Here is a 72,089-nt window from a genome sequence, read left to right on the forward strand (position 1 = left end):
GATATTTAAGGGTTGATGAACTCCGGTGATAGGAAAATTCCTTACTACAGAGATTGCAGATAACGGTGTTCCTATCTACAGTTCCGTCCGGGAGTTTAAACTTGAACTTTCCGTGCACGGGGCCGAGCAGCGTCTTCTCGTCTGCCTCCATTTTGTTTCATCGCAAATGACGCACCGGGTCAAAGGGCACTATAGAAGTGCGATTAATCTACGTTAATTTTTCTGTGATTAATTAATCGGAATTAACGCGTTAATTTGACAGCCCTAATTAATATATTATTTTTCTTAAGGCACTTATTGAAGCATTATTCACTAAAAAAATGAGAAATCATCGGCTGAACACACGAGAACATTCAGTTGGATCCACCGAGTTGTTTATTGCAATTATGCTTCATTAACAAATACAACAGAAAAATAGTCCCTTACATGTACACAATAAACAGGAGGACTAAAACAATAGAAGCAGCAGACTTTGCAAAGCATCAACAGCTGTGCACATATCTTTAATAACTGAACATGTTCTGCGGACACTTGGTTCCCATCAGAACACAAAAAATCAAGATTCAATTTAAAGTAATTTACAACATGCAACATTATCCCATAGACCTCTTGGTTATTATTAATAAAATATAAAATCTGCTTTAAATCAGGTTGTAAATCAGGGTTATAACAAAAATGATGATATCAGAGCCCTTAAGACCAAAACTGGTGACGTCTGAAAACATACAAACATTTACCATCAATAGGTATTTTATATACGTTTCAAATAATAAATGTGCTTCTCTAACTATGGGAGATCTTAAAAGTCTTTTCATGGTTTATCATACCATACTGTCTAGAAGAGGGAGAGAGAGGGAAAGAAAAAGAGAGAGAGAGGGAGAGAGAGAGAGAGAGAGAGAGAGAGAGAGAGAGAGAGAAAGAAATAGAGAGAGAGTGTGAGAGAGAGAGAGAGAGAGAGGGAAAGAGAGAGAGAGAGAGAGAGAGACTATAACTGCCACAGAGACACTGAGTCATCAGTCCTCTCAGTGTGTGTGTGTGTGTGTGTGTGTGTGTGTGTGTGTGTGTGCGTGTGTGTGTGAGTGTGTACACCTGCGAGGGAGGGCGATCAGACGCAGGTGAGCGATATATAAAGGGAAGCGGAGACTGGCTAATGAGACGTGTGGGTCCAGTGTAGGGCCGAGGACCGGACTGAGATACAGGACGGACCACTGCAGCCGAGACCCCAGGAGTCCGACGGGCCAAACGGACGGAGCGCTGCCTCCCACCAACGGGACAAGAACGCCTGAGAGAGACTGAGAGCCCCGACTTTGATTTATAGTTCCGCCGGGATGGGAGATTCCCCATTTTGTATTATTTTCCCCTGAATAAATGCGCCGTTGACGGCCGTTTTCGCATCAGAGACTTGTATTGATTGTGGGGAGGCGGGGCACGACTGAACCGGGTAACCACAATGTGTGTGTTTGTTTGTGTGTGTGTGTGTGTGTGTGTGTGTGTGTGTTTGTGTGCGGTCCTCCTCCACCGCGCCCGCTTTTTTTTTTTCTACAACCGACACAGAGACGCTGAGGCCCCCCGCCCCCATACCCTAAACCCCGGGAGGAGGTCCTCCTGGGTGAAGGAGGACCAGAAGGTGTGGAGGTGTGTCAGTGTGTCTGAGGACCCTCCTCCACCTGGGGACACTCTGTAGAAGGACAGAGAGCCAGCAGTCCGGTCCAGATACACTCCTACTCTGGTGGAGCCAGCGGGGGGGAGAGGGAGGGCTGTTACTCTACCGTTGTACCAGGCAGAGTAACGATCATCAGAACAATAAAGACTCCAGGACTTGTTGTTCTCTCCAAGCCTGCTGTCAGCACCCCCTCCTCTCCTTGTGATTCCTCTGTATGTCACTCCTATAACAACCCATCCTTCCCTCTCTACCTCCCAGTAACAGCGGCCAGTCAGAGCCTCTCTACCCAACACCTGGGGCCAGTAGTCAAATCTCTCTGGGTGATCCGGATACCACTGGTCCTCTCCGGCCCCCGTCACCTTCCTGTTGTCCTCAGACAGAGAGAGGTCTCTGTGGGCCGTGTTGGGGTCCAGGGTGAGTTCACAGGCATCTGAGGGAGAACCAGACATGATGAGCTGCTGAACCGCTCTTCATCCTCATCATCATCACTGGCACTGTTCTCCTGAACATGACATGTGAGGGGGGGGGGGTCATGTGATGTTATAGTAACGCTATTGCTTCAGACTCCGCCTTCACCCCCCCCCCCCCCCCGAGCCCAGACCCTCCCCTCAGCACCCTTTGTGTGTGTGTGTGTGTGTGTGTGTGTGTGTGTGTGTGTGTGTGTGTGTGGACCCTCAGCCCCATCTCCCCCCCCCCCCTCCCCCGAGCCCAGATGTTATCTTCATGATGATTGGACAGTATTAATATATGGAAGATACATGATGTCAGCCATCATCCTCATTCCCAGTAGGATCTGATCTCACTTCCTGCTGTGTGGATGGACTTTCCATCTCAGTAGTGAGTGTGTGATGTGATGAATCAAACAGACACTTACACTTCTTTAGAGCTGGTTGCAGCCTCCACACTCCACCGTGCTCCACACTGGGGGGGAAACAAAGTGAGAGCAGCATGTTGAAACATTCACCTTCATCATCTGCCGTCTCATCACGTTCTACACAACGTGAGTTACAGCTGCCTCTTCAAACCACTTCATCTAGCAGCGGCTTGAATCCTGGTAGGAGACTTTGTCCCTGAGTGGTGAGCTGTCCTCTCCATACCTGAGAGTGTCCAGTCTCCAGCGTGGATCCTCCAGTCCAGCAGAGAGCAGCGCAGCTCCAGAGTCTCCTGGGTGATTGTAGCTCAGGTCCAGTTCTCTCAGATGGGAGGGGTTGGAGCTCAGAGCTGAGGCCAGAGAAGAACAGCCTTTCTGTGTGACCAGGCAGCCAGACAAGCTACACACACACACACACAAACACACACACACACACACTGTATTATATTTATTCTGGTTGAGAGCAGTTCATACTTAAGTAACCACATTTATAAAGTGTATTCATTCCATTTGGAGGACAAGGAGAACAGGAAGAGGAAGTGGGGAGATGACATCATCACAGACATCAGAACTTCCTTCACTTGGATGTGAAACAGGATCTTAAACAAATGCTCCTTTCTCAATAGCTACAACTCAATGAGATATTGTTTGGTTACAGTCAGGAGAAGTCCGCTGTGTTTGGTACGCTGAGACCGTTTCTTCACAGGTTCTAACATTGTGTAGAACCAGGGAGAGTTTTGTCAGCAGGCAAAAGAGCAACAGAAAGGCATCGGACATGAGCAGCACTACACCAAACTAATGTGAAGTTAATAAAGTCCATCTTTAATGTTCAATATGATTCACTTTACCACGGCCAGTGATGTTCTATGGTGAGGTGTACATTATATTTAGATCACAGCACAGCTAAAGCCTCATCCCCATGTCTACACTAATGACAACTCCTCAGCTCACATCTGCTGACCAGAGTTACATAACATATAACATACATAACATACTAGTAGTTAACAGGTCAACCCCTAACCCTCACATCAGCTGGCCAGAGCTACGTAACATATAACAAACATAACATACTAGTAGTTAACAGGTCAACCCCTAACCCTCACATCAGCTGGCCAGAGCTACGTAACATATAACAAACATAACATACTAGTAGTTAACAGGTCAACCCCTAACCATCACATCAGCTGGCCAGAGCTACATAACATATAACATGCATACCGTCTTGTGTGTTCTTTTCAATAACGGTCCAACTAGTCGTGGACCATCCCTTACATATTAAACAACCCCAAGACCCAGTTTGAAGAGGCTGAAAACTGACCTGAGAGTTTCCAGTGTACAGTGTGGACTCCCCAGTCCAGCAGAGAGCAGCTTCACTCCTGAATCCTGCAGATCATTGGTACTCAGGTCCAGCTCTCTCAGACTAGAGGAGTTGGACCTCAGAACTGAGGCCAGAGCTTCACAGCATCTCTTTGACAGATCACAGCCCTTCAGCCTTTACACAAAATAAAGAGAACAGGTTAGGAACTGTGATTAAAATAACTTACATCTTCAACTTATTACATAATGAAGAAATTGTGGTTATTCAAATTGGGTGTAAAATGTATAACAAAAAGATAGTTGTTTTGCAGCATTTGAAAAGTCGTTTGTATATTAAAATTACTTTTTGTTGCAGTATTATGTATATTATGTATTGCAATGTTATCAGTTAATCTAAAGCAATGTTTTGTATATAATTAGATGTTTTACTCCAATATTATGTATATTGCGTTGTGAGGAGAATAAACATCACAGCGTTCAGGAAAACACTTTGCTAGCACGAGAACTAAGACAGCATTTGTGCGCTTGGCGTTGTCAGTTTCGTGCTGCTTCACATTATGTGTGCAATTTTATGGTTGTAAATCTGTTAAATTTCTTCTGATATTGAACCTTGTGGTGTAACTGTTTGACCATTGGGTAAAACGGACCTGAGAGTTTCCAGTGTACAGTGTGGACTCCCCAGTCCAGCAGAGAGCAGCTTCACTCCTGAATCCTGCAGATCATTGGTACTCAGGTCCAGCTCTCTCAGACTAGAGGAGTTGGAGCTGAGAACTGAGGCCAGAGCTTCACAGCATCTCTCTGACAGATCACAGCCATCCAGCCTTCACACAAAACAAAGACAACAGGTTAGGAACTGTGATTAAAATAAAATACATCTTCAACTTATTACATAATGAAGAAATTGTGGTTATTCAAATTGGGTGAAAAATGTATAACAATAAGATAGTTGTTTTTCAGTGTTTAAAAAGTCGTTTTGTATATTAATATTACTTTTGGTGACAATATTATGTATATTATGCATTGTATTGTAATACATGTTATCAGTTAACCTAAAGCGATATTTTGTATGTAATTAGAAGTTTTATTCCTATATTATGTATACTGTGTTGTGAGGACAATAAACATCATAGCGATCAGGAAAACACTTTGCGAGCACGAGAACTAAGACATCATTTGTGCGCTTGGGGATGTCAGTTGCGTGCTGCTTCACTTTACGTGCACACTTTTATGGTTGTAAACCTGTTAAATGTCTTCTGATATTGAACCTTGTGGTGTAACTGTTTGACCATTGGGTAAAACTGACCTGAGAGTTTCTAGTGTACAGTGTGGACTCCCCAGTCCAGCAGAGAGCAGCTTCACTCCTGAATCCTGCAGATCATTGGTACTCAGGTCCAACTCTCTCAGACTAGAGGAGTTGGAGCTGAGAACTGAGGCCAGAGCTTCACAGCATCTCTCTGACAGATCACAGCCCTTCAGCCTTCACACAAAATAAAGAGGACAGGTTAGGAACTGTGAATAAAAAAACATACATCTCCAACTTATTACCAAATGAAGAAATTGTGGTTATTCAAATTAGGTGTAAAATGTATAACAATAAGATAGTTGTTTTGCAGTGTTTGAAAAGTCGTTTTGTTTATAATATTACTTTTAGTTACAATATTATGTATATTATGCATTGTATTGTAATACATGTTATCAGTTCATCTAAAGCGATATTTTGTATGTAATTAGAAGTTTTATTCCCATATTATGTATATTGTGTTGTGAGGAGAATAAACATCATAGCGATCAGGAAAACACTTTGGGAGCACAAGAACTAAGACATTATTTGAGCGCTTGGGGGTGTCAGTTGCATGCTGCTTCACATTACGTGCACACTTTTATGGATGTAAATCTGTTAAATCCCTTCTGATATTGAACCTTGTGGTGTAACTGTTTGACGATTGGGTAAAACTCACCTGAGAGTTTCCAGTGTACAGTGTGGACTCCCCAGTCCAGCAGAGAGCAGCTTCACTCCTGAATCCCGCAGATCATTGGTACTCAGGTCCAGCTCTCTCAGACTAGAGGAGTTGGAGCTGAGAACTGAGGCCAGAGCTTCACAGCATCTCTCTGACAGATCACAGCCCGTCAGCCTTCACACAAAATAAAGAGAACAGGTTAGGAACTGTGATTAAAATAACTTACATCTTCAACTTATTAAATAATAAAGAAATTGTAGTTATTAAATATTGGGTCTAAAATGTATAACTATATGAAAGTTTTTGTTCAGGGGCGGCAGTAGCTCAGGAGGTATAGCGGGTTGGCTGGTAACCTGGAGGTTGCTGGTTCAATCCCCGCTCCTCCTAGCTGAGTGTTGAGGTGTGCTTGAGCAAGGCACCTGACCCTAACTGCTCCCGACGAGCTGGCTGTCGTCTTGCATGGCTGACTCCGCGGTTGGTGTGTGAATGTGTGCGTGAATGTGAGGAAATATTGTAAAGCGCTTTGGGTGGGCAAAGGTTAGAAAAGAGCTATATTAATGCAGTCCATTTAAAATTGTTTTGCTGTGTTTGGAAATCGTTTTTTCTATTAATATTAGTTTTTGTTGCAGTATTATGTAATGTATTGTAATACATGTTATTAGTTCATCTAAAGCATTGTTTTGCGTATAATTAGAAGTTTTATTCCAATATTATGCATATTGTGTTTAGAGGAGAATAAATATCATAGCAATCAGGAAAACACTTTGCGAGCACAAGAACTAAGAAAGCATTTGTGCGCTTAGGGATGTCAGTTGCTTGCTGCTTCACTTTATGTGTGCACTTTTATGGAGGTAAATCTGTTAAATGTCTTCTGATATTGCACCTTGTGGTGTAACTGTTTGACCATTGGGTAAAACGGACCTGAGAGTTTCCAGTGTACAGTGTGGACTCCCCAGTCCAGCAGAGAGCAGCTTCACTCCTGAATCCTGCAGATCATTGGTACTCAGGTCCAGCTCTCTCAGACTAGAGGAGTTGGAGCTGAGAACTAAGGCCAGAGCTTCACAGCATCTCTCTGACAGATGACAGCCCTTCAGCCTTTACCCAAAATAAAGAGAACATGTCAGGAACTGTGATTAAAATAACATACATCGTTAAGTTATTCAATAATGAAGGAATGTTATTAGTTTAACAAAAAAAAACCTAAATAATTAGATGTATAAATGAAAACTCCTATATTCTATTTTTCTGAATATTCTCTTATGTATACTATAATACATTACACGTTAATAGGACACCTACAGAGATGTTTTGTATATTATTATAACTAGTATGTTTATTCTGTTATGAGCAGAATAGTAATACATGTTGTAATGAACCTACAGAAATCTTTTTCATATTATTTTAACCTTATATTCCAGTTGTATTTATATTGTGTAGTGTGTATTGTAATACATGTTATTAGTGAACCTACAGAGATATTTTGGAGGCTTTGACCACTGGCAGCAGCCTCAGAAGACCATCTTCTGAAGCAGAGTATTTTTTCAGGTCAAACACGTCCAGCTCCTCTTCTGATGTCAGTAAGATGAAGACCAGAGCTGACCACTGAGCAGGGGAGAGAGATTCTCCGGAGAGACTTCCTGATGTCAGGTACTGTTGGATCTCCTTCACTAGAGAACAGTCGTTCAGCTCATTCAGACAGTGGAACAGATTGATGCTTCTCTCTGGAGATTGGTCTCCTTTTATCTTCTCCTTGATGTAAGACACTGTTCCCTTATTGGTCTTTGAGCTGCTTCCTGTCAGTCGCAACAGACCTGTTTTAATCTGAGTGGTCAGTGATCTTTTTTTCTGTCCCAGCAGACCGTGTAGGACAATCTGATTGGTCTCCAGAGAGAGGCCCAGGAGGAAGCGGAGGAACAAGTCCAGGTGTCCGTTCTCACTCTGTAAGGCCTTGTCCACGGCACTCTGGTAGAAGAGGAGTTTATCTTTCCTGGAGGTTGGTGGTTCTTCTGAGAGCAGATTGACACCAGTATCGATGAAGGACAGAAAGACATAAAGGGCAGCCAGAAACTCCTGGATGCTCAGATGGACAAAGCAGAACACCTTGTCCTGGTACAGCCCACACTCCTCTTTAAAGATCTGGGTGAACACTCCTGAGTACACTGAGGCTGCTCTGATATTGATGTCACACTCTGCCAAATCTGCCTCGTAGAAGATCAGGTTCCCTTTCTCCAGCTGGTTAAAAGCAAGTTTTCCAAGAGAAACAATGATCTCCCTGCTCTCTAAACTCCAGTCCGGATCTGTTTCAGCCCTCCCATGGTACTTCCTGTCCCCCTGTATGGACTGAACCCTCAGGAAGTGGCTGTACATCTGAGTCAGGGTCTTGGGCATCTCTTCGATCTGGGATTTTTTGAAGATGTCTTCCAGAACTGAAGCAGTGATCCAACAGAAGACTGGGATGTGACACATGATGTGGAGGCTTCTTGATTTCTTGACGTGGGAGATGATTGTGGTGGCCAGCGTCTCCTCTCGGAATCTCTTCCTGAAGTACTCCTCCTTCTGTTGGTCGGAGAACCCCCTCACCTCTGTCACCATGTCAACACACTCAGCAGGGATCTGATTGGCTGCCGCAGGGCGTGTGGTTATCCAAATGCGAGCAGAGGGAAGCAGGTCGCCCCTGATAAGGTTTGTCAGCAGCACGTCCACCGAGGTGGACTTTGTGACATCATTCCATATCGGGTTGTTCTGGAAGTCCAGAGGAAGTCGACACTCGTCCAGACCATCCAAGATGAAGACAACTTGGAACCAGTCGAATCTGCAGATTCCTGCTTCTTTGGTCTCACTAAAGAGGTGATGAAGAAGTTCCACCAAGCTAAACTCTTTCCTTTTCAGTAAATTCAGCTCTCTGAAAGTGAGGAGAAATGTGAAGTGTATGTCCTGGTTGGTTTTCCCTTCAGCCCAGTCCAGAATGAACTTGTGTGTTAAGACGGTTTTACCAATGCCGGCCACTCCAGTTGTCATCATTGTTCTTATTGGTTGATCGTTTCCAGGTAAGGGTTTAAAGATGTCTTCACATCTGATTGGTGTTTCTTCCTTGGCTGGTTTCCTGGAAGCGGTTTCAATAAGTCTGACCTCATGTTCCTTGTTGACCTCTCCGCTGCCTCTCTCTGTGATGAAGATCTCTGTGTAGAAGTCGTTCAGATCTGTTCGCTTTCCTGCTTTAGCGATTCCCTCAAACACACACCTGAACTTCTTCTTCAAATGAGACTTGATTTTATGCTTGCAATCGACAGCATCAGATCCTAAATGAGAAAACAACAGATGACATCAGTTAGTGGATGGTGATCAGTGGAACCAGGTCAATATTTCCTGTTAAATTACCAACTTCATGATATTTAGTGGCTTCATTACTTGGTGGTCGGAAAAGCTGGTTGTGAAGGACTGCATGTAACAGATTCAAAATGGTAAGGACTATTATTTCCGCAGCAATATGATTGTTCTAATGATAGTAATAATGATAGTGAATCAGTGTAAAGTGATTTGCTATGCTGATACAACAAGACAGGGTTTCATCACTTCCACTGAGTTGTTCTGCTGTTGGTCACCAGTATAATGTTTAACGTTAATGTGGCTTCATAACTTGTGGTCGGAGAAGCTGGTCGTGACAAAGACTGCATGTTACATATTCAAAATGTTCAGGACTTTTCCACAGCAATATGATTGGTCTAATGATAATAATAATGATAGTGAATTGGTGTAAAATGACATGCTGATATAACAAGATAGTGTTGCATCTCTTCCACAGAGTTATTCTGCTGTTGATCTGCCGCTTACGTTTAATATTAATAATAATAATAATAATAATAATAATAATAATAATAATAATCATAATAATAACAATAATAATTACATTGAATACCATTTTATTATAAGGCACCTTTCATGACACCCAAGGTCCCATTACAATTCATAAAACAATCTAGGGTCAAGAACAGCAGGAGCTGCATCGCCAACAGCATGATCAAAACAAGACATAAGAACCAAGTAGGAGGGGGTAAGAACAGTGAGGAGACCCAGGTAGGAGGGGGTAAGAACAGTGAGGAGACCCAGGTAGGAGGGGGTAAGAACAGTGAGGAGACCCAGGTAGGAGTGGGTAAGAACATTGAGGAGACCCAGGTAGGAGGGGGTAAGAACAGTGAGGAGACCCAGGTAGGAGGGGGTAAGAACAGTGAGGAGACCCAAGTAGGAGGGGGTAAGAACAGTGAGGAGACCCAAGTAGGAGGGGGTAAGAACAGTGAGGAGACCCAGGTAGGAGGGGGTAAGAACAGCAGTGAGGAGACCCAGGTAGGAGGGGGTATGAACGGTGAGGAGACCCAGGTAGGAGGGGGTAAGAACAGTGAGGAGACCCAGGTAGGAGGGGGTAAGAACAGTGAGGAGACCCAGGTAGGAGGGGGTAAGAACAGTGAGGAGACCCAGGTAGGAGGGGGTAAGAACAGTGAGGAGACCCAGGTAGGAGGGGGTAAGAACAGCAGCACAACGGGGATACGAGGGGAACCCACGGTAGGGGGTCATTACAGCGAGCAGGCCAGTGGGAACACATGTGTTTTGAGGAGGGATTTCAATGTTGTCAGGGCGTATCTTTCAGTTCAGCTGAGAGCCCTAGCACCCACGGTGCTGAGAGCCCTAGCACCCACGGTGCTGAGAGCCCTAGCACCCACGGCGCTGAGAGCCCTAGCACCCACGGTGCTTAGAGCCCTAGTACCCACGGCGCTGAGAGCCCTAGCACCCACGGTGCTGAGGCGGGAGGTCGGGACGGTGAAGACCAGCTGAGGATGACGAAGGGAGCGGCAGGGCCTGTCCTCCTGGAGGAGGTCGGGGAGATAAGTGGGGGCCACGTTGTGGAGGGCTTTGTTGGTGAGCAGAAGGGTTTTAAGGTCAATCCGGTGTTGGACACTGAGCCAGTGTAGTTGGACGAGAATGGGGGTGACTTGGTCGGGGGATTTGGTGCTGGTAATGATGATGTTTAACATTCTTTAACCTGAGACCCCCACCATTACCCTACATATCCGGATCAAACCATTTAACCTGATACCCCACAACAACCCCACATACTGGATCAAACCATTTAACAAAGAAGGAAAAATTGAAAGAGGAAAAACTCAAAGAGGAAAGATTGTCTCCACATAGAAGTATGAAATGTAAAATTCTCACACTATGTAATTTAGTCTGAAGAGAACAAATAATAATCTCCTACTGCTCATCAAAATGTGTATTTCTTCTCTGTTTTCAAGATAAGAGCCTCTTACCGCCCCCCAGTGTGTCGGCCAGTTCCTCCTGGTTCATCTCCATCAGGCAGAGCTTTGTGATGTCCACCACTCCCTCTATGGCGCGCCTCCTCTGCTCCTCCTTCTTACCATCCATCTCCTCCTCCCCCACCCTCTGACCCTCTGAGCATTGTGGGTAATCTGAGAAGAGATCCCTCCAGAGCTTCTTCAGCTCCTTGTCTAGGAAAGCGTGTGCGTTCTCCTCAGCCCTCTGGAACAGAACAAACATCAAGGAGAACTTTACTCTGAACTAACTGAGACATCAGAAGCATCTGTCCTGGATCCACGTCCCGCTGGACAAGAGATGCTTTCTAATGTCCATGGAGAGCCGAAGTCAAACGTCTTGGTGGACATTTACACACCTTGATCAGCTCTGTTTGATGCTGCTGTAGAGACTGAGCACTGGTAACCTTTGACCTCTTCTGGTGTCTGTGGGGGATCACACACACACACACACACACACACACACACACACACACACACACACACACACAGACCCACACACACACAAACACAATTATATTTCGCCAGACTTGTAGACATCAGTATCAGTAGAGTCTGATAAAAACCAACTGGTCTGTTTTCATCGTCCGTTTGAAACACCTACCTCTCCTCTCTGGAGGGGCGTCCATTTTTAAACTCCAATGGTGGACCCATAGAGTGGTCACTCTTCATGGAGACACAGCTGGGTCCAGGGGAGTCTGCTGTCTGCTGCTTCTCTGGGCTTCAATACACACGCACGCACGCACACACACACACACACACACACACACACACACACACACACACAGACACACACACACACACACACACACACAGCTTTTACTCAGACTAATGATGGAGTCATGATGTATCACTGCTGAGCTCTGAGATGGACAACAGTCACAGACAGAGAGATCCTCTTCTTACCTCTTAGCTTTGCTCCGGCGGCCATGTTCCCCAGACAGAGTGGTCTTAGAGGTAGGACCCCCCTCCTCTCTCTCCTCATCCATAGCAGACTGGAGACCTGGACACAAACACAACTCCATATTGTTTCTACTGCCACTCAGCGTTTGTTTACTCTCTTTTATATGAGCTGTGTATTCCGCTCACTGGGGGCTGTTGTCTCTGTTAACTTTGGAGAAGACGCAGACGCAGATTCATAGACGCAGATTCATAGACCTTCTCAATCCCAGACGTTTCTCATATACTCTTTAATAACGTATCATCATTCAACACAGAAGGTCTCAGAAGGCTACAGAATGTGTGATAAGATCAAGTTCACCGTTTGGATATCATACCAACTGCTCCCTGTGCTGGTTAAACCGCTCTGAAGGCAGGACCATACATGGACTTCCTCATGTGGTGACATCACAACCAGATCTGTGAGGCAGGCCCACAGAGAACAAGACCCGGTAAGAGAGGACGTTTAAACACCTTCACAAAGCAAGATGGCCTTCTTACTGTCTAAATAATGTTATCATAATACTGCAAGCAAGCAGTAACACAAGCAGACACAAGAAGAAAAAGCCATTATTAACGTCAACCTGACACTTGACTCCAGGCTGGAAGGTTCAGGGTTCGATCCCCAAAGCCCACAGTCAAACACGTAGCATTCTACAGAGCAGGAATCTTTAAAATTATTCAATAGTAGTTTTGACAAACTAGCATTTTTAACCATGTGGTTTTACAGGAAACTAACTATCAACCTATTGATAAGATTCAAAGTTATTCATATTTATGATCTATCATGGATCAGAGTGGACTACAGTACCTTAGCCGTCTTCCTGCTGTGATGAAGTGAGACACAACACACCGTCTGACTCATATCAAGGAAATGATGTCCAACCAGTTGGACCAGTTCTCCTCCCAGTTCATACTCCTCCCAGACTCTGCTTTTATATGAGCTGTGTTTTTCCGCTCACAGGAGGGCATTGTCTCTGTTAACTTTGGACAAGAGGCAGGGTGGTCTTTCCTAGACACAGATTCATAGACCGTCTCATTCTCAAGGAGGGCAGGACCATATATGGACTTCCTCGTGTGGTATGACATCACAACCAGATCTGTGATGTGGGCAAACAGAGTACAAGACCCAGTACAAGATGACGTTTAAATGTCTCCACTAACCAAGATTCCTGTCTAAATAATCTAATCATAATACCGCACTACAAATATAACAACTGTCCATTCTATCCTCAGTACCTTTAAAGTCACCAACGGACTTGTGATTAAGAACCACGCTTGACTCAAGGCTGAAAGTTTTTAGGTTCGATCCCCAAAGCCCACAGTCTAACACGTAGCATTCTACAGAGCAGGAATCTTAAAAATGATCAACCTACTGTTAAGATTCAAAGTTATTCATATTTATGATCTATCACAGATATTTTATTGAAAGAATAACCCAAGTATATCTGATCCAATTCCCCAAAGAACACAGAAAATACAACAAAGAGCATTAAAGCTAAGGCAGCCTAGCTTGATTGTTGTAGCCTATGTAGCAATGCAATTCTCTAGCTACCATAACTCTAAATAATATATTGTGGCGAGCAGCAGGAGAAGTATGAGGCGGGAGCCCAGGTTTAGCAGTCGGCCACAGTTCCGCACCTCACACACCGCTCGACAACGGAACTGCCTTTAATAACGCCAGCACGGTGCACACTAAAACACACGCCACCATTCAACGACACTAACACTTTCAGTAATGGTGCAATGAACACAACATGAGCACAAGAGTCACAAACACACCCCAACATTGATAAACCCCAACCCATGAACCCTGATTAGTTTACCAACCACAAATGACCCAGGAGGGGCCCGAAACGGTCCAACCCCTAGAACAGTAGAACCCCCAGAATCCTTAGCGATCCGGCGTCCACGCCCGTGGTCTGAGACGCCCGTCTCCAATCCCGGGCGGCGTGGGCCATCGTCTGCCAGACCACAGAGTCAGCAGGAGCCCTGGGGGTGTGGTCAGGGACCACCTCCTTCGGGACCTCCACTGGGTTCCGTCATAGGGGGGCCGTTGGAGCGCCGTTCGTGGACCACGTCCTCCGCCGCCTTCGGACGTATGGCCCGTCGACGGCCACGCCGGCGGCTGGGACGAGGAGGGGTGCTTCCCCAGCTTCCGTACGTTTTTTTTTCTACAACCAACACAGAGACGCTGAGGCCCACCCCCATACCCCCACCCCAGGGAGGAGGTCCTCCTGGGTGAAGGAGGACCAGAAGGTGTGGAGGTGTGTCAGTGTGTCTGAGGACCCTCCTCCACCTGGGAACACGCTGTAGAAGGACAGAGAGCCAGCAGGCCGGTCCAGATACACTCCTACTCTGGTGGAGCCAGCGGGGGGGAGAGGGAGGGCTGTTACTGTACCGTTGTACCAGGCAGAGTAACGATCATCATAACAATAAAGACCCCAGGACTTGTTGTTCAGTCCAAGCCTGCTGTCATCACCCCGTCCTCTCCTTGTGATTCCTCTGTATGTCACTCCTATCTCAACACCTCCTTCCCACTCTACCTCCCAGTAACAGCGGCCAGTCAGAGCCTCTCTACCCAACACCTGGGGCCAGGAGTCAAATCTCTCTGGGTGATCCGGATACGACTGGTCCTCTCTAACCAGCGTCACCTTCCTGTTGTCCTCAGACAGAGAGAGTTCTCTTTGGGCCGTGTTGGGGTCCAGGGTGAGTTCACAGGCATCTGAGGGAGAACCAGACATGATGAGCTGCTGAACCCTTCTTCATCCTCATCATCATCATCATCATCATCATCATCATCATCACTAGTACTGTTCTCCTGCGCTCTTCTTCTCTTTATTCTCCTTCAGACTCTTTTTGTGATCGCTCTCTCTTCTTCAAACATTAACATAGAAAGACAAAAAAAATATCATATGATAGGTACTATATTGGAATCAAGTGCTGTATATTTTCTAAGCAATAGGACACATTGTGTTTAAGATAATTAAAGTTAAAGTTCATTGGTAACTCCAGGTAACGCATCCTTCAGATGCCCTACTAAGTTCATCTCCACGCGTGCCTATACAATTCCCCTCCTTTTGCTTCATAGAGACTAGTCCAAATCTTTACCAAATACAGTGAGTTAAAGCGATCCTGACTCTGCAAACTATTTCCAAAAAAAACACAGCGTATGTATGTATGTATGTATGTATGTATGTATGTATGTATGTATGTATGTATGTACAGTGGGGCAAAAAAGTATTTAGTCAGCCACCAATTGTGCAAGTTCTCCCACTTAAAAAGACGAGAGAGGCCTGTAATTTTCATCATAGGTAAACCTCAGCTATGAGAGACAAAATTAAAAAACAAATCCAGAAAAATTTTTTTAATTTTTTTTTTAAGAATTTATTTGCAAATTATGGTGGAAAATAAGTATTTGGTCACCTACAAACCAGCAAGATTTCTGGCTGTCACAGACTTGTAACTTCTTCTTTAAGAGGCTCCTCTGTCCTCCACTCGTTACCTGTATTAATGGCAACTATTTGAACTCCTTATCAGTATAAAAGACACCTGTCCTCAACCTCAAACAGTCACACTCCAAACTCCACTATGGCCAAGACCAAAGAGCTGTCAAAGGACACCAGAAACACAATTGTAGACCTGCACCAGGCTGGGAAGTCTGAATCTGCAATAGGTAAGCAGCTTGGTGTGAAGAAATCAACTGTGGGAGCAATTATTAGGAAATGGAATACATACAAGACCACTGATAGTCTCCCTCGATCTGGGGCTCCACGCAAGATCTCACCCTGTGGGGTCAAAATGATCACAAGAACAGTGAACAAAAATCCCAGAACCACACGGGGGGACCTAGTGAATGACCTCCAGAGAGCTGGGACCAAAGTAACAAAGGCTACCATCAATAACACACTACGCCGCCAGGGACTCAAATCCTGCAGTGCCAGATGTGTCCCCCTGCTAAAGCCAGTGCATGTCCGGGCACGTTTGAAGTTTGCTAGAGAGCATTTGGATGATCCAGAACAGGATTGGGAGAATGTCGTATGGTCAGATGAAACCAAAATAGAACTTTTTGGTAAAAACTCAACTCGTCGTGTTTGGAGGAGAAAGAATGCTGAGTTGCATCCAAAGAACACCATACCTACAGTGAAGCATGGGGGTGGAAACATCATGCTTTGGGGCTGTTTTTCTGCCAAGGGACAAGGACGTCTGATCCGTGTGACGGAAAGAATGAATGGGGCCATATATCGTGAGATTTTGAGTGAAAACCTCCTTCCATCAGCAAGGGCACTGAAGATGAAACGTGGCTGGGTCTTTCAGCATGACAATGACCCCAAACACACCGCCCGGGCAACGAAGGAGTGGCTTCGTAAGAAGCATTTCAAGGTCCTGGAGTGGCCTAGCCAGTCTCCAGATCTCAACCCCATAGAAAATCTTTGGAGGGAGTTGAAAGTCTGTGTTGCCCAGCGAAGGCCCAAAAACATCACTGCTCTAGAGGAGATCTGCATGGAGGAATGGGCCAAAATACCAGCAGCAGTGTGTGAAAACCTTGTAAAGACTTACAGAAAACGTTTGACCTCTGTCATTGCCAACAAAGGGCATGTAACAAAGTATTGAGATGACCTTTTGTTATTGACCAAATACTTATTTTCCACCATAATTTGCAAATAAATTCTTTAAAAATCAGACAATGTGATTTTCTAGATTTTTTTTTTTTCATTTTGTCTCTCATAGCTGAGGTATACCTATGAGGAAAATTACAGGCCTCTCTCATCTTTTTAAGTGGGAGAACTTGCACAATTGGTGGCTGACTAAATACTTTTTTGCCCCACTGTATGTATGTATGTATGTATGTATGTATATATGAATGTATGTATATATAAATATATATACATAAACTAAAGCTACACTTACATCTCTGTGGAACTGGTTGCAGCCTCCACACTCCACCATGCTCCACACTGGGGGGGAAACAAAGTGAGAGCAGCATGTTGAAACATTCACCTTCATCATCTGCCGTCTCATCACGTTCTACACAACATGAGTGACAGCTGCCTCTTCAAACCACTTCATCTAGCAGCGGCTTGATTCCTCGTAGGAGACTTTGTCCCTGAGTGGTGAGCTGTCCTCTCCATACCTGAGAGTGTCCAGTCTCCAGCGTGGATCCTCCAGTCCAGCAGAGAGCAGCGCAGCTCCAGAGTCTCCTGGGTGATTGTAGCTCAGGTCCAGCTCTCTCAGATGGGAGGGGTTGGAGCTCAGAGCTGAGGCCAGAGAAGCACAGCCTTCCTGTGTGACCAGGCAGCCAGACAAGCTACACACCCACACACACACACACACACACACACACACACACACACACACACACACACACACACACACACACACACTTTATTATATTTATTCTGGTTGAGAGCAGTTCATACTAAAGTAACCACATTTATAAAGTGTATTCATTCCATTTGGAGGACAAGGAGAACAGGAAGAGGAAGTGCGGAGATGACATCATCACAGACATCAGAACTTCCTTCACTTGGATGTGAAACAGGATCTTAAACAAATGTTCCTTTCTCAATAGCTACAACTCAATGAGATATTGTTTGGTTAGAGTCAGGAGAAGTCCGCTGTGTTTGGTACGCTGAGACCGTTTCTTCACAGGTTCTAACATTGTGTAGAACAAGGGAGAGTTTTGTCAGCAGGCAAAACAGCAACAGAAAGGCATCGGACATGAGCAGCACGACACCAAACTAATGTGAAGTTGATAAAGTCCATCTTTAATGTTCAATATGATTCACTTTACCACGGCCAGTGATGTTCTATAGTGAGGTGTACATTATATTCAGATCACAGCACAGCTAAAGGCTCATCCCCATGTCTACGCTAATGACAACTCCTCAGCTCACATCTGCTGACCAGAGTTACATAACATATAACAAACATAACATACTAGTAGTTAACAGGTCAACCCCTAACCCTCACATCAGCTGGCCAGAGCTACTTAACATATAACAAACATAACATACTAGTAGTTAACAGGTCAACCCCTAACCCTCACATCAGCGGGCCAGAGCTACATAACATATAACAAACATAACATACTAGTAGTTAACAGGTCAACCCCTAACCCTCACATCAGCTGGCCAGAGCTACGTAACATATAACAAACATAACATACTAGTTGTTAACCCCTTATGGAAGAAATTAACAATTACATTTTTATGGCAAACTATGATTATTAATAGGCCCATATATCTAATAGTAGAAAGCATCTAAAACACCTCCAAGGCTTGACACAGTGCCAGAGAGTCTGGGGTCAAGGTGTGCTGACCTCAACCCCGTGTTTTAGATTAGTTGTTGTTGACCACATGCTCAAAGGACGTTATGAATGACCGGCCGTGGGCGGACATCTCATATGGGAAACAGCTTTGTTTGTGAGTAAGTCTTAGTTAGTTGAAGTGATAGAACTTGTTATTTCCTACCACCCCCTAACCCTCACATCAGCGGGGCAGAGTTACATAACATATAACATGCATACCGTTTTGTAAGTTCATTTTTTGATAATGGTCCAACTAGTCATGGACCATCCCTTACATATTAAACAACCCCAAGACCCAGTTTGAAGAGGCTGAAACTGACCTGAGAGTTTCCAGTGTACAGTGTGGACTCCCCAGTCCAGCAGAGAGCAGCTTCACTCCTGAATCCTGCAGATCATTGGTACTCAGGTCCAGCTCTCTCAGACTAGAGGAGTTGGAGCTGAGAACTGAGGCCAGAGCTTCACAGCATCTCTCTGACAGATCACAGGCCTTCAGCCTTTACACAAAATAAACAGGACAGGTTAGGAACTGTGATTAAAATAACTTACATCTTCAACTTATTACATAATGAAGAAATTGTGGTTATTCAAATTAGGTGTAAAATGTATAACACTAAGATAATTGTTTTGCAGTGTTTGAAAAGTCGTTTTGTATATTAATATTACTTTTAGTTGCATTATTATGTATATGATGCATTGTATCTTAATATATGTTATCAGTTAATCTAAAGCGATATTTTGTATGTAGTTGGAAGTTTTATTCCAATATTATGCATATTGTGTTGTGAGGAGAATAGACATCATAGCGATCAGGAAAACACTTTGGGAGCACGAGAACTAAGACATTATTTGTGCGCTTGGGGGTGTCAGTTGCGTGCTGCTTCACTTTATGTGTGCATTTTTATGGATGTTGATCTGTTAAATGTCTTCTGATATTGAACCTTGTGGTGTAACTGTTTGACCATTGGGTAAAACGGACCTGAGAGTGTCCAGTCTCCAGCGTGGATCCTCCAGTCCAGCAGAGAGCAGCGCAGCTCCAGAGTCTCCTGGGTGATTGTAGCTCAGGTCCAGCTCTCTCAGATGGGAGGGGTTGGAGCTCAGAGCTGAGGCCAGAGAAGCACAGCCTTCCTGTGTGACCAGGCAGCCAGACAAGCTACACACACACACAAACACACACACACACACACACACACACACACACACACTTTATTATATTTTTTCTGGTTGAGAGCAGTTCATACTAAAGTAACCACATTTATAAAGTGTATTCATTCCATTTGGAGGACAAGGAGAACAGGAAGAGGAAGTGGGGAGATGACATCATCACAGACATCAGAACTTCCTTCACTTGGATGTGAAACAGGATCTTTAACAAATGCTCCTTTCTCAATAGCTACAACTCAATGAGATATTGTTTGGTTAGCGTCAGGAGAAGTCCGCTGTGTTTGGTACGCTGAGACCGTTTCTTCACAGGTTCTAACATTGTTTAGAACAAGGGAGAGTTTTGTCAGCAGGCAAAAGATTAACAGAAAGGCATCGGACATGAGCAGCACTACACCAAACTAATGTGATGTGAATAAAGTCCATCTTTAATGTTCAATATGATTCACTTTACCACGGCCAGTGATGTTCTATGGAGAGGTGTACATTATATTCAGATCACAGCACAGCTAAAGCCTCATCCCCATGTCTACACTAATGACAACTCCTCAGCTCACATCTGCTGACCAGAGTTACATAACATATAACAAACATAACATACTAGTAGTTAACAGGTCAAACCCTAGCCCTCACATCAGCTGGCCAGAGCTACATAACATATAACAAACATAACATACTAGTAGTTAACCCCTTATGGAAGAAATTAACAATTACATTTTTATGGCAAACTATGATTATCAATAGGCCTATATATCTAATAGAAGAAAGCATCTAAAACACCTCCAAGGCTTGACACAGTGCCAGAGAGTCTGAGGTCAAGGCGTGCTGACCTCAACCCCGTGTTTTAGATTAGTTGTTGTTGACCACATGCTCAAAGGAATTTATGACTGACCGGCCGTGGGCGGACATCTCATGTGGGAAACAGCTTTGTTTGTGAGTAAGTCTTAGTTAGTTGAAGTGATAGAACTCGTTATTTCCTACCACACCCTAACCCTCACATCAGCGGGGCAGAGTTACATAACATATAACATGCATACCGTTTTGTAAGTTCATTTTTCGATAATGGTCCAACTAGTCGTGGACCATCCCTTACATATTAAACAACCCCAAGACCCAGTTTGAAGAGGCTGAAAACTGACCTGAGAGTTTTCAGTGTACAGTGTGGACTCCCCAGTCCAGCAGAGAGCAGCTTCACTCCTGAATCCTGCAGATCATTGGTACTCAGGTCCAGCTCTCTCAGAATAGAGGAGTTGGAGCTGAGAACTGAGGCCAGAGCTTCACAGCATCTCTCTGACAGATAACAGCCCTTCAGCCTTCACACAAAATAAAGAGAACAGGTTAGGAACTGTGATTAAAATAACTTACATCTTCAACTTATTACATAATGAAGAAATTGTGGTTATTCAAATTAGGTGTAAAATGTATAACAATGAGATGGTTGTTTTGCAGTGTTTGAAAAGTCGTTTTGTATATTAATATTACTTTTAGTTGCAATATTATGTATATTATGTATTGTATTGTAATACATGTTATCAGTTAATCTAAAGCGATATTTTGCATGTAGTTGGAAGTTTTATTCCAATATTATGTATATTGTGTTGTGAGGAGAATAAAAATCATAGCGATAAGGAAAACACTTTGCGAGCACGAGAACTAAGACATTATTTGTGCGCTTGGGGGTGTCAGTTGCGTGCTGCTTCACTTTATGTGCGCAGTTTTATGGATGTTAATCTGTTAAATCTTCCTTGTTCTCTTCCCTCCTCAACCCTCCCTTGCCTCCTCCTCCTTCCTGCCTCACTGCTGATGACTTTGTTATCTACTTTACCCAGAAAGTAAAGGACATTAGCTCCTCTTTTATCACTGCCACCATCCTCCCTCCCTCCACCCCCACCTCTGTCTTTACCCAATTTATCCCTCTCACCTCAGACGAGGTCAACAGAATTATAACATCTAACCATGCCACCACCTGCCCCCTTGACACTATACCTTCCTCCCTCCTCCAGGCTGTGTCAAACGACATCCTGCCATTTCTCACCGCACTTATTAACTCCTCCCTCGCTTCTGGCATTGTTCCAACGTCATTCAAGACTGCCAGAATAAACCCTCTCCTCAAAAAACCATCCCTTGATACCACTGACATCCAGAATTACAGTCCGGTATCTCTTCTTTTATTCCTCTCTAAAACATTGGAACGTGCCGTCGCTAACCAACTGTCCTCCTATCTCTCATCTAACAACCTGCTTGACCCTCACCAGTCAGGCTTCAAAAAAGCACACTCCACTGAGACTGACTCAGTCTCCTCATGGTGACTGAGTCCCTGCGTGCGGCCTGAGCCTCGTCCCTCTCATCAGTTCTCATTCACCTTGACCTGTCTGCAGCATTTGACACTGTGAACCACCAGATCCTCCTCGCAAAACTTGGCATAGCTGAATCTGCCCTTTCCTGGTTCACATCCTACCTGATGAAACGCACTTATCAGGTAACATGGAATGACTCCTTGTCCAAACCTTGCACGCTTGATACTGGTGTCCCTCAAGGCTCTGTACTGGGGCCTCTTCTGTTCTCCCTCTATACCAGATCTCTGGGCTCTGTAATTACATCCAACGGCTTTTCCTATCATTGCTATGCTGACGACACTCAGCTATTTCTCTCTTTTCCCTCATCTGACAAAGCCCTTATTGCAACACGCATATCTGAATGTCCGGCAGAAGTCAGCACCTGGACAACTGCCCATCACCTGAGGCTTAACCTCAACAAGACTGGGCTCCTCCTAATACCAGGGAAAGATTGCCCACACATGGACTTACTGGTCACTGTTGAGAACATCACTGTATCTCCTTCTCCAACTGCCAAAATCCTTGGTGTAGTGTTGGACAATCAGTTATGCTGCACCGCAAACATCACTACGGTGGCACGATCCTGCAGATTTGCACTTTACAACATCCGCAGGATCCGGCCCTTCCTCAAAAGGGAAGCAGCTCAGCTTCTAGTCCAATCACTGGTCACCTCCCGCCTCGACTACTGCAACTCGCTCTTGGCTGGACTCCCTGCCTCTGCGATTAAACCCTTGCAGCGCATCCAGAATGCGGCAGCGTGCCTCGTGTTCAACCTACCAAAGTTCTCACATGTAACCCCCCTCTTCCGAGACCTCCACTGGCTCCCTGTAATAGCTCGCATCAGATTCAAGATGATGGTACTGGCATGCAAGGCAGTCGATGGAACTGCCCCTGCCTACCTCCACGCATTAGTAAAGCCATACACCCCAGCTCGATCCCTCCGCTCAACTACCTCAGCTGGACGTCTGGTACCGCCATCGCTAAGAGCAAGCAAAGGTCGATCAGCAAAGTCACAACTTTTCTCTGATTTGGGACCTCAGTGGTGGAACAAGCTCCCTACCGATATCAGGATCGGAGAGTCGCTCACCAGCTTCCGCAAAAGACTCAAAACTCACCTGTTCAGAGTTCACCTCGACTCTGCATAGAAACCAATGCACAGCCACCATCGAATGTTGTACGTCCTGGCACTTGTACATTGCACTTATTCAAGGAACTTAATTGTGCAGCATCTACAGTAGCTGCTATCATTGCTTTACACGGGGAATGGGTTAGCCTAGCGATTGTAATACTTGCACTTGGTTCTATGAACATCGTTACTGTACCGACAGCGATATATTGTTTCACTTCTTATGACAAATGTACTTATTGTAACAAATGCACTTATTGTAAGTCGCTTTGGATAAAAGCGTCTGCTAAATTCCCTAAATGTAAATGTAAATGTCTTCTGATATTGAACCTTGTGGTGTAACTGTTTGACCATTGGGTAAAACGGACCTGAGAGTTTCCAGTGTACAGTGTGGACTCCCCAGTCCAGCAGAGAGCAGCTTCACTCCTGAATCCTTCAGCCAATTGGTACTCAGGTCCAGCTCTCTCAGACTAGAGGAATTGGAGCTGAGAACTAATGTCAGAGCTTCACAGCATCTCTCTGACAGATCACAGCCCTTCAGCCTTCACACAAAATAAAGAGAACAGGTTAGGAACTGTGATTAAAATAACTTACATCTTCAACTTATTACATAATGAAGAAATTGTGGTTATTCAAATTGGGTGTAAAATGTAGAATAATACAAGATAGTTGTTTCGCAGCGTTTGAAAATTCATTTTGTATATTAATATTACTTTTTGTTGTTGTATTATGTATATTATGTATTGTAATTTTATCAGTTAATCTAAAGCAATGCTTTGTATTGTAGTGCCGAGAGATGGGAGTCGGAGGCGGAGTATCCAGCACTGAGTTTTAATTAACAACTTGAAAACCAGTACATTCCAAAAACCAACAGGACTGAACTGAGACGGTCGTTCCGTCTGCTAAAAGAGTCCATGCTAAACACGCCCGCACCCATAGTTCCGTGGGTGAATTATGGTAACCACCACACAAGGCCCCCAGAATTCACCCTTAGTCAAAGTCCTTGTGATGGAAAGGGGCGACGACCCGACCCCGTCGCGAGCGGATGACAGGGGCCGAGGCAGAGTAAGCAGCAGGCACGTCGGTGCCGTCCACCAACTCGGAGGTCCCGGGGGTCAACGAGGTCGAGGGAGTCTCAACGGCCAGCGTGGGGCGCGGCGCAGGCGGACGTCCCCGGCGTGGGGGTTGCGCCACCTCCACCTGTCTGGAAACATCCACGTTAGCTGGCTTAATCCTATCCCAGGAAACAGTCTCAGGCCTACCCCCGACGTCTGCCACCAGGCACTTGTCGCAGTGGCGTAAAACCCTGAACGGGCCATAGTAAGGAGGACGTAGGGGACCACGGTGGGCGTTGTGGCGAATAAAGACCTAGTCCACCGCGCGCAGATCGGGGGGCATGCGGAAATTGGGTGTGCCGTGTTGCGACGTGGGAACGGTTGCGAAAACCTTGGTGGCCTCCAGGAGGGAGGAACGTTGTTTGGCAGCCGACCATGGTACCGAGGCGTCAGGAATAAAATCCCCTGGCATCCGTAGGGCCTGCTCATAGACCAGCTCTGCTGATGAGGACTGCAGGTCCTCCTTAGGGCCGCACCTGAGGCCGAGCATTACCCATGGCAGCCTATTCACCCAGTCGCCATCCTTCAAGCTGGCCCATAGGGCTGCCTTCATGGAACGGTGGAAACGTTCGCACAAGCCGTTGGCCTGGGGGTGATAGGCGGTAGTGTGGTGCAGCTTGACCCCATACCCCTCAGCCACCGCGTTCCAAAGTTCCGAGGTGAACTGCGAGCCCCGGTCCGAGGAGAGGTCTGAAGGAGTCCCAAGGCGCGCGACCCATGTGCCGATAAACACGCGCGCCACGTCAGAAACCGACGTCGAGGAGAGGGGAACAGCTTCAGGCCAGCGGGTCATCCTGTCCACCATGGTGAAGAGGTAAGTAAACCTGTGAGAGTAGGGAAGCGGTCCAACCAGGTCGACGTTGACGTGGTCGAACCTCCTCTCGTGAACAGTGAACTCTCCAAAGGGGTCCTTAATATGGCAGTGCACCTTGGACCGTTGACAGTCAACGCATGAGCTGACTCAAGCAATACCGTCCTTTCTAAGCCCCTGCCACACAAACCTCTGGGAAACCAATTTCACCAACGGCTTCCTGCCGGGGTGGGAAAGGCCATGCAACGCCTCAAAAACGGGCCGGCGCCAGGTCACCGAGACCAGCGGTCGAGGATGGCCCGTGGAGATGTCGCACCATAGCCTCACATCTGAGCTGCCAACCGCGACCTCCTCCAGGCGCAAACCCGTATCCGAATTCCTCAGGGTCTGGACCCCGTGGTCGGAGGCCTGGCCTGCGCTCATACGGACATAATCCAGGCCCAGTTGGACGGCTCCGATGACTGTTCTTGAGAGGCAGTCTGCGACCACGTTGGACTTGCCAGCAATGTCCGTGGTGTACTTGGAGATGTACGAAAGCTGGCGCTGCTGGCGGGCAGACCACGGTTCTGCCACCTTGGACATGCAGAATGTTAGTGGCTTGTGGTCCACGAAAGCCGCAAACTCTCGGCCTTCCAGGAGGAACCGGAAGTGGCGGATCGCCAGCCAGAGTCCAAGGAGTTCCCTGTCGAATGCGCTGTATTTGTACTCCCTGGGGGTCAACTGGCGACTGAAAAAGGCGAGCGGCTGCCAGGCACCATCGACCCATTGTTCGCGCCAACGGCTTAGTCAGACGCATCGGTGGTGATGGCGATGGGGGCATTATGTGACGGATAGGCCAACATGGCGGCTTGGCCCAAGGCGGCCTTCATGGCATCGAATGCCTTCTCCCTCTCCGCCATCCAGTCGACAGCCTGGCCAGGGGACTTGTCCTTGAGAGCCCCGTACAGCGGGCGCATGACATGAGCCGCCTGGCGGATGAACCGGTGGTAAAACGTCACCATCCCCAGTGATTCTCGGAGCGCCCGAGCTGTGTGCGGGCGGGGGAAAGCAGAAATGGCCTCCACTTTCAACGGAAGAGGGGCGGCCCCATCTTTGTTGATGAGATGCCCCAGGAAGTGGATGGAAGACAACCCGGGACAGGCACTTCGCCGGGTTGATGATCAGTCCGTGCTGGTCGAGCCTCATGAAGAGGTCGCGTAGGTGATCCTGGTGCTCCTTTTCGGAGGAGCTGGCGACCAGGATGTCGTCCAAATATACGAAGACGAAAGGCATCCCCCTGAGCGCCGAGTCCTTTAACCACTGGGAGGTCTGAGCGGCGTTTTTGAGTCCGAACAGCATACGCAGGAACTCAAATAACCCGAAAGGTGTCACTACCACCGTCTTGGCGATGTCCGAAGGATGCACTGGCACCTGGTGGTAACCGCGCACCAGGTCCACCTTCGAGAAGACCCGCTTGCCCGACACGTGTGCTGAGAAGTCCTGGATGTGCGGGATTGGGTAGCGGTCGGGCGTGGTAGCGTCGTTCAGGCGGCGGTAATCCCCACAAGGTCGCCACCCACCGTCTGGCTTGGGAACATTGTGAAGGGGTGAGGCCCAGGGGCTGTCTGAGCGGTGGATGATGCCCAGGCGCTCCATGTTGGCGAACTCTGACCTAGCGACCTTCAGACTGTCGGGGTTAAGTCGTCGGGCCCTAGTATAGACAGGTGGGCCTTTGGTGTCTAAATGATGCTCTACGCCATGTTTCGCCGTGACCACGGAAAAGGTAGGTCGGGTTATACCGGGGAACTCCCTGAGCAGGCGTTGATATTCGTCTCCTTCTGAGAGGGAGCTCGAGTGCCCACCGTTAGCTGCTTGACCGCGGGCACATGCAAACGACTCCCAGAACTCCGGCAACTTGATAAAAGTGTTATTCGCCATGTTCGTTTTGGTCCCTGAAGCTTCAGCGTGACCTACGTCGGGGTCACCAGTGTAGTGCCGAGAGACGGGAGTCGGAGGCGGAGTATCCAGCACTGAGTTTTAATTAACAACTTGAAAACCAGTACATTCCAAAAACCAACAGGACTGAACTGAGACGGTCGTTCCGTCTGCTAAAATAGTCTGATAAACACGCCCCCCACCCATAGCTCCGTGGGTGAATTATGTTAAAAACCAGAGTATATAATTAGAAGCTTTATTCCATCATTATGTATACTGTGTTGTGAGGAGAATAAACATCATAGCGATCAGGAAAACACTTTGCGAGCACGAAAGAACTAAATGTACGGCCGCACTGAACGCATTACGTGCGTAGGATTAGGCCTAACCTGCCGTTTCATCATTGTGTGTCACAAAAATGGTTCAACGCGCCTACGGAGCTAGATGAGCCGGCCCAAAGCTTATTTTCCCCCGCTACTTTTCATTTGCTCCACAAACATGGCTGAGATCACCACCATCGCTGCGCTGTATATGTTGTGGGAGTTTGAGGAGAGTAGGAAACCCAAACGCCGTCGTGTTTGGGTGCATGACATCCTCCGTAGGCGCTCACAGCTGGGTGAGTTTCACCACCTCCTCCAGGAACTCCGCCTGGATGACGGCCGGTTCCAGCGGTATTTTCGGTTGACTGGGGCCATGTTCGATGACCTGCTAGCCCGGGTTGGTGTCAGGATCACCCGTCAGGACACCAACTACAGGCGCTCTATATCAGCTGCGGAGCTGCGGAGCGCCTGTCCTCCGTCTCTCTGCCGGTGACGTCGGGTCAAGCTCATTGCTGATTGGCTATCGCGGCTAAGCGTCACGTGTAGGAGCGTAAAAAGTTCAATTTTTTGAACTCCGCGCATAGGTGCGTTGGGCACGTAGGTGCGTTGGGCGCGTTATTTAGGTGCGTAAAACGCGTCTAACGTTCCTAAAGTGCTACTTTAGTGCATGTAACACATCTACACCCCAAAAACCAATGGTTCCCAATGCAAAAATGTGGATTTTCTACGCCTTTAAAGAGGATGTTCAGTGTGGCCGTACCTTTAGACAGCATTTGTGCGCTTGGGGGTGTCAGTTTCGTGCTGCTTTACCTTACGTGCACACTTTGATGGATGTAAATCTGTTGAATGTCTTCTGATATTGCACCTTGTGGTGTAACTGTTTGACCATTGGGTGAAACTGACCTGAGAGTTTCCAGTGTACAGTGTGGACTCCCCAGTCCAGCAGAGAGCAGCTTCACTCCTGAATCCTGCAGATCATTGGTACTCAGGTCCAGCTCTCTCAGACTAGAGGAGTTGGAGCTGAGAACTGAGGCCAGAGCTTCACAGCATCTCTCTGATAGATCACAGCCCTTCAGCCTTCACACAAAATAAAGAGAACATGTCAGGAACTGTTTTGTATATTATTATAACTAGTATGTTTATTCTGTTATGAGCAGAATAGTAATAGATAGATAATAGATCCAGTTGTATTTATATTGTGTAGTGTGTACTGTAATACATGTTATTAGTGAACCTACAGAGATATTTTGGAGGCTTTGACCACTGGCAGCAGCCTGAGAAGACCATCTTCTGAAGCAGAGTATTTTTTCAGGTCAAACACGTCCAGCTCCTCTTCTGATGTCAGTAAGATGAAGACCAGAGCTGACCACTGAGCAGGGGGGAGAGATTCTCCGGAGAGACTTCCTGATGTCAGGTACTGTTGGATCTCCTTCACTAGAGAACAGTCGTTCAGCTCATTCAGACAGTGGAACAGATTGATGCTTCTCTCTGGAGATAGGTCTCCTTTTATCTTCTCCTTGATGTAAGACACTGTTCCCTTATTGGTCTTTGAGCTGCTTCCTGTCAGTCGCAACAGACCTGTTTTAATCTGAGTGGTCAGTGATCTTTTTTTCTGTCCCAGCAGACCGTGTAGGACAATCTGATTGGTCTCCAGAGAGAGGCCCAGGAGGAAGCGGAGGAACAAGTCCAGGTGTCCGTTCTCACTCTGTAAGGCCTTGTCCACAGCACTCTGGTAGAAGAGGAGTTTATCTTTCCTGGAGGTTGGTGGTTCTTCTGAGAGCAGATTGACACCAGTATCGATGAAGGACAGAAAGACATAAAGGGCAGCCAGAAACTCCTGGATGCTCAGATGGACAAAGCAGAACACCTTGTCCTGGTACAGCCCACACTCCTCTTTAAAGATCTGGGTGAACACTCCTGAGTACACTGAGGCTGCTCTGATATTGATGTCACACTCTGCCATATCTGCCTCGTAGAAGATCAGGTTCCCTTTCTCCAGCTGGTTAAAAGCAAGTTTTCCAAGAGAAACAATGATGTCCCTGCTTTCTAAACTCCAGTCCGGATCTGTTTCAGCCCTCCCATGGTACTTCCTGTCCCCCTGTATGGACTGAACCCTCAGGAAGTGGCTGTACATCTGAGTCACGGTCTTGGGCATCTCTTCGATCTTGGATTTTTTTAAGATGTCTTCCAGAACTGAAGCAGTGATCCAACAGAAGACTGGGATGTGACACATGATATGGAGGCTTCTTGATTTCTTGACGTGGGAGATGATTGTGGTGGCCAGCGTCTCCTCTCTGAATCTCTTCCTGAAGTACTCCTCCTTCTGTTGGTCGGAGAACCCCCTCACCTCTGTCACCTTGTCAACACACTCAGCAGGGATCTGATTGGCTGCCGCAGGGCGTGTGGTTATCCAAATGCGAGCAGAGGGAAGCAGTTCGCCCCTGATGAGGTTTGTCAGCAGCACGTCCACCGAGGTGGACTTTGTGACATCATTCCATATCGGGTTGTTCTGGAAGTCCAGAGGAAGTCGACACTCATCCAGACCATCCAAGATGAAGACAACTTGGAACCGGTCGAATCTGCAGATTCCTGCTTCTTTGGTCTCACTAAAGAGGTGATGAAGAAGTTCCACCAAGCTAAACTCTTTCCTTTTCAGTAAATTCAGCTCTCTGAAAGTGAGGAGAAATGTGAAGTGTATGTCCTGGTTGGTTTTCCCTTCAGCCCAGTCCAGAATGAACTTGTGTGTTAAGACGGTTTTACCAATGCCGGCCACTCCAGTTGTCATTATTGTCCTGATTGGTTGATCGTTTCCAGGTAAGGGTTTAAAGATGTCTTCACATCTGATTGGTGTTTCTTCCTTTGCTGGTTTCCTGGAAGCTGTTTCAATAAGTCTGACCTCATGTTCCTTGTTGACCTCTCCGCTGCCTCTCTCTGTGATGAAGATCTCTGTGTAGAAGTCGTTCAGATCTGTTCGCTTTCCTGCTTTAGCGATTCCCTCAAACACACACCTGAACTTCTTCTTCAAATGAGACTTGATTTTATGCTTGCAATCGACAGCATCAGATCCTAAATGAGAAAACAACAGATGACATCAGTTAGTGGATGGTGATCAGTGGAACCAGGTCAATATTTCCTGTTAAATTACCAACTTCATGATATTTAGTGGCTTCATTACTTGGTGGTCGGAAAAGCTGGTTGTGAAGGACTGCATGTAACAGATTCAAAATGGTAAGGACTATTATTTCCGCAGCAATATGATTGTTCTAATGATAGTAATAATGATAGTGAATCAGTGTAAATTGATTTGCTATGCTGATACAACAAGACAGGGTTTCATCACTTCCACTGAGTTGTTCTGCTGTTGGTCACCAGTTTAATGTTTAACGTTAATGTGGCTTCATAACTTGTGGTCGGAGAAGCTGGTCGTGACAAAGACTACATGTTACATATTCAAAATGTTCAGGACTTTGTTTTTTCCACAGCAATATGATTGGTCTAATGATAATAATAATGATAGTGAATTGGTGTAAAATGACATGCTGATATAACAAGATAGTGTTGCATCTCTTCCACAGAGTTATTCTGCTGTTGATCTGCAGCTTACGTTTAATATTAATAATAATAATAATAATAATAATAATAATAATAATAATAACAATAATAATAATAATAATAATAATTACATTGAATAACATTTTATTATAAGGCACCTTTCATGACACCCAAGGTCCCATTACAATTCATAAAACAATCTAGAGTCAAGAACAGCAGGAGCTGCATTGCCAACAGCATGATCAAACCAAGACATCAAACCCAAGTAGGAGGGGGTAAGAACAGCAGTGAGGAGACCCAGGTAGGAGGGGATAAGAACAGTGAGGAGACCCAGGTAGGAGGGGGTAAGAACAGTGAGGAGACCCAGGTAGGAGGGGGTAAAAACAGTGAGGAGACCAAGGTAGGAGGGGGTAGGAACAGTGAGGAGAACCAGGTAGGAGGGGGTAAGAACAGCCGTGAGGAGACCCAGGTAGGAGGGGGTAAGAACAGTGAGGATACCCAGGTAGGAGGGCGTAAGAACAGTGAGGAGACCCAGGTAGGAGGGGGTAAGAACAGTGAGGAGACCCAGGTAGGAGGGGGTAAAAACAGTGAGGAGACCCAGGTAGGAGGGGGTAAGAACAGCCGTGAGGAGACCCAGGTAGGAGGGGGTAAGAACAGTGAGGAGACCCAGGTAGGAGGGGGTATGAACAGTGAGGAGACCCAAGTAGGAGGGGGAAAGAACAGTGAGGAGACCCAGGTAGGAGGGGGTAAGAACAGCAGTGAGGAGACCCAGGTAGGAGGGGGTAAGAACAGTGAGGAGACCCAGGTAGGAGGGGGTAAGAACAGCAGCACAACGGGGATACGAGGGGAACCCACGGTAGGGGGTCATTACAGCGAGCAGGCCAGTGGGAACACATGTGTTTTGAGGAGAGTTTTAATGTTGTCAGGGCGTGTCTTTCAGTTCAGGTCAGAGCCCTAGCACCCATGGTGCTGAGACCCCTAGCACCCACGGTGCTGTGAGCCCTAGCTCCCATGGTGCTTAGAACCCTAGCACCCACGCTGCTGGGAGCCCTAGCACCCACGGTGCTGAGGCGGGAGGTCGGGACGGTGAAGACCAGTTGAGGATGACGAAGGGAGCGGCAGGGCCTGTCCTCCTGGAGGAGGTCGGGGAGATAAGTGGGGGCCACGTTGTGGAGGGCTTTGTCGGTGAGCAGAAGGGTTTTAAGGTCAATCCGGTGTTGTACACTGAGCCAGTGTAGTTGGACGAGAATGGGGGTGATTTGGTCGGGGGATTTGGTGCTGGTATTGATGATGTTTAACATTCTTTAACCTGAGACCCCCACCATTACCCTACATATCCGGATCAAACCATTTAACCTGATACCCCACAACAACCCCACATACTGGATCAAACCATTTAACCCCAAAGAGAAAAGATTGTCTCCACATAGAAGTATGAAATGTATAAGTCTCACATTGTCATTTAGTCTGAACAGAACAAATAATAATCTCCTACTGCTCATCAAAATGTGTATTTCTTCTCTGTTTTCAAGATAAGAGCCTCTTACCGCCCCACAGTGTGTCGGCCAGTTCCTCCTGGTTCATCTCCATCAGGCAGAGCTTTGTGATGTCCACCACTCCCTCTATGGCGCGCCTCCTCTGCTCCTCCTTCTTACCATCCACCTCCTCCTCCTCCACTCTCTGACCCTCTGAGCATTGTGGGTAATCTGAGAAGAGATCCCTCCAGAGCTTCTTCAGCTCCTTGTCGAGGAAAGCGTGTGCGTTCTCCTCAGCCCTCTGGAACAGAACAAACATCAAGGAGAACTTTACTCTGAACTCACTGAGACATCAGAAGCATCTGTCCTGGATCCACGTCCCGCTGGACAAGAGATGCTTTCTAATGTCCATGGAGAGCTGAAGTCAAACGTCTCGGTGGACGTTTACACACTTTGATCAGCTCTGTTTGATGCTGCTGTAGAGACTGAGTGATGGTAACCTTTGACCTCTCCTGGTGCCTGTGGGGAACACAGACACACACACACACACACACGCACGCACGCACGCACGCACACACACACACACACACACACACACACACACACACACACACACACACACACACACACACACACACACACACACACACACACACAATTCTATTTCCCCAGACTTGTAGATATCAGTATCAGTAGAGTCTGATAACAACCAACTGGTCTGTTTTCATCGTCTGTTTGAACCCCCTACCTCTCCTCTCTGGAGGGGCGTCCATCTTTAAAATCCCGTGGCATATCCATAGAGCGGTCACTCTTCATGGACACACAGCTGGGTCCAGGGGAGTCTGCTCTCTCCTGCTGGACTCTTCTAGAAAAACAAGAACCAGGATTTATGGATGTTTGATGGAAGCTGTACCTGTAAAATATATAATAAATCCTCACCTCTTCCCATTTGACTGATTTCTGAGTTTAATACCAAACGGATGATGCATAGACTGGTCACTCTTCATGGAGACACAGCTGGGTCCGGGGGAGTCTGCTCTGTGCTGCTTCTCTGGGCTTCAACACACACACACACACACACACACACACACACACACACACACACACACACACAGCTTTTACTCAGACTAATGATGGAGTCATGATGTATCAATGCTGAGCTCTGAGATGGACAACAGTCACAGACAGAGGGATCCTCTTCTTACCTCTTAGCTTTGCTCCGGCGGCCATGTTCCCCAGACAGAGTGGTCCTAGAGGCAGGACCCCCCTCCTCTCTGTCCTCTTCCATAGTAGACTGGAGACCTGGACACAAACACAACTCCATACTGTTTCTACTGCCACTCGGCGTTGGTTTACTCTCTGCTTTTATATGAGCTGTGTATTCCCCTCACAGGGGGCCGTTGTCTTTGTTAACTTTGGACAAGACGCAGACGCAGATTCATAGACGCAGATTCATAGACCTTCTCAATCCCAGACGTTTCTCATATACTCTTTAATAGCGTATCATCATTCAACACAGAAGGTCTCAAAAGGCTACAAAATGTGTCTGATAAGATCAAGTTCACCGTGCGGATATCATACCAACTGCTCCCTGTGCTGGTTAAACCGCTCTGAAGGCAGGACCATACATGGACTTCCTCATGTGGTGACATCACAACCAGATCTGTGAGGCAGGCCCACAGAGAACAAGACCCGGTAAGAGAAGACGTTTAAACACCTTCACAAAGCAAGATGGCCTTTTTACTGTCTAAATAATGTTATCATAATACCGCACTACAAATATAACAGCTGTACTTTCTGTCCTAAGTACCTTTAAAGTCACCCAAGGACACACAAGAAGAAAAAGTAATTATTAACTTCAACCAAACGCTTGGCTCCAGAATGGAAGGTTCTGGGTTCCATCCCCAAAGCCCACAGTCTAACACGTGATATTCTACAGAGCAGGAATCTTAAAAATGTTCAACCTACTGATAAGATTCAAAGTTATTCGTATGCATGATCTATCACAGATAAGAGTGGACTACACTATCTTTGTCTTCTTCCTACAGTAATAAAGTGAGCCACACCACACCATCCGACTCATAACAAGGAAATGGTGAACCAACCAGTTGAACCAGTTCCCCTCCCAGTTCATACTCCTCCCAGACTAACCTCTTATAGGTGGCTGATCCATGACCTCATTCATTGATGAAAAGTAATCACTGTTTTAAATATGAAGAATGGACAGAGAGCTCTGAGCTCTGACCACTCTGAGTACAGAATACTCAGAGTGCACAGAGTACTCAGAGTGCACACAGTACTCAGAGTTCACACACACACACACACAAAAGAAAAAAAGTCACAAACGGTCTACTCTTCTGCAGTCTGTGATTCATTCAACAGTGGAAGTAAAGTGGAACATTTTGCTAGGTCCGTTTTGAAACCCTCGAAAAGGTGCACTGCAGCACCACCTGCTGGTGAGAGGATGTCAGTGTGATTGGCTGAGCTGAAGAACACAAACCAGTCGTCACCAGGGACTTCTGTGTTGAGGTGGTCGCGGCAGTGTTAATTCACCTTGAAGGTCATGTCCCTCTCATACGAGTGATGCTCTCAGATATAGAGTAGGCCTACACTACTGCAGAATGATGCAGGCCCACAGAGAACAACACCCAGTACAAGATGACCTTTAAACACTTTCACTAACCAAGATGGCCATCTTCCTGTTGAAATAATGTAATAATAATACCGCACTACAAATATAACAACTGTCCATTCTATCCTCAGTACCTTTAAAGTAACCACAGGACTTGTGACTTAGAACCAATTCTGAATCTGACGAAACAGTCATTATTAACCTCAACCTGACGCTTGACTCAAGGCTGAAAGGTTCTGGGTTCGATCGCCAAAGCCCACAGACTAACACGCAGCATTCTACAGAGCAGGAATCTTCAAAATTATTCAATAGCAATTTTGACAAATAGCAATGCATCCATATATTGACTAACATTTTTAACCATGTGGTTTTACAGGAAACTAACCATCAACCTATTGATAAGACTAAAAGTTATTCATATTTACGATCTATCATGAATCAGAGTGGACTACAGTACCTTAGTCGTCTTCCTGCTGTGATGAAGTGAGCCACAACAAACCGTCTGACTCATATCAAGGAAATGATGTCCAACCAGTTAGACCAGTTCCCCTCCCAGTTCATACTCCTCCCAGACTCTGCTTTTATATGAGCTGCGTTTTTCCGCTCACAGGGGGCTGTTGTCTCTGTTAACTTTGGACAAGAGGCAGGGTGGTCTTTCCTCGACGCAGATTCATAGATCCTCTCATTCTCAAGGAGGGCAGGACCATATATGGACTTCCTCGTGTGGTATGACATCACAACCAGATCTGTGATGCGGGCAAACAGAGAACAAGAACCAGTACAAGATGACGTTTAAATGTCTTCACTAACCAAGATTCCTGTCTGAATAATGTAATCATAATACCGGACTGCAAATATAACAACCGTTCATTCTGTCCCAAGTACCTTTAAAGTCACCTAAGGCCGCAAGAAGGCACAAGAAGAAAAATTAATTCTTAACTTCAACCTGACAGCTGACTCCATAGCTGCAACTTATAGAGCAGGAATCTTAAAAATGATCAACCTAATGATAGGATTCAAAGTTATTCATATTTATGATCTATCACGGATAATAGTGGACTACAGTATCTTAGTCTTCTTCCTGATGGACCAGTTCCCCTCCCAGTTCAAACTCCTCCCAGACTAACCTTGAATAGTCGGCTGATCCATGACCTCACTCAGTGTTAAATAATAATCAGCTTAATGAAACATGGACAGCTCTGAGCTCTGTCCACAGTACAGAATACTCAGAGTGGACAGATTACTCAGCGTACACACACACAGACACACACACGGACGCCACCGTGGGCGTTGAGGCTCTCGTACCTCTGGAATCTCCCGACACCATTACAGGTCTTACTTCACTGGACGCCATTTTATGTATTGCCAGTTTAGGTGTCATGACGCTGGTGACGGTGTTGTCTCTTCACCCTGCTCCACCTAGGGAACACAACACAATGATAACCTCACTTTAGTACACAATACTACACAACAATGATCTCACTTTAGTACACAATACAACACAACGATGATCTCACTTTAGTACACAATACAACGATGACCTCACTTTAGTACACAATACAACACAACGGTGATCTCACTTTAGTACACGACACAATGATGATCTCACTTTAGTACACAACACAATGATGATCTCACTTTATTACATAACACAATGATGATCTCACTTTAGTACACAACACGATGATGATCTCACTTTAGTACACTCTATTGACGTCAGGAGACAAGATGGAGGCCGGTGTTGTGGCAGTTTGTACAGTTGGTGTTGTGGTGTTCCTGGTCTCTGGCGGGAACCCAGGCTGCAGCTACTGGGGCTTTCCACAGCCAACACTCAGCACACCATGTGACCCAGGCAGCCAATCAGGTCACCCAGGCAGTTTCCAAACCAGTCAGATCAGTCCTGGGCCAGCAGCCATCTTGGTTCTACACTCTAGCTGGGTGGGGAACTGAATAAGGATTCATACATTATATTATTTAATCTGCAGAAAGATTATATCTCTGTTTTCTTGATGTTAAACAAGACATAGTATGGTGTTTTCCCAAAAGTAAACAAAGTATTTGACTTCCAGAAAACATGTTTTTGAAGCTGTTTGCCTGAAATAGCTTTTAGGAAAAAAGAATTCTCCTACTAGTATTCCCCTCTGTTTCAGTCCCTTCAGAATGCACTGTTTCTGGTGTCTGTAGCTTTAATGTAAATGAGCTGCTGCCCATTGACCAATGAGCTGTCAGACTGAACTACAGCATGGAGGAGAAGAGATTGTTGCCGTTTGCGGACTCCTGGAGCGCTATATCTATATAATATAATATAATAATATTATACATGGGTATTCATATAATATTATATCTAATATCAAGGCCAAAAGCTATGTGCACCTTGGATGATATTGTGAATCATAAAGACTGCGTCTGACGTCTCCACAACAAGTAACGACTCGTAGTGGGGGATATCTCGGCCATGGTTGAGAAGAATTGGGGGAAAGGAACTTTGGCCTTGACTCTCTGAAGTCCATGAACCGCGACATGGAGGAGAAAGGGATTGTCAGCCAAGCTCACACACACATACACACACACCTACACACACACACACACACAGATCTGACTGGGGATAGGAGAGGTTAATTCACTTGAGGTGGCGAACAGGTTATGTTTTTAAACTGTTTATTCTCTTGCCAGAAGGACTATCTAGACTAGGCTACTTATAAATATTTGTGAATATTTTTACTTTTATTTAATTTATTTTACCCAAAAACTATATTCAGGGCTAATTAAATAAGATCCGGGGCTTTAGCCGCAAATAAAACAGCATAGTGACGCCCCTGGGTTCTGGGTTCAGGGTCTGTGTTTAGGATGTCTGGGTTTAGGTTCTGGGTTCAGGACCTTATCAACCAGGTAAACACGCGTCCTGCCGTCCTCTAAGCTCCAGGAAATGCACCAAGTTCCAGGTGGTTCATATTTAGCTCTGACATCGTTCGCTCAATACATTCATGATCCAAAATCTGACGGCAGCTGACCTCAGATCTGGTGAATTGGGCTTTGATTTCTTTCACTTCATACGTTTTGAGGCAGAGTTATTTGCAGACAAACTAGACCAGCACATGAACATTTTAGCCCCTTTTTGAAAACATTTTTTCTCCTTCCTCTGGAGCTGCGGGTTCAAGTGCAATTACAGCACCCAATTTCTCTTCAGTCGGCTTTGGAGATGGCCGTGGAGAGGGAAATCGTGTGGGGCGCGGTCACTGTGGGGGGCCCGAGAGGGAGTTATCCGGCAGGGGGAGCAGCCCGGGGCCCGGTGGCGGAGGAAAAGCCGGCGTGGGCGACAGAAATTACGGAACTGATAAGGGCCGTATCACTGCAGCCGTCACGCATTCGACAGCGTCCCAACCAAAGAGCCTGTTGGGGCTGTGGCCAACCCGGACATTTGGTCAGAGATTGCTACACACGCGCGGGTCCGGGAAACGCCACAGGGCCCGCACAGGGGGGGATGTGCGGACCTTAAACAGTTCTTCCCCCGCTCCCCCCGCCCCAGCTGTTCCAGAAACGGAGGGGCCACGTCAGCACAGGCGAGGGAGCCAAGACCCACTTCCCCCAGAAGCAGACGTCATCGAAGCTTCAAGGACGGCGATGGTGGTGGGTCGACTCGGTGACGGGGATTCATGCTATGTTCCTGTGGCCGTGGAGGGGGTGCCGTGTTCGGCCCTGGTGGATACAGGTTCATCAGTGACGGTGCTCAGACCAGATGTGTGCCCGGAGTGGATTCGGTTGGAGCCCACTGACGTGCAGCTGCGCACGGCCACAGGGGGGCTGGCCCCGATGAAAGGTACGGGGCTACTTACATTGACTGTGGGGGGAAAGGACGTACGTCACCCAGTGTGGGTAGCAGCGGTGCAGGACCCATGTATTCTGGGCTGTGACTTTTTGAAGGCCACAGGTTGCCGACTCGATCTGGACGGGGGCACGGTGAGCTTCCGAGGGGGGCCTGTGATCGCTTTGTTGCCCACTGGCTCAGGTTCGGGCCGCCCGTGGGGTCCATCTCGCCGGCAGTGTGTGCAGTAGAGCCCGAAGTCAGCGATCCCCTGCCCGTGGCGTCCGTAACCTTTCCCAGGACTTATGTGCCCCAAGCAGCCCAGGCCCAGTCACGACGACTGAAGGGGGGGGCGTCGCCGCCGACCGTGAGGGAGATATGGCTAAAGAACCGTGGCTGGACGACCAGCAGCAGGAGCGGTTGGGGCAGTTGCTGCTGGAGATCCAGGACAGTTTTGCTATGGGGGAGGATGACGTGGGCCGGACTCCCTTGGTGCTACACGAGATCGACACTGGGGAGGCCAGGCCTATCAAGTGTCGGCCGTGTCGTCTCCCTTTGGCACGTCAGGAGGCGTGTGACCAAGCGGTAGAGGACATGCTGCAGGCAGGCGTAATTGAGCCTTGTGACAGTCCTTGGCCGTCCGCTGTCGTCATGGTCCCCAAAAAGAACGGCACCTGGCGGCTCTGCCCGGACTACAGGCCGGTGAAAGCCTATGCCATTCCCGATCAGGAAGTTGAGACCGTGGCCGACGCCCTGTTGGAAGGCATGTTCAGCCGTTTTGGGGTGCCAGAGACATTGCATAGCGACCAGGGGAGAAATTTTGAGTCCCGGGTGTTCTCCGCTATGTGTGAGCGCCTGGGCATCCATAAGACCCGCACCACTCCCCAGAGGCCGCAGAGTGATGGACTGGTGGAGCGCTTCCACCGCACCATGGGCCAACAGCTGGCCATCCTCACCTCCCAGCACCAGAGAGACTGGGATAACCACCTTCCCCTGGTTCTCATGGCTTGCCGCACCGCCGTGCAGGAGTCTACATCATGCACGCCTTCCCTTCTCATGCTGGGAAGGGAGCTTCGTACCCCGGCGGAGTTGGCATTCGGTCGTCCACCGGATGCCCCAGACTGTTCCCCTGGCCCTGAGTATGCCAGGAGACTCCAAGATCGCCTGGAGTCGGCCCACCTATTTGCCCAGGAGCAACAGCAGAGGGCAGGGGTGAGGCAGAAAAGGAATTACGACATAAAAAGCAAAGGCCGGCATTTCCATGCTAGTTTCCCCTTCTTCCCCAAAGGAAGAAGGGGAGATGCCCTAAACTGGACAGTCCTTGGGTGGGCCCCTGTCGAGTTCTGGAGAGGCTGGTTGAGGTGGTGTACCGGTTGCACCTACCACCTAAAGGAAGAAGGGTGGCACTACACAGAGACAGACTGGCTCCGTACCATGGGGGTGCCTCCCCACTGGCCCAGGGGGGTCCCGTTACCCCTCGCTGCCGCCCTGCCGCCTCAAAGCCCACCCCCCCGGCGACACCGGCGGGGCCTCGGTCGGACGCCTTTACCCCAGCTGGCGGGGATAACCGGCCCTCCCCTGTATCCGATACCCTTTGCCCCCCGCCCCCTCCCAGGTGCTGAAGACCCCGTTCCCTTTGTACCCGAGGCCCAGGGAGGGGGTTCTCCACAGCCCAGGGGGCCACCAGGGCACTTAAAAGACTTTGTTTGCTATCTGTAGGATGAGTTTAGTAATTTTGTTCAGCGTTGTGCCTGTGGTTATGTGGGGGGGGAGTTGAAGCATGTCATGTTAAAGAGAAGTTACGTTTATTCTGGGGGCTGTTTTTTCTGTGATTCCTCGGGGCGAGGAACTTTGTGAAGGGGGGGTAATGTAGCGTCACAGGGTTTGGGAGGAAGGGGCGGGCCTTCTGAGAGGGGGGTCCCGGGGGTTTCCATCCGGGTGGGCGTGTCCGGTTGTTGAGTGTTCCGGTTGAGCTGCGCCTGTCTGTCCTTTGGAGGAATCTAATAAAGCTCCTATGGACTTACTTCGCTCACTACCTCACCTGTGGTCATTACAATACTTTTAAAATGTATCCAGTTACAGAATACATGCCCAAAAATGTAATATGTAACGTATTCCTTATCATCACTCAATCTGAGTCTTGTATTCTGAATACTTGGATTACTTCCACATTGAATTGCATTGTATAATGGTAGGAATGCGGCATCAAATCCTGCTTACTAAACAGGCCTATTCTGGTGTGTTCTTCTGTTCAAACTGGCTGAATGTGTTAGGCCCAAGTCTCCCTGAAAGTGCACTATTTTATATAATTTGCTGTAGTGGAACAAAGACTAAGGGTATGTTCATGCGAAAGATATTTGCTATTACATCTAACATTTTTTTCACTGAACTAAGAGCATAGGTGTTGCCTATTAAAATCCCCTTAAAATAGAGAGAGAGAGAGAGAGAAAAGATTGTTCAATCATTGGACAAAAAGGTCTGGGGCGGTAGTGGACCGGTGGAACTCCTTCTCCCTCATCCTGGTGCTGAATGTGTTAAATGCATCCGCATTTTTATGTGATTTTTCCAGCATACGTTTTATGTGGGTGTCTGTCCAAATTCCCAGACGGTCCGACAATTTGCTGCTAGTATTGGAGTTACCTGTTACGTCCAAAGAGGCATATACTTTGTAGAACTGGATCGGACCGAGGTGCGTTTGCTTTCACATCTCAAGCGAACCGTACCAGGGTTCGTTTGGAGGCGAACCGAGACCAGCTGTTCAGGGAGGTCTCGGCCGGCTGATTTGGTTCACATCAAAGTGAGGTGGTTGCATTCACACCAACGCACCGAACCAAGGGACCAAACTTGTTTAGTGCACACTAAATGCTGTTGGTGTGAAAGCACGAATAAACTGCTGAAACCGAAGTATCGTCATGTAATCCATTGATTTCAACAATGTAACTGTATTCTAAATAGCAGCTATTTAAATTGTAACTAACGGAATACAGTTAGCTATAATTTGTATTCTGAATACGTAATGCCGGTACATGTATTCCGTTACTCCCCAACACTGTACATTGATGTGAGACCGGGTAGGCGATTTGAATGTGTTGTAGTAGCAGAGAATGGCCTGCGGGGGCAGTATGTACATTGTTAAATACATGCATAGGCTTGAATTTGGTAGAAATATGGATGTTTTATATTTTTACAAAACGGATTATGTGGACATTGCTGAATAACATTCATCATGTATATTAAATGTATTGCAGGAGTTTAGCTTGACATTAACCAAGTTAAAGGACAATTAATGAACTGCACTAAACATGCAGAAGTCAATGTAGGATTTTAATATACAGTATAAACAAAAACACTTGACAGAAGTTTAATACACACTTTTGTAAAGGAAAGCAGAGGAAAACATTTTCCCAAATTAATCATTTCAAAATGTCCCCACCATTCAGAAAGCAAGTGAAGAGGTTTGTGTAAAACCAGTCCTCCCTGACCAGCTCTGTCCCAGACTCTAAACCCTGACTCTCAACCCTAACGCTGAACCCTCTGAGGGCAGGAAGACGCTCCTTCAGTGTAAAGATTCAAGAAGACACTCCTTCAGAGTAAAGGTTCGAACCACGGAGAAGGAAGAAGAAGGGGAAGGAGTAGAGAGTAGTGAATTAGTGAGGTTAGGGACAGACGTGAGGGAAAGGCGTGTGGAAGCACACGGGTACATGTGGGGTAAAGAAGATCTCTCCCACTGGAGGTCATTGATCCATCAGCCTCAGACCGCTGAGCTCAGCAGGTATTCTGGAGGACGAGGCTCAGATGAACTGAGGAGAGGGGATCAGCAGGATGTTAGGATCAGGTGGGGTTCAGCTCAGGTGTGTCTGCCCCCGACCAAACAGGATCAGGTGGGCTTCAGCGCAGGTGAGTCTTCCCCCAACCAAACAGGATCAGGTGGGGTTCAGCTCAGGTGTGTCTACACGGGCCAAACAAGGAAATGGATTAGGTTCAATATTCAAAAGATGCAACACTATCTGAACCAAAGAGACGTCATTAAGGAGCAGGCAGGCTTTAGGGCGCCTTGCTCAAGGACGCATCACTGTATCCTGAGGACTTGAACCCGGCACCATTGGTCTGAGAGTTGAACCCCCCAACCCCTTACCCAGTCCACTAGGTCCAGATAATGCAAAGTTACGAGGAATCCTTGATGGTAGAGTCCTGGTCGTCCTCAGGATTTGCCTTCCAGATGTATGGCTTCTCCGTCAGTCCTCCAGATTCCTGGTCTGGTTACAAACGTAATTTGTCTCTACTGTAAGGTAACAAGCACAGTGGTAATTTGTCTCTACTGTAAGTACTCTAGTGGCGCTTAACAAAGTAGCAGCTGTAGTTTGTCTGGTAACCAACCACAGTAGTATGCCTTAACTTGTACTGGACAAACTAATCCTGCGTTACAACAAGTCCACTCTGTTTACTTTATGCAAACTGACGAGGATCCTTGTTGGTGGAGTGCTGGTCATCCTCCAGATTCACGCCTCCCCTACCATCTCGCCTCAGCTCCAGAAACACGTTCTAGTAAGGAAACGCAGCGGTAGTTTGTTAACGCATGTCAAAGAAACAACAGTATTTTGCCCATTAAGTCAACCATGTTAAGTAAATACAAACAGCTCCTCCACCAGCTCTCCTCAGACAGAGTGCTGGTCTGGAACAAACAGCGGAAGTCTTGCTTCAATGTGTGGTAAAACAGATGTAGTTGTCTGGTATATTAACAAACGCCGGTAGTTTGTGGTAGCAGTATTCTACGAGAAGTGACAGTGAGTGTGATGATCACTTCAGAGTCGGGCTCCATCTACCCCACGACAGACATCATCAGCTCCTCCACCAGCCTCCATCATGGCCTCCATCAGCTCCTCCACCAGGGAGGGCCTTCAGCACGGCTCCTCCATCAGCTCCTTCAGCCATGGATTCCTGGTCTGGTTACAAACCAAGTTGGTCTCAGCAGTAAATCACCTGGGGACGCAACACACCCCACCTCCTGCATCTGAGGTTCACTTGTAAAATGGAAGACGAATTTAAACATTTAAACAGTTAAATTAGACAACGTCTACAGATGACGCGTTCAGCAATTCATCCACTACGGTCGTAGCAGCACTAGTAACAATAATGGTTCATATGACTCCTACATAACCCCGGTATGAATTAACTCAAATCACAGCTTGGCACAGATTTAAAGTCATACGATGATCAAAACCAGACCTAAACTACCAAGGACTTTAGTGTTTCAGATGAGCATGGTGATGGTTACCCTCTGGTCCGGTGCTGCAGGCCCCTGGTCTCCAGCCTCAGTCTCCGGTCCATCCTGGCACCACAAGCCTCCGGTCCCCATCCTCTCAGCCTCGCCTTCCAGCTACAGCAGCAGGTTTATATCAGCATTTGCCCAACAATAAACTTATTTGACTCATCCGAAACAGAGTTACACAATTCATTTAGCTATTATTTTATAACTCAAGGCTAGAAAAGGCTAGACCGGACATGAGCATCCCATTTTGGGAATGAAGACAGAGCAGTCCACAAGTTTAAAGAAGTGGTTCAGCCCATGCATTGAGACTGACCTGAGAAGACTCTACTCACACACCAGAGCACTGACCTGTTCTGGAGGACTTCTGACAGGAGGTGGAGGTCTGGCTCTGGGTGAGGAGGTCTGGCTCTGGGTGAGGAGGTGGAGGTCTTGCTCTGGGTGAGGAGACACCTTGGGACAAACTACACGTTACCTTTTTGACCTTGTACAGTTGTAGAGTTTCTTCTACTGTAACATGTGGGAAAGACGGCCATTATTTTAGCTTTGATATTATCGGTTGGTAACTCATTACCAACGTCATTGTTTAACGTCATTCCATTGGGTAGGGTTTAACTTCTGTGGCAATTAATGACACCAGATATTTAGAACGTACAAAAGCTGAAGTAACAAAGAACACTAAGCAGTATCAATATTAAATCAAATATACTCAGCCATATTCAGCTGCTGGGTTCCGTTGAAGAAATGCCAAATTGTCTTCCACCTTGAAATGATTTTCAGCCTTCACTGATGGTCAGAAATGGGCCCGCAAGTAGAGTGCTGTTTTGTACGCAGCGAGAGTCCCGTCAACGTGGTTAAAGTATGGCGCAACCGTTGGAAATTATCAACATATTGTACGATGTACGCGTCAGTATATATTTAATATCAAACTTAAGTTGTTTAAGATAAGGGGTAACAATTCCCAATGGAAACCGACGGAAAAATAGTTTCCATTGGCAACGGCTCGAGGTTATGCAAATACAATCCACAACGTTCCACCAGATTCCCTCAGGTGACTCACGTCCAACTAACTGCCAGGTGGGTTCTTATGGTTGTCAAGACTACAACGTTCTATTCTAACCATTGAGGCTAAATCAAGTGACCGCACTCAGAACCTTCCACGGTGGGAAGCTCAAACCGCCCGACTGGAATCCGAACATTCCGGCCAGAACCAACCAAAGAAAAAACAGAACCAGCACCTCACCTTGAGCTGAACGGAGGAAGATCCTGAAGTCCAGCAATGGTCTTCATTAAAACACAGCCAACAGACTTACCTTGATGTTATCTGTTCGTTGCTGTTGGTCATTACTACTATTCAGTGTACCTTTACATTATTATGCACCCAGTGTGTACAAGTTATATCACTCAAAACCGTACGAAGAACTACCATGTACTTCCCACAACAACTTTAAACCTCAAATCCTTGCCTAAAAACAAACAAATCATTCAATACAAAACCGTGTCTACATTTTAAAATTAACAGAACAATTATCTAGATTATTCAGGGTACAAACCATACAGAGTAAATCTAAACAGTGAGCTAACAGAGAGCCGACCATAGCCCTGCAACATCACCCTGACCGCCTCGTCACCAACAGCATATCATGCCATCCAGCAAACACATGTACAGGTCCAGTGAGAAGTGGGCATTTGACTGCCCATAATAAAATGAAGCCCAATTCCTGAACTATCCAACCATCTTCACAGTTTAAAGATTTACAGATTGACATGCCATTGTGTTCTAATCACCTTTGTCTGCTACCTTGTTACTTATAAAACTCTACATCGCTAGAGTGTTGCATCCTACTCATGAGGGTGTGGTCTGAGTGAGCAGAGATGCATGCTGGGATACAGTGCTGTCTGAAGTCTTCAGTTCTATGGACACACCCCTCAGGAGAAACCAAGTGTTTGAGAATCTGTCGTGACATCAGTTACATGAGCTGGAATATCCTTCAAGATGGCGCCAGGATTCTCAGAGGAGAAAGGCTAAGAGGAAGATGTGAGGGTTCTTCCTCTCAGCCAGTGAAACACAACACCGGTCTTCAGAGTACCATGGAACACTTTGAAACGTTCTCTTCTATACACCAGGAAGCCCCAGTGAAGGTTTCCTTACCTCCTCAGCTGAAGAGTACAACTTCAGCTTGAAGAGTGCACAACTTGGAGTTCCCAGATTGACTCTGATTTAAGGGAACCAATCGTTCAGCTAGTCCTGTACGAAACAAATACAGTTCAGCCTGAGAAGAGGTGCAGCTGAGAGCCAGACAAGATCCACAGGGCTCTCCATCAATCCAGCCAGGTAGGAAGAGCCGCCTCACTACAGGTCTGAAGGTCATCTTGAATATCCATTGAGATCCCTTTCCAACTTCAGACTCTCCTTGTGGAATGCCTTTAGGTGTCCATCCTCCATTGATCCTGATTGGTGTAGTCCTAGTTTGAAGTCACTGATCTGAACACGCCGCTCACATCCTTTTACACTTGATTTGGATCCTCTCCTTCCTTCCCAGTGTGTTGGATATCGCTTTGGAGCGTCGCTCCGGGCTCTTCATGTCTAATGCAGGCCTCAAGCAAACGTGTGGCCGTCCATCAGGTGTGATTTATTTGACCATTCCAATATCCCAAGCCAACCACATAGACCCCCGTATGAACATTATCACTGTCAAAGCAAGCAGGAGACACACAAGTAGAACCCAGGACACACACACAATGCTCAAATATCATCCATCTCATGTCAAACCCACACACACCCCACTAAGCCATAAAAGGCCAAACACTGATGCAGGGTAAAAAGCTCATGCCAAATAACATTTCATCATCCACCCCAGCTCTCCTGCCAGTACACCCAGGACAGATCAATCAATGTCTCCAGAGATGTAAATTATGTACAACATTCTTCAGTGGCATCCCACATTGGTGATGGATTATGCTTGGTGCCTCCAAAAGGTGTCCCAGGTTGATTCAACGTCTCTGAAGTCATGTCTTTGTAGTCCAGTGGTTTCCTGAATGAGGGGCCTTCACAGATGCAAACGGTGCAGCTTCAGTCAGCCTGAGGACAGGAAGGAGGTCATCTGTTCAGAAGACCACCCAGTGAAGGGGGGTGGCTCTTGAGGAGCAGGATCCATCTTGGAATGGCCCCGAATAAGACCTTCTTGGAAATGAAACTGTTCCTGAGGAGTCACGATGCCTGGAGGGGACTGTTGAATGTGTTCCATGGTTCTCTGTGTCAGACTGAAGTTATGTTTTAGTCGTTGAGATGAGGAGCCCCCTCATCTCCCCCTGGTGTTTCTCCTTCTGAATCCCTGTCTCCATCTTAAAGAACATTCTAGTCCATGTAACTGACGCCACAACGGTTTCTCAAACACTCGGTCTCCCCTGAGGGGGCGTGTCTACAGACCTGTAGACTTCAGAAAGCTCTGTATCCCAGTATGCACCTCTGCTCACTCAGACCCCACCCTCATCAGTAAAGCAACACTCATGTGATGAAGATGCAGAGCTCAGGAGAGTAGCTGGAAAGAAGACTGAAGACATCAGAACCCAAACCATTACTCCATTTTACAACAATAACTTAGAACCTGTAACCTTTTTAACAAACCATTAAAACCAACATAAACCAAACGCCTAAGTAACCCATGAACCCATAAAACATCCCTAATACTCAGATCAACCTTCAGCTAATGGGTTAACTCACCAGGAAGCTAAAATACATCAATGTGCCCAAGAGTAATGAGAAACTAATTACTTACATGTCACAGTTCATCTTCATGGTTAAGTTTGGATACTCACAGAACTGCATTTAAATATCCATGATAGATCTTTGAGGAAGGAACTGTTTACTCATTATTGTCCCCAAATTTGGGCACTGTGCCACAGTGCAACATCAACGTTGTCCATTAAATGAATGACAACACAAATTCAGGGCTTTGGGATCATCCAACTTTTAAATAAAAATTTAGATAATTAACTAATCCAGCTTTTTAATATAAGTTATACTTATTATTTGACTGTCATGTGATTTACTTCTTACTTTGACAAGTTTGAATGTATAGTCTCTAAAATGTTACTTTCAGGTATAATCATTATTTAAAATTTGAAATGAGTTAAACCACCACAATTCCCGATTTCCTTCACACATTGTCAGTGATTTATATTCAACATACAAGTCAACGCAGTTGTGCTTTGCTACACAATTCTACTCACATCAGGTCCAGATGAGATGCTCCTCTTTACTTCAAAAAGTGTTTCACCTGTGAAACAGGAAGAGATGACAAATAAGTCACAACAGAGCTCAACAGAACATTACACACACGTTCTGGTTTCTGGGAACACAACAACATACTGCGTTTGGGAGACGCTACACTGCCAAACAGTGGAGGTCACCAACGTACTGTCCGGTTCCCTTTTAAGTGAAACGCACCAGATGGAACCAATTAACGAATTAAGAAAACCACTTGCCGCGCGAGCTGCGGCAGGTGAGCTAATTAGTAAAACTCAACGCAGGTTCGGCGCCCTCTGGTCACCTTGGTAACAATGAGAGTCTATTTCAGCTCTGTGTTTGATCTTAAATGACCTCCCTCATTTTAATTAAAGGGATGAGTTTGATTTGACTGATTTAGATTCATAATTCAAAACAAAGAAAGTCTTCATTCACACAGTGTGTGTGTTACTACTGTTGGATGTCAAGTTGGTGAAGTCACGGTGAAGTCACGTGTGAGCTTGCGTCGCTGTGTATGTAGTGAGCAAATGTGGACAGCAGAGGGCGATGTTTCCACATGAGAACATCTGCTCTCTGCGCGCTCTGCGAGATATCGTCTCCATTGCAACCGTAACTTGGCAGAATCCTGAACGGCCCTTTGAGGAGTGAGAAGGAAGCCTTCATCAAAGAGACCAGAGAGACTCATTCACTGGTTAAACTGGAGTCATCGCCCACCACCACACACACACACACACACACACACACACACACACACACACAAACACACCACACATACAGACATACACCAACACACCGTATAGATTCACACCATATGCACGCACACACCACGGATACACACATATAGATTCACACACAATATTGATACACACAACATACAAACCATACGCACACACACACACGATAGATGCAAACCATTTATATTGTAATGACCACAGACGAGGTAGTGAGCGAAGTAAGTCCAGAGGAGCTTTATTAGATTCCTCAAAAGGACAGACAGGCGCAGCTCAACCGGAACACTCAACAACCGGACACACCAGTGGCGGATTGGCCGTCGGGAGCACCGGGACGTTTCCCGGTGGCCTGATGGTCCTCCTGGCCTGACTTGAACAGTCACCGGACTGAGTGACTGACGCCCGGGCCAATCAAATCGATCCATCTAGTTACGTAATAACGCCGCTCGGCGACCTGTCGGCGTAACACAACAACCAATTAGCTCCGCTGTCTTCATTAGTCGAGAGAAATGGAGAGTCAGAAAAAGAGGAAAGGTGGAGCAGAGAGAGAGAGGGACAGAAAACGTAAAGCCCTCGCCACAGACGGAGCAAAATGTTGCAAAATAAGTGACATGTTCACCAGAAGGGAAGGTCAGTCAAAAACGATCATCGCCAATCGTTTAATCATAACAATGGCGGCGGCAAGCAGTAGTAGCGGGAGCACAGAGGCTCCAACAGCAAAAAAAACACGACTGAGGTGTTCAAAAGTGTGGGATTTTTTCACTGTCAACGCTCCCAACAAGGTGGTTATTTGCAGACTATGCAAATTTACATTAGCGTACCACAGCAGCACTACGGCAATGCACGAGCATTTAAAAAGAAAACACCCGGGAGCTCTGGTTCAGGATGGCCGCAAACCACCGCAAGTTCTGTTGATTTTCCCCCTTCCCCGACCTGGAATGTTCGTTTATCAAGCAGTCGCAGTAGTATACCAAAAAAAAAGTTTGTATGTTTATTAATATTAATATTCGAATATATTCGAATATTTATTAATAATATTTGGACCATTAAATGTCTTCATTCCTTTATATGGTATAAAACTCGGCCAAAAGCCGAGCTCCGAGGGTTTGTTTACCAGCGTTGCTATGGTGACCGGTCTTGCGTGTTCCAACGGTTTATTAGGTATCTAAGCTGTCTAATCACTTCATTCACTGCCTCTTCCGTGGTCATTACAATATTATGAAATATGAATAGACTTTGTCGGGTTCGGATTGTATACTCTGGTGAAAAGAGAACTTTTGTCATGTTAAAAAAAAAAAAAGAAAGTCGTTCGATTAGTCGACTAATCGAAAAAATAATCGCTAGATTAGTCGTTAGAAAAATAATCTTTTGGGACAGCTATATAGTGGAGCACATTAATGAAAAATCGTTCACTTTGTGGTACAAGCGCCAAATTTGGTACACAAGTGCTTTTGGACCTACTATCTCATAAAAGTACGTTGCCCACTTGAACAAACAAAGTGGCCACCATTTTTCAAGATGGCCGCCATTCGAAGTGGTTTGAAACAGCGTTTGAACTATATTTTGATTGAATAGTCCTATTCTGATGGTTTATACATTGAAATATGTGTTTTTGCACATGAGAAATACAACTCTGCATTTAGAAAATCAAAATTATTGAATATTATGATGATACAATGCGAATTAAATGAAAAAAACACTCACAAACAAAGACATTAGTTTCACTTAAAGCTTTTGGACCTGTAAGCTACTTGTAGGGGAGGCCACGTAGAGGCTGTCTTTGTCCCCCCCATTTTTTTTTTTTTTTTTTTGTATAGGCTATTTTTTTTTTTTTTTTTTTTTTTTTTAATTTTTAGATAACGGTATAAAAACACAGAAAAGGTGTCAAAGCATAGGCTGCATGTTTTACGATCCAGAACTTGAATCAACATAACTTAAAAAATAATAATACAAATATCCAACTCAAACATTCAACTTAAACTTGGTTGTTCTATTTTCTTAGCCCTCACATGCACAGGCACACAACTGTGTGCACTTCAGGCCGAAGCGATAGCATTTGCATCGTCCTTGGCATTCAGTCTTGCAGCCACATTTTGTCAACTGCTCACAAGTCTGAGCAATGGGTGGAAGGGTTGTCCAGAGAACTTGCCAGATCTGACCATCTTTTTGCCAGCCCCAGTTGGCAGGACTTTCAGTTTGCATTTTGCACACTGTTGCTTGGCCCCATATGCAGGCAGCTTGGAAAGCAGACCGTTTCACATGCTGAACGAGGGATGCGCTTGTTGGTGGAATGGCATCATAAGACCTTTGCTTCCGAGCAAACAAGTCCAGTCTTGCCTCATCAACCTTGCATGTAGTACTTTGCTTGTCATACATGGTGATGACAAACTTCTCAAGGATGTTGAGGTCTGCATCTTCTATGATAGGTGGGTATTGGCTGAGCTTTTTGAAGACAGGACTAACTTCAGGGCAAACCTCCCATGCTTGCCATGCACTTTTCTTGCTTTTACCACGGAAAGCTGACACAACATCGCAGCCAGTGAAGGCATGGAAGAACAGCATGCCACTGGATTTCTCTGGGCCAAGATTCACCACCATATCATGAATTGGCAACCACCTAATGGACTGACCCTGGCCAAATTCTATCCAGATCTTTTCCAAGCCTGCATCCTGAAGAGTCGCAAAAACATTGACTGCAACCACAAGAATATCTGTGTCGCATGCCTTAATCAACACAGACTTTATCTGTTGCTTGGCTGCATGAAGAGCATGTGTGAAGATTCTGGAGTCAGCTTCTTCGTGGTTGCAAGGACTTAAACCTTCAAGGCTGATGGGTTTGTTTGAAAGAGCCTGCTCTCCTTTGGTCACAACTACGACATTGTCAGGACACAAGGTCACTATCTTCTCTGCTAGGAACCCAAAGAGTTCAGTCTTGTTTTCATTGTCTCGCAAGAAGCTTTTCCAGTTGGGCGGTAGTTTGGTTTTGTCGGTCACTCTACGTCGACCTCCCTTACCTCTGTTTGACCTTGTTTCAGCCTTCAGGCTTGATGTCCAGTAGACATCAAAAATTATGTCTGTTCGCTCATACTTTGATGAGTAGGCCTGGATCTTTGGAACTACATCTTGGACAGCATATTCCTCAAAGGTCTTTGATGTCTTTGGAGACAATGAATACACAAGAGAGGAACCATCAATGATAATAGCACCACATTCTGGTTGTTTGTCAGGAGGAGAAATGGTAGCTTCCAAAATGTTTGCAAGCTGAGACTTCTGGCCGTAGTAGAGTTTCCCTGTGTCGCTCAGTGCTGCAGGGAAAGACTGATTCTCATGCTTAAAGAACTCAAGCAGGTCACACTCTCGTGATTGGCAGGATATAAAGAGCTGTGAGAACAGGCAACAGTCATCTTTGAGTACCTGCTTCTTCATGTCACTGCAAGCTGAAGCTGCTTCTTGGCGAAAGAAGTCAACTTTGTTCTTTTTAATCGGCCTATAGAAGGAAGTCTCATCACCCAGACCATTGAAAAAATCTCTGAAGGCAACTTGACCTTTCTCAAAGTGAGTTCTTACAAGCTCAGCAGCACTGGGATGTGCAATGTTTTTTGTGTCCAATGTGAGCAGATCTTTGGACTCTTCCTGAAAAGGATTACCCAGATCCTTCATCACAGCAAACAATCTCTGGACCTTGTCAGTGAAGGACTTCTGAGACTGACGAGTCTGCTCATGATTCCTGATATCTTCAGTTGCTTCATTGACCTCAGATGCCAACTCATACTGGTTGACTAACTGGCTAACTTCTGGTCAAGACACCATCCACCGCCTCAGTGCAGATGGATCCTCAGTAACTCCAATGGCACCACCATCACCTTTAACAACTGCATTAGCCTGCTCGTGAGCTTGGTCAATGGCTATGCCTGAGAACTCCCTGTGAGTCTTGTGGACCACAAACTTTCCCAGCTGAAATTCATTGAAAATCTGAGGGTGAGTTTGCTCCAAAGAAACCATGTCTCTGAGGTGAATGGGGAGCCATAGAGCATAGTTCACATTGTTGTTTGCAAAGAAGAAGGGGATTAGAGCAGACAGTGCTTGACAATACAAGTTGAAGTTAGCCTCTCTGAAAGACCTGACCAGCGAGAAAATCACCAATTCCATTGACAACACAAGCTCCCAGAATTGAAACTGAGGACTCTCCTTCCTGCACTTCTCACACCAGTCATTGAAATTCAGCGCTCCATCATTCTGTTCTGCACAATGGTACTCATATGCTTCCTTTCGGAGCATGTACAGACAGCATGCTGTAACTTGGTGCATGTGGCGTGTTCTTGTGACACTTGAGGCAGAAAGAAAGGAGTCAGCTGTTCCTGAAGAGGCCACCCCAGCCTCCACAAGAGCACCTGTCCACCCACTACTCTGAAGCAGGGTCCCAAGTGATCTGAATGCAGCCATCTCTATGTGGAGACCGCCAAACATTACAACAAATTTGTCCTCACCATACAGGTCAGGCCAGTGCCACTGGACTTGTTTGGCAATAGAATAAATAGGCTGGTCTGCAGTTATCACAGGGACCTGACCAGGGTTGAGGTGTGCAATAGCATCCCTGACTTTGTTCATGGTATGCCTCACTGTGGCAATAGAATGGGCCTCATCGTGAAGAAGGGGGAAGAGTGAGGTAATGCTCACATCAAATGCAAGACCTCGCTTCTTCTCTGCATGGTGAGCTGACCAAGTGATGTTAACCTCATCATCTATATCTTGTGTTAGGCTAACCTTCTGCAGCCATTCATATTCATTTGTCAGGAGGAGAGTTGGCAGAGATGCATATGTGACATTGCCCTTTGGAGGAGATGGCTTCTTTTTTGTGAAGAAAGCAGGGTGGACATTTGTATAGGAATCAGGAAGTTCCGGGACTTTCTTTACACTGCTGTTCTTAATAAGAATTGGTTCTCGAACTTCGCCTTGATTTTCTGATGATGTATGTTGGAAGATGGAGATTCTGGTTCCATGAAATGATGAAGTCGCAGTTGTAGATGAAGGATTGTGATCGATGTTATCCATTGCACTTGTGCAGAAGAGGCCTTTTCTTAGTTTTGGGGGACAAACCAGACCTTCTTCAATGTATCTGTTTACAACTGCATCTCCCAACTGAGCTGATATGTCAAGTACTCGATTATATGGAATACTAAGACCATGGTCATGCAGCATTTCCACAAGGTGTCTCTTTCTGGTCTTAGCATAAATAGACATCCCTATATAGACCGGAAATGGGGTTTCCCTGTCTCTGGAATGCCTTTGTGTGGCAGCACCTTCTTTGCACTTGGCAAAGCAGTTGAATTGAAGGAGCTGAGCTATTGCCAGATCATTTGTAGTCGCTCCAAATTTCAGCTGAGATTTTATATCTGCCCCATGTTCAATCATACAGACAAACTGAAGTAGAGCTGGAGGAAAGGAATCGTGCACTGAACTCTCATAGAGATTGCCCTCAAACTTAGACTTGTGATTCACCATGTGCCTGCGCAATATCTGGGCAGCTTTGGCGAGAATAATGGCATCAGCATTGGATGACGCTTCTGACAAGACTGGACCAACATCTTTTTCAAATGCCAGAAGTATATCTCGCCCTTTCTTGTAGGCTACAAGCCCAGGTATCTCTGCCAAAAGCCTTTCTTTCAGTCGGGTCGCATTCACATCAGGTAGGTCTGTCCCAAACTGCTTAAGTCTCTCCCTGTAAAGACTAACCAATTCAGCAAGTCGGAACACAGAAGGCCCATCACAGTTTGTTTTTTTTGCCTCAATGACATAGGTCAGAAGTTCAGAGAACACCAAATGAAAGGCTTCCTTTTCTTGAGACGACTGGATTTGTTCTTGTTTTTCCGCTTTAATGTGTGCCCTCTCTCTGTGATACAGGTCCGTTAAGCAAGACCAGTGGTATTTAAGTTCTAGGGCCACCACATCTCCGCCACTCAATAATGCCAGAAGCTTTCCGTCATTAAGGTTACGAGCACATTCATTGAGCCTCTCATTCAGCTGCATGGTCATGGCTTGTCGCATCTCTGATGTTGGTTCCATCTTTTCGCATAAGAAACACTGCTGTACTTCAGTGCTAGCCCTTCGAATTTTTTGATGTCCTTCACCAGGATCATTTTGAGTTTCAGCTGCTCTTTTAGTGGCACGCTTGAGTTTGTAGTTGCTAAACATTTTGCGACAATTTTGGTGATACATTGCACCGTTTCGCCTCAATGTATCCTCAATGCCACCTCCATCATCCAATCTGGATGTGTCTAACCTGATGGGCAACAGGTTGATTGCCTGAAATAGAGGTATGTTTTTGGCTATCATGGAATAGCCGTCAGAACTACACTCATAACGGGTAGGGGGAGACTTCAACGCTGCTTTTGTATCTGTCTGACAGAGGCAACACTTGCTCCAGTCAGTTTTAGTAGCACAACTCAATGGATTATCGGCAGACATCTTATACAGTTGAAGGTCGAGGGATTATCCTTTTACCACCCAAACATACAAAATATCATAGCACATTGGAATATGGGATGCAACTAGGTTCAAGTATCTGGTGCCCTACACCTAGCCCGATCGTTCATCCAGTGCCATAAATCCCGTGCGATCTGTACACCATCCAGGTAACTAAAGCCCCGTTACCCTTGGCTCGGCTATCCCGCGCTGGCACATCCTGTCAATTCAGGTGCGGCTATCTAACTACAATACTACAACTAACTAAACTTCTAGTTGAGTCTATACAGGGGCTTATTAGATAGCATTTGGGACACTAAAGTATACTACAACTACAGTGAGTACACCACTACAACAGTTAGTAAACTACAACTACAGTTAGTACACTACAAGCTGACACTGAACCCCATGCTGAGTCTCACAGCAGTGATGTCACCAGTGTGCCCTGGTTGTGCTTTGACATCACTCTTATAAAAAATTACTAACCAATAAATGTTGACCACAGAATTTTAATGAATTATCATTTATATTGCTAAATTAGTACTTTTATTTCAGTAAAGAACGCTTGTGTTGCTGTATGTGTGTGTGTGTGCGTGTGTGTGTGTGTGTGTGTGTGTGTGTGTGTGTGTGTGTGTGTGTGTGTGTGTGTGTGTGTGTGTGTGTGTGTGTGTGTGTGTGTTTGTGTGTGTGTGTGGTGAGTGACAGTCAAAAGTTTGGACACATTTTCACAAATGATTCACACAAAAAACACATCCCTCAGAATTCTGCTGATTTTCACTTAAGATCATTGCAGAAAACTGAAGAAAAAACGCGAAAACGCTACTTTTTAGTCATTTAATAGCCATTATCTTGAAAATTGGTGGCCATATTGGAATTCAATTGACACCATCGAGTTATTCCAGTCATAATACATTCATTTTGAGGCTTGGATCATTAACATTCTTCTGTTAATTCAAGTTCTACCTCGAAAACCTTTTTTTGGCGTTTGACGAGGCGGCCATCTTGAAAACTGGCGGCCCTCTTGGATTTTCAGCTGGGCAACGTACTTTTATTAGAAGGTATGTCCTGGACATCATTTGTACCAAATTTGGTGCTTGTACCATGAAGTGAACGATTCGGCTCAAAAATGGACTTAAGCAGCCCCACTAATAGTGCTTTTTGAGGATGAGCTATCAGTTTTTATTACACGAAGAAGACATGCGATAATAGGAATTAAATCGCGAAGCGAAAGACGCGCTAATACCAATTACTAAGGAACGGAAAAGGGTAGAAACAACCTTTTTTCTAGAAGAAAGAAGAGATCCTACTATTTCTTATGGTGGTTTCAGAGTTTACAACACAGCCCCCTCCACACACAAACACATACACACACTGACACAGGCACACGGCCCGACAATCAATCCAGAATACCTAGACATGAATGAAAAATATGTTGCATAATGTTTGAGCCACTACAGGATAGTGTATACATGCTGAAATAATAAAGCATTATTAAATACAGCTAGCTTTTTTGTTTACTCTTAATCTATTAGGCTGCAGCTTTGTGGCAGTTTTCTTTATTGTAATTCTGCACCATAAATGATAGTTTGACTATCATAATAATATATACAGGCTCTATATTGTATGACTATAACCTTTATAGGCTGTGTTCACAGACACCTGTCTTTCTGGTTTGTGTGTGCAATACACATTGTTTGAACGTAAATAGCAGTGCAATAAACTTAAAACATGGCCTGCTCTTGGGTTTTTCCTTGCAAAGGTGGAGAAGGAACCAGCAGCAGCACTGGTACCCCAAGTGCTCCTGCAGAACTGGAGAGTGTTGGTACACAGTCAGAAACAGAGCAGGACCTCCCAGGTACCACTTAAGAGCACACAGAGTATGCTTTTAGATTAATAGGTGATTTATTAATGAAACAATCAGTAAGAGTGTAATCAGGAAGAAAACAATTGATGACTGCATAATATGTAATACAAGTTTAGAATCAGGCTATACTTGTCAATCTCATTCTGCAGAGCAACCAGACGTTGAAGTTGAGGAAGAGGGAGAGAGAGAGACAGGTTCAGAGTCCAGCACAGGAGAAAATGAAAGGGAGAAAACAGAACATTAATTTGATTATTTTGCCCGCCCTCAGCCCAAGGACTATGACTTATTTTTTAAGAACCACCCAAAACAAACCACTCAAAGAATCATCCCTAATGTATTCAATTCCAAAGATGGCACCAACAGATGGCTGACATACAATGAGGGAACTCACTCCTTGTTCTGTTCAGTATGTCTAGCATTTGCAAAACCCTCTGCCAGTGAAAGTACATTTGCCAAAGGAGGGATGCATGATTGGAAACATGCCCATCAGAGGGTACAGGAGCATGAGAGAAGCAAGACTCACAGAGAGAGTGCAGAAGCCTTTTTTCTCAGAGCCAGCAGGGCAGACATTTGTAGCCTTTTGAGTGAAAAACAAATGTCTATTCAAAGAGAGCAGATCAGAAAGAGGAGGCAGGTCATGGAACGTGTCATAAATGTAGTAAAAGTTATCGGTAAATGCGGGCTTAGCTACAGAGGACACAGCCAAGAAGCTGCGTATTTATTGGAAAACATCGCCAGCAACCATGGCAACTTTCTTGAACTAATTTTGTTGCTGAGCAAATATGATGTCTGCCTACAAGAGCACGTTAAGGATTGTATTGAGAAGAGTAAAAAACAGATGGGAAGTAAAGGAAGAGGGTCATTGGTAACAATGATTTCCAAAACGACAGTAAATAAAGTTATTGAAGTCATCAGGTCATTGATTCAGCAGACAATTGCTGTTGAAGTGAAAAGGGCAGGGATGTTCTCTGTACAACTGGACACAACACAGGATTTGACATCCAAAGACCAATGTGCAGTAGTTCTGCGATATGTCACTACTGTTGTCCATGAGAGACTCATTGCTGTCCTTGACTGTGAGTCATCAACTGGACAGTACTTTGTGGACCTTGTAAAAGAGACACTCGCAAAGATGGACATAGACATCAAACATTGCATTGGCAATGCAACAGATGGAGCAGCTAATATGCAGGGAAAATACAGAGGCTTCTCTGCATTGATTACAGAAGTATCTCCCAACCAAGTCCACATTTGGTGTTACTCACACATCCTAAATCTTGTGCTGAGTGACACCACTCGGGTTGTTGTTGCAAGCGAATCCCTTTTCTGTCTCCTGAACGACATTGCAGTGTTAATTCGAGACTCCTATAAGCGCATGCACCTATGGGAGGAAACCACTGAGGACAAGAGATGCAGGCGGCTAGGTGTCATTGGTGAAACACGCTGGTGGGCTAAAGATGAAGCATTGAAGAAAGTCTTCGGAGGCTTTGCAAAGCCCAACCAGGCACTCTACACAGATGTCATCATCACTATGGAGAAAATTTAAAAGGACATGACAATAAAACCTTGTATCCGAAGCAAGGCCCAAGGGTTCAAAGATGCTCTGCTAAGGTATGAGACGATTCTCACAGCTGAGATTTATCTCAGGATCTTTGAGAACACATCCCCTCTCTCGAAATATTTGCAAACAAGTGGGATAGATTTTGTGACAGCACAACACCTAGTGACTGGAACAGAGGATAATCTGAGAAAGTATGCAAGAGACTTTCAGAGTGTGAAGAAGACAGCAGACAACTTTGTTGAGTGGGCCAATGGCATTCTGGAAGAACAGCAGAACTGTGATGCTGAAGCTCAAACTGCTCTGCCAGAGAAGAGAACAAAAAAAAAGAAGAGAAGGCCAGGTGAATTGGCAGAAGATGTCATTACTAATGCTGACAAAAATTATGAAATCAAAATCCACAATGTGATACTGGACACTGTTGTGGAAAGTATCCACCATCGTTATGCAGCAAATGCAGTGCTCTGTGCAGATGTCTCCTGCATGGATCCTAAACGCTTTCCTGAAATCAGAGAAAAGGGCATTCCAAACACAGCCATGAAGGAGCTCAGCAAATGCTTGTTGAAATTTGATGACCGTGCCACTGTTGAAGCATTGCAGGCTGAACTGACCAGCCTTGCACAACACTGGGAAAGACTCAAACAATCACTACAAGAGGAGTACAACACCAGGGCTGCCACCACCAGTGATGACTCTTGAGAGGATCTTGATGAAAGTGTGGAGTTTGTGAGCACAAGTTGTTCAACCTGTAAAAACTGCCTGGTATGCTGCTATTTACTCCTGTCACAGTACAATCTGCTCACAGATGCATATCATATCATTGGTTTGGGCTACAAGTTCATCCTCACACTATCAGTCTCACAGGTGGCCTGTGAGAGGACCTTCTCTACTCTGAAACTTGTGAAGAATCGCCTGAGAACCTCTCTCAATCAAGAGAACTTAGAAGCATTCATGCTGATGGCAACAGAGAAGGAGATTCTAATGGCACTTGACGAAGATGACATTATTGACAAGATGGCAGAGAGCAGTGAGCTACTGCGCCGCCTACTGGTTTACTAGGGATAATCGCTGACTGGTTACTCTTAGTGATCTACTTTATTGACACTAATGAGTGAATATTGTATTCTAAGTTCTTCTTTGTTGTTCTTGCATTGTTGCTTGTTAAATTTAAAGAAATTAATATATTCCAGTTTTGATAAATGTTTTATATGTTTGATGCTTGAAAGTAAAGTTAATTATTGAACATCCAAGCTAGTATTTGTCTCTCTTTTTACAAATATAGGCCCATTGTTTTGTGTGTCTTGCCTTGTACATTTGTGTATCCTATGGCTAATGTCCTCAATAGTTTTTGAGTATTCATCCATTGCTATAACATTTGAAAACAGGGTTTTCAATGAAAATCATATATTCAAATAGATAACTCATCGGTCACTCCTAAATCTCTTTTAACTATCAAATAGTGTTAGAATACACAACTAGAGGTATGGTGGTCTGCATGAGAAGGGTGGCCTGGAAGGGCATCAAATTCCCGGCCTGAATTATTGTCCCAGTCCGCCACTGGGACACACCCACCCGGAAGGAAACCCCCGGGACCCCCCTCTCAGAAGGCCCGCCCCTGTGACGCTACATTACCCCCCCTTCACAAAGTTCCTCGCCCCGAGGAATCACAGAAAAAAAAGCCCCCAGAATAAACGTAACTTCTCTTTAACATGACGTGCTTCAACCCCCCCCCCCCACATAACAACAGGCACAACGCTGAACAAAATTACTAAACTCATCCTACAGATAGCAAACCAAGTCTTTTAAGTGCCCTGGTGGCCCCCTGGGCTGTGGAGAACCCCCTTCCCGGGCCTCGGGTACAAAGGGAACGGGGTCTTCAGCACCTGGGAGGGGGCGGGGGGGCGGGGGGCAAAGGGTATCGGATACAGGGGAGGGCCGGTTATCCCCGCCAGCTGGGGTAAAGGCGTCCGTCCGAGGCCCCGCTGGTGTCGCCGGGGGGGTGGGCTTTGAGGCGGCAGGGCGGCAGCGAGGGGTAACGGGACCCCCCTGGGCCAGTGAGGAGGCACCCCCTTGGTACGGAGCCAGTCTGTCTCTGTGCAGTGCCACCCTTCTTCCTTTAGGTGGTAGGTGCAACCGGTACACCACCTCACCCAGCCTCTCCAGAACTCGACAGGGGCCCACCCAAGGACTGTCCAGTTTAGGGCATCTCCCCTTCTTCCTTTGGGGATTGAACACCCAAACTAGCTTTCCCGCCTGGAAATGCCGGCCTTTGCCTTTTATGTCGTAATTCCTTTTCTGCCTCACCCCTGCCCTCCGCTGTTGCTCCTGGGCAAATAGGTGGGCCGACTCCAGGCGATCTTGGAGTCTCCTGGCATACTCAGGGCCAGGGGAACAGTCTGGGGCATCCGGTGGACGACCGAATGCAAACTCCGCCGGGGTACGAAGCTCCCTTCCCAGCATGAGAAGGGAAGGCGTGCATGACGTAGACTCCTGCACGGCGGTGCAGCAAGCCATGAGAACCAGGGGAAGGTGGTTATCCCAGTCTCTCTGGTGCTGGGAGGTGAGGATGGCCAGCTGTTGGCCCATGGTGCGGTGGAAGCGCTCCACCAGCCCATCACTCTGCGGCCTCTGGGGAGTGGTGCGGGTCTTATGGATGCCCAGGCGCTCACACATAACGGAGAACACCCGGGACTCAAAATTTCTCCTCTGGTCGCTATGCAATGTCTCTGGCACCCCAATACGGCTGAACATGCCTTCCAACAGGGCGTCGGCCATGGTCTCAGCTTCCTGATCGGGGATGGCATAGGCTTCGGGCCACTTGGAGAAGTAGTCGATGGCAGTGAGAACGAAGCGGTTGCCACTGTCGGAGCGGGGCAGCGGCCCCACCACATCCACCGCCACCCTCTCCATAGGCGCGCCCACCAGAAACTGCTGAAGGGGAGCATGTGAGCGCCCGGTGGGGCCCTTCCGTGCGGTGCAGGGGTCACACCGACGGCAAAAGTCCTCGACATCCCTCCGGGACCGGCCCCAGTAAAAACCCTGGCGTAGGGGTCGGAGTGTCTTAGCAACCCCAAAGTGCCCCGACCCTGCGGCTCCATGCATGGCCTCGAGCACAGCCCCCTGTAGGCCCTTGGGAACCACAACCTGCCACCTCTCTTCGCCCGTGGCCGGCTCCTTCCAGGCCTGCTGCAGCGCGCCCCGGCAGAGGCGCAGAGCCCCGAACTTGGTCCACACTCCCTTGACATCTCTGGAGAGGGCGGCCACCTCCTCCCACGGTGGTTTTCGCTGCACCTCCAGCCACTGCAACACCGGCTGAAGGTCGGTATCCTGCTCCTGCTGCTTTCTCCAATCGCCTCCATCTATGGTCTCCAACCCTTGGCAGATGACCTCCAACCGCTGCACCGCGGCGCATCCCTCCTCCTCTGCCCGCAGCTCTCTCTCGCGGGCCTCCTTCCTCTCGCAGCAGCGACACCCCTCGGTAGCGCAGGGCCGCCGAGAGAGTGCGTCGGCGTTGGTGTGTCGGGCTCCAGCCTGGTGTTCCACACGGAAGACGTAGGCCTGGAGTTCCTCCAACCACCTGGCCACCTGCCCTTCCGGCTCTTTGAAGGTCATGAGCCACTGGAGAGCAGAGTGGTCAGTCCTCACTGTAAAAGGCAGGCCACAGAGATAGTACCTGAAGTGACGGATGGAGAGCACTACGGCCAAGAGCTCTCTGCGGGTAACGCAGTAACGCCGCTCCGCCTTGTTAAAGGCCCGGCTAAAGTACGCCACCACTCTCTCTCCATCGGGCCCCACTTGGGAGAGCACCCCTCCCACCCCGACGCCACTAGCATCGGTGTCCAGCATGAACGGCAGCGAGGGGTCAGCTGGGGCCAGCACGGGGGACTCGCTCAGGGCACGCTGAAGGCTGGTGAACGCCCCCTGGCACTGCTCAGTCCACAGGAAAACACTGTCCTTTTGTAGCAGCCTGTAAAGAGGAGCAGCCAAGCATGAAAAACCCTGCACAAACTTCCGGTAATAGGAAGCCAGGCCCAGGAAGCTCTTGAGCTGCCTTTGATTAGCCGGGGTGGGCCAGTCTGCAACCGCCTGCACTTTCGCTTCCATTGTGCGGATGCCCTCCCCCCCCACTGTGTGCCCCAAGAACTGTACCTCTCTGCGCATGAAGTGACACTTATCTGGATGCAGCTTCAGGCCCGCTGCACGGATCCGTTCCAGCACACGGCGCAGGGACTCGAGGGCGGAGTCAAAGGCACTGCCATGCGCCAAGATATCGTCCAGGTATACCAGGCACTGTTGGCGGGGGATGCCTGACAAAACCCGGTCCATCAGGCGGGCGAAGGCGGCTGGAGCGTTACACAGTCCAAAACTAAGGACTTGGAACTGCTACAAACCCCGGCCTGTGCAGAACGCTGTCTTGGGTCTTGCTTCTGGGGAGAGGGGCACCTGGTAGTACCCACTGCGGAGGTCCAAGGCAGAGAACCAGGATGATCCCGAGACTAAGTCCAGGGACTCGTCGATGCGCCGCAGCGGGTACGAATCTTTTTTGGTCACCCCATTCACCGGCCTGTATTCCGGGCAGAGCCGCCAGGTGCCGTTCTTTTTGGGGACCATGACGACAGCAGACGGCCAAGGACTGTCACAAGGCTCAATTACGTCTGCCTGCAGCATGTCCTCCACCGCTTGGTCACACGCCTCCTGACGTGCCAAAGGGAGACGACGCGGCCGACACTTGATAGGCCTGGCCTCCCCAGTGTCGATCTCGTGTAGCACCAAGGGAGTCCGGCCCACGTCATCCTCCCCCATAGCAAAACTGTCCTGGAACTCCAGCAGCAATTGCCACAACCGCTTCTGCTGCTGGTCGTCCAGCCCCTCCCGGTTCTTTAGCCATATCTCCCTCACGGTCGGCGGTGACGCCCACCCCTTGAGTCGTCGTGACTGGGCCTGGGCTGCTTGGGGCACATAAGTCCTGGGAAAGGTTACGGACGCCACGGGCAGGGGATCGCTGACTTCGGGCTCTACTGCACACACTGCCGGCGAGATGGACCCCACGGGCGGGCCCGAACCTGAGCCAGTGGGCAACAAAGCGATCACAGGCCCCCCTCGGAAGCTCACCGTGCCCCCGTCCAGATCGAGTCGGCAACCTGTGGCCTTCAAAAAGTCACAGCCCAGAATACATGGGTCCTGCACCGCTGCTACCCACACTGGGTGCAAACGTCCTTTCCCCCCACAGTCAATGTAAGTAGCCCCGTACCTTTCATCGGGGCCAGCCCCCCTGTGGCCGTGCGCAGCTGCACGTCAGTGGGCTCCAACCGAATCCACTCCGGGCACACGTCTGGTCTGAGCACCGTCACTGATGAACCTGTATCCACCAGGGCCGAACACGGCACCCCCTCCACGGCCACAGGAACATAGCATAAATCCCCGTCACCGAGTCGACCCACCACCATCGCCGTCCTTGAAGCTTCGATGACGTCTGCTTCTGGGGGAAGTGGGTCTTGGCTCCCCCGCCTGTGCTGACGTGGCCCCTCCGTTTCTGGAACAGCTGGGGCGGGGGAAGCGGGGGAACTGTTTTCCGCACATCCCCCCCTGTGCGGGCCCTGTGGCGTTTCCCGGACCCGCGCGTGTGGGGCAATCTCTGACCAAATGTCCGGGTTGGCCACAGCCCCAACAGGCTCTTTGGTCGGGACGCTGTTGAATGCGTGACGGCTGCAGTGATACGGCCCTTATCAGTGCCGTAATTTCTGTCGCCCACGCCGGCTTTTCCTCCGCCACCGGGCCCCGGGCTGCTCCCCCTGCCGGATAACTCCCTCTCGGGCCCCCCACAGTGACCGCGCCCCACACGATTTCCCTCTCCACGGCCATCTCCAAAGCCGACTGAAGAGAAATTTGGTGCTGTAATTGCACTTGAACCCGCAGCTCCAGAGGAAGGAGGGCTCTGATGAACTGGTCCTGTGCCAACTCGCTCTGCACGCTGGGGGGCATGTGTGCATATGCCCTACGTGTCAGGCTCTCAATGTCATTAGCCAACACCCTCAGTGACTCCCCCGGCTTCCTGCAGCGGCTACCAAGCTCATTACGAAGGAGCTCCGGCTTCACACATTGTCCAAACCGCCTCTGCAAGGCCCCCACTAAAGCTCCGTAATCCCGTCTCTCCACCGGTGAAAGCAGCAGCAGGCACGACAACGCGTCGTCTGTGAGGCACAAAGCCAGCTGCAATGCTTTAGCCTCTACTGTCCATTCCCCAGCGTCAGCCAGCAGTTCAAATTGAGCATGAAACGCCTCCCAGTCAGACCTACCGGAGTACTTAGGCGTCTTAACCGAAACGGCGGCAACTGGGACATGGGGGGCGGCAACTGGAACATGGGCGCCGCCATGTCCGTTTACCTCCCGAGCCGCGGGCTCCCGCTCCGGGCACACGGGAAGAGAAGACAACCCTGCGTCGGCCGCCAGCTTCCTTGCAGCTTCTCTCAACCCCTCTCTGGCCTCTTGGGAAGCTCTGCGAAACTCCCCATACGCGTCCTCTGTACATCCGAACGCACCAGTCTCCTGCTGCACCTCCTCCTCTTTCACTTTCGGAAAAGACATGACCGACGCGAACTAACCGACACACTGAAACTAACGCTTTAGCCCGACCGCGACGTAAATCCACAGTAGCCCTCCGCTTGGACGCACAACTCTCCACCCACTCCCGTCGTTTATTCACTTCTGACACCAATGTAATGACCACAGGCGAGGTAGTGAGTGAAGTAAGTCCAGAGGAGCTTTATTAGATTCCTCAAAAGGACAGACAGGCGCAGCTCAACCGGAACACTCAACAACCGGACACACCCACCCGGAAGGAAACCCCCGGGACCCCCCTCTCAGAAGGCCCGCCCCTTCCTCCCAAACCCTGTGACGCTACAATATACACGCACAAACCATAGGTAGACACCATAAAGATACACACACACCATAGATACACACCATATAGATACACACCATAAAGTTCCCTCTGGAAAATGTATATTTTTGTATGCTTTATGATGCATGAAAATCTTTTCATAATTCTTTACCTAAATGAACAAAATATGAGGTTTATCATAGCTTTAAATAGCTACCTGACTGCTGTGCTGCTTATCGCAGAACATCTAAAACAGGTTATGTTTTTAAACTGTTTATTCTCTTGCAAGAAGGACTATCTAGACTAGGCTACTTACATATATATTTTTTTCTTTTACCCAAATATTATATTCGAGGCTAATTAAATAATATCCGGGGCTTTAGCCCCGAATAAAAAACAGCATAGTGACGCCAATAGTCAATGAATTGTGTGTGTGTGTGTGTGTGTGTGTGTGTGTGTGTGTGTGTGTGTGTGTCTCTTCCGAGACCTCCACTGGCTCCCTGCAATAGCTCGCATCAGATTCAAGATGATGGTACTGGCATACAAGGCAGTCGATGGAACTGCCCCTGCCTACCTCCAAGCATTAGTAAAGCCACACACCCCAGCTCGATCCCTCCGCTCAACTACCTCAGCTGGACGTCTGGTACCGCCATCGCTAAGAGCAAGCAAAGGTCGATCAGCGAAATCACAACTTTTCTCTGTTTTGGGACCTCAGTGGTGGAACGAGCTCCCTACCGATGTCAGGATCGCAGAGCTCACCAGCTACCGCAAAAGACTCAAAACTCACCTGTTAAAAAACTCACCTGAGTTCACCTCGACTCTGCATAGAAACCATTGCACAGCCACCATTGAATGTTGTACGTCCTGGCACTTGCACATTGCACTTATTCAAGGTACTTAATTGTGTAGCATCTACAGTAGCTGCTGTCTTTGCTTTACACGGGGAATAGGTTAGCCTAGCGATTGTAATACTTGCACTTGGTTCTATGAACATCTTTACTGTACCGACAGTGATATATTGTTTCACTTTTTCTGACAAATGTACTTATTGTAACAAATGCACTTATTGTAAGTCGCTTTGGATAAAAGCGTCTGCTAAATGCCCAAAATGTAAATGTAAATGTGTGTGTGTACCAGTGACCACTATAAGCGGGTGAGTAACTTGGAGGCAGGCTGTCCTGCCCACCCAATTAGATGCAATGCATGGTAATGGTATATTCTATAGTATTAATTAATTGGCAGAATTTTATTTGATATGTTCCTGGACAGCAAACGAACAGGTCCGTCCGTTTTTGGGTCTGGACTTCCACCAAAAAAATAAAAAAATAAAAAAACAACAACATTTTCATTTTCTTCTGTTAGGCGCACATGGCTAATTTGTATACAAGCACAGGACAACCTAACAACATAAACAACATAAAACAACCTAAACCTAACAACATAAAATAAAATGGATAACAGTTTAAATCTGTATTACCAACAAGCAAATTGCACAAATTCGTTGGAAAATAAATCCTGCAACACGGCCTTTAAAGTCTAGACATCTCCGAATGCTTTGCAACTGTTCTCCAAGGGAACACGCGTGGGCACCGTTCAGCCCATCTGAACGAGTACTAATCATACTTACCTGGCAAGGGAGATACCATGATCAAGAAGGTGGTTCACCCATAGCGAGGATCGGCCATTGCACTGAGGCTGTTGCTGACCAGTGCGAATTCCCCAAATGTGGGAATCTTGATTGCATAATTTGTGGTAGTGGGGGACTGCGTTCGCGCTCTCCCCTGATCATGTTGTCCTAAAGAAATAATAGCTATGAATGCCTGCATCGCGTTGCGTACTGCAGTCCATCGCAGGTTTTGCAATACTACGTTTCTTCAAAAGTTCATGCAAACGAACACGAACGCACACGCAGTGTATTGCATTGCATTTTGATATGGTACTGTCCGGAATAAAGTATTCACTAATTTCTTTCATTCTTTCATTTCAAGTCCCGTCTCTGGACACGGCAGCGCTCTCAGTCCTTATGTGCTCCTCCTGTATAAAAGCTAGTATGGACCCGGCAATACTTGCTTACTGCCATACCACCCTGAACGCGGCCGATCTCGTCTGATTCCGTTCAGGTGTGAAACCAGGAAGTGAATGAGCAGAGAGAGCAGTTGGAGAGAGAAGGTGAACTTTTTTTTGTTTGTGTTAGATTGATAGTGAGTGAGTGTATTTTACTTTTGTGTTAGTTTTATTCCCCCAGCAGCTTGCTGTTCGGGGGAACGTCTTTTTTGTTTGTGTGTGTGTTGAATGAGTGACGAAATGGATAGGAGAGAGTGAGTAGAGAGGAGTAGGACGGATCACATAGCAACTGAAAGCGGGCCGGTACACACAACGACACAGAATATGGACAAAGGCATGGAGCAGATATCGCCCAAGAACACCGACCATGGAAAGACCACGACTACGAGCAGGATCATGGACAGCAGCAAGACGCAGCAACCGACAAAGAACGCCGACATTGGAAGGGAAACGGCTACGAGAAGGATCACGGACAATTGCAGGAATGCTTTGGACAAAAGTAAGACACTAACTTTTGAGAAGAAGCTAACAGTTGTTGTGGAGATTATTGGGGAAGAAAATAAAAAAAATGAATAAAATAAATCAAGAAGATGTGTGGGGTTGTAGTTGGCTGTCGATTTTAAGCACAGAAGAAATATGAAATCACGATGGAAAATGAAGACGGAAAGGAGAAATTGCGTGATGGGTTAAAAATAAAAGACAGTGTAGTGTTTGTTAAGGAGATGATAAACAATGAGCTGGTTGTTTCCTTTTTAAACCTTCCGACATATGTGCCTGATGAGGTGATCCTGGCGAAACTGCACGAGTGGGGAGTGAAAGCTGCCTCCCCGATAAAGAGAAGGATGTGGCCTGGGACGGACATAGCAGAAGGTACAAGGTTTTTAAAAGTACAATTCACAGAGACGGTGAAATCATTGCCGTATTCAACAAAATTTGTCACACTGGAAGGCACAGAGTTTTTCAGAGTAATTCATGACCGACAAGTCAGAGTATGCCGGATGTGCATACAACCAGGACACATCTTGAGGGACTGCCCACATTTCACGTGTCACAAATGCCAGATGCAGGGGCACTACGCGCGGGACTGCCCGACGCGTAACGGGAGAGGAGGAGACCGAGCAAATGAGAACCAGGAAGGGCAGCGGGACGGTGAAGCGACGGCGGCAGCAGTGGTGCTGGCGGAGGAGGCTGCGGAGGTGTCAGCAGCGGTGGTGGAAGCGGATACGGCGGCGGTGGCGCCGGCAGCAGCAGAAATGGAGCCACTCTGCAGCACTCTGGACGACGTCGTCCAGCCAGAGGATCCACCAACCGGGGGAGCGATTGGGCTAGGAGTAGGTGAAGGTACCTCTGGGGACCTGATGCTGAAAATGGCCCATGGACGCACCCTGGTTGGTAGAGGAAGTCCAAGAGGAGTTGGAGAGGACAACGCGGAAGGCATGTTGTCGGAGGGGGAGATCGAGGAAACCCCAGAGGAGGAGCGGGACCAAATAAGGAAGAGCTGGATGGAGGAAATGGACGTTGAGACGGTGTCCGAGACTGACGAACCCATGGACGGAAAGGACAGAAAGGCAGAGCTGGTGAAGAAAAGGAAAGCCAAGAAGGAAAGAATGGTAGCAGCAAAAAAGAAAGGTACGAAAAAAAATGAAGGTTAGAAATGAAACAATAATCACCTTGTGTCTAATGTTTAGCTTAATCTCATTTAACACAAATGGTTTACGAAATCAAAGCAAATTGGAAAAACTATTAGTCAAATGTAAGAATAATGATATATTATGTCTGCAAGAAACAAATTGGACAGACAATATCATGAAGGATATAAAAATAAAATGGAAAGACACGGTATATGTAAATAATGGTACAGAGAGATCTTGTGGTGTAGCAATTTTGATAAAAAATGATATTGTACAGAACATAAAAGAACTCTACAGCGATAAAACGGGAATAATAATTATAATAGAATTTAAATACAAAAATATAGTGTATCGACTGATCAATGTATATGTGCCAAATATAGAAACGGATAGGAAGGTGTTTTTCTTGGGTTTGAGGAAATGGTGTGTGGGAAACAGTATTATAGTGGGAGATTTTAATTTAAAAAGTACAAGGCTGGATTTAGCGAGAGGGAAAGAATTTAAGAACGACACGTCAAGAAAGGTTTTTCTGAAAATGATGGAGGAAAGACAGTTAATTGATTACTGATTGATATGGAGGAATGAAAACCCAAACAAGCGGGAATACTCGAGGAGACAAATGGTAATGGGGGAATTAAAGCAGAGTCGAATTGATCTATGTGTTGCAAAACAGAGCACTGTAAAATATCTAAAAAAAATGAAGTATAACTTCACATCGTTTAGTGACCATGCCATTCTGTCGTTAGAGGTTGGTAGTGGGGTGGAAAGAAGGGGAGGAGGAGTATGGTGCCTCAACAGCAGTCTGCTCGAGGAAGAGAGGTACAGAAACAAAATAGTGGCCTGTATAGAACATGAAAAAAATAACATGGAAGTGTGCAGAAATAAGGGATCATGGTGGGAAAGACTAAAGCAAAAGATAAAAACAATAAGCATTCGATATGCTAAGATCCGGAACTTTAAAGAAAGAGAAAGTAATAGGCTTGACGGTTGCGCTGGCAGAAGAGGCTGAGAGAGTGAATAAAGATCCAAATCATAGTATAGAGAAATATTTAAAGGTAAAATCGAAATTGGACTCTTATGAGCAGAATCAATGTAAGGGGGTAATAACAAGGAGTAGGGCAAAATACGCAATGAGGGGAGAGAAATGCACAGGTTATTTTTTGGGACTGGAAAAAAGAAAACAAGAAAGGGTATATATCGAAGGGTTGGAAAATGAAGATGGAGAGACAATAAATGATTTTGTAGATATTATTGATACGGTTGGGACATTTTATAAAAATCTATTCAAAATAGGGAATACAAATAAGGAAGATATAGATATAGTATTAAGTGATATTAATAAAACAATCACAAAAGACGAGAAATGTATGTGTGATGATAATATAAAAGACATAGAAATAAAAGAAGCAATAATGTCCTTAAAAACCAATAAAAGTCGAGGGACAGATAGCCTTACGAGTGAGTTTTACAAAACGTTTATAGAAATTATGATCCCTATATTAAATAGGATCTATGCAGAGATGGAAAATGAACAGGAGATACCAGAGTCACTTGCAACAGGATTAATAACGGTACTATATAAAAACAAGGGAGGCAGAAGAAAACTAGAGAACTACAGACCACTAAGCTTACTTAACACAGATTACAAAATTTTAGCAAAGGTATTAGCAAACAGAATAAAGACGGCCGCACCAACAGTCATATGATCAACACAGGCGTACGGGATACCAGGGAGAGACATATCAGACATCATTAGCACAATAAGGGACACGGTAGAGTACATGGGCAAAGCCGGGGGGAATTATTTTAAGTGTGGACTTGAATAAAGCGTTTGACAGGGTTAAGCACAGATTCCTTTTTTGCACATTGGAGAAGTTTGGGTTCGGAGAGAGAATGATAAATTGGATAAAACTGTTATATAGGAATGCAACAAGCAGCGTTAAAATAAATGGAGCTATAACGGATCCTTTTCCGCTTGAGAGATCTGTAAGGCAAGGGTGTCCACTATCTGCAGTATTATATAGCTTAACTGCAGAAAGTCTGGCTGAAATGATAAAAAAATTATAAAGAAATTGAGGGGATCCTATTGCCAAATGGAGGAGAAAGCAAAATTCAGCAATATGCTGATGATACCACATGTATGGTGAAAAATATGAATGGCGTGAAAAGGATGATGGAAAAAATAGAAATATATGGAAAAGCATCAGGGGCTAAGGAAAATATAGATAAAACTGAAATAATGTACGTTGGAAATGTAAACCACATTGGTTGTAGTATGCCTTTTAGAATTGCAAATGATTATATAAGAATATTGGGGATACATATTGGAGTGAAAGAAAAGGAGGCTTGAGACGAGACGTGGAACGGGGTTATAAACAAAGTGAAAAACACATTAAATGCGTGGAGGCCAAGGAGATTGAAATTGAAGGGGAAGGTTGTGGTGATAAATGCTCTGATATTATTCAAGGTTGTATATGCAATGACCGTGATAGACATGCCAGAGTGGGTGCACAAAGAACTAAACAGTATAATTAATAATTACATATGGGATGGGAAACCAGCTAGAATAGCACATAAAACCCTGATAGGGAAATATGAAGGAGGACTGAAACTGGTGGATTTAAATATAAAGAAAAAAGCAATAAGAATCAAGACTGTCAAAAAGTATTTGCATGGCAGGGTGGATTACGGATGGAAATATGTTTTCAAGGAATATTTGCATAAAAACGGAAGGTGTGAAGAAAATGGATTAATTATGATA

The 72,089-nt window shown here is 46.5% G+C and overlaps 1 protein-coding gene across 1 annotated transcript; it reads right to left on the reverse strand.

Moving 5' to 3' along the window:
* Window positions 1-362: 362 nt before the first annotated feature.
* LOC307085187 (uncharacterized protein) lies at window positions 363-33,634 on the reverse strand. Its single transcript, XM_079749876.1, has 29 exons — window positions 33,395-33,634; window positions 33,129-33,245; window positions 32,938-33,054; window positions 32,642-32,708; window positions 32,262-32,490; window positions 28,401-30,228; window positions 28,066-28,239; window positions 23,371-23,544; window positions 20,680-20,853; window positions 19,359-19,532; window positions 18,703-18,876; window positions 17,207-17,380; window positions 16,984-17,030; window positions 14,259-14,797; window positions 13,956-14,036; window positions 13,035-13,056; window positions 12,040-12,205; window positions 11,738-11,854; window positions 11,493-11,559; window positions 11,113-11,341; window positions 7,281-9,108; window positions 6,731-6,904; window positions 5,810-5,983; window positions 5,155-5,328; window positions 4,499-4,672; window positions 3,853-4,026; window positions 2,761-2,934; window positions 2,538-2,584; window positions 363-2,093 (listed from the first exon to the last, which is right to left on the reverse strand). Exons 1-29 carry the CDS (start codon window positions 33,511-33,513, stop codon window positions 1,540-1,542), a joined length of 8,262 nt encoding a protein of 2,753 aa, XP_079606002.1. The 5' UTR covers window positions 33,514-33,634; the 3' UTR covers window positions 363-1,539.
* Window positions 33,635-72,089: the final 38,455 nt, after the last annotated feature.

This window comes from Pollachius pollachius, assembly GCF_949987615.1.
Source record: "Pollachius pollachius genome assembly, chromosome: 13".
In the NCBI taxonomy this organism is placed as follows: domain Eukaryota; kingdom Metazoa; phylum Chordata; class Actinopteri; order Gadiformes; family Gadidae; genus Pollachius; species Pollachius pollachius.

What these genes read in the sequence shown, in the direction of transcription:
- LOC307085187 (XM_079749876.1), bottom strand. Translation starts at nt 33,513, where the DNA reads ATGGAGTTGTGTTTGTGTCCAGGTCTCCAGTCTACTATGGAAGAGGAC. An exon ending in AATCAGTCAAATGGGAAGAG is followed by an intron (nt 33,055 to 33,128) that starts GTGAGGATTTAT and finishes TTGTTTTTCTAG; the next exon opens with AAGAGTCCAGCAGGAGAGAG. An exon ending in GGCCGACACACTGGGGGGCG is followed by an intron (nt 9,109 to 11,112) that starts GTAAGAGGCTCT and finishes TTTCTCATTTAG; the next exon opens with GATCTGATGCTGTCGATTGC.